At 50.3% G+C, this 71,700-nt stretch overlaps 1 long non-coding RNA gene across 3 annotated transcripts; it reads right to left on the bottom strand.

Annotated features, from left to right (window-relative positions):
* Positions 1 to 36,636: 36,636 nt before the first annotated feature.
* LOC120393333 lies at positions 36,637 to 44,975 on the bottom strand. Of its 3 annotated transcripts, none has more exons than XR_005592002.1 (3): positions 44,913 to 44,975; positions 38,196 to 38,377; positions 36,637 to 37,325 (listed from the first exon to the last, which is right to left on the bottom strand). It is a non-coding gene; the product is annotated as an uncharacterized LOC120393333 (long non-coding RNA). The 3 variants fall into 3 exon arrangements; XR_005592003.1 differs by lacking the exon at positions 44,913 to 44,975 and adding an exon at positions 44,055 to 44,318; XR_005592001.1 differs by lacking the exon at positions 44,913 to 44,975 and adding an exon at positions 39,738 to 39,797.
* Positions 44,976 to 71,700: the final 26,725 nt, after the last annotated feature.

The following is a 71,700-nucleotide window of genomic DNA, read 5'->3' as shown; positions in this document are numbered from 1 at the left end:
TCTCCGCCAACCTCAGCCTCAGCCCCATGCTCCCAGCCCCTGCTGCAGACTGGCCTGGGGGAGAGGGGGATTGGCCCTGGGCAGATGACCAGCTGTCTGGAGAACACAGGCCCCAAAGACGGGGAGATTCCCAGCAGGAAAGAGGAGGGTCGGGAATGGCCCAGTTCTCAGGGGCACCGAAGTAATGCAGTGTTTTGTAGCAGTACATCCCTGCAAGGCTCCAGCAGCTACTTCTCCCCTTCCCCAGACCAGTATCCAGCAGCCTTCCCTCCCCCTCCCCTCTCCTTTCCCCAGCACCTCCCACCGTCCCTCATGGCAGCAGCTCCACCCCCCTTTCCTGCTCCTGATCACCCAGGGAGCAGAAGTGAGCGCCAGGCCCCACTGCCCATGGGAAGGGAGCCCAGAGATGCATCTGCAGCCAGGGACCTGGGTGGTCACTCAGCCATCACCTCAAACCTTGGCTGGGGAAGGAAGAGACAGAGGAGTGGTGAGGAAACAGAAGGGAATGGGCAGTGGAGAGGGGGAGTGCAGAGAAAGGGGGAAAACAGAGACTGAGAACAGAGGGATCCATGGAGATGATCAAATGCAGCAGGATGGGGTAAGGAGAGAGGCTCCCTGTAACTTGCCCATTGCACCCGTCTTCACTCCCGACCCTCCCATGGCTAGTGACTCTGCCCTCAGGTACTGCACAGGGTTGGGTTTGGTGTCTCTCCCAGGCTGTGCTGGTGGAGGTGGGAGAAGAACATGGAGAGATTTGCCTCCTCCCTATAGAGTCTAGTCAGCTGAGATGAAACTGAATGCAGGATGCTGTCCAGACAGAAATTGTGTCTAGGACACCATGGGCTGCACTGCCCTGCACAGTGTCTCAGGCTCTGTTCTGAACAAGATGTCTATGGCGCTGGCCTGACAGCCTCACTGCTTCTGCCAGCCAAGTCAGTTAACACGGGGGAACCTGAGCAGCGTGAGGATTATGACTCTGTTGCGTTATGCTCTGATCCTGCCTGGCTTTAACCGGGCTTCCCCACTCCCTGAGTGTCACTGCCAGGAGAGGGGCAGTGTGCGCTCCGCTGCCATTTTACTGGTGAGCAGCGTGAAGGACCCAGACAAACCCATTGTGCAGCAGGAAATGATCCACTGCTTGCTCCTGCTGCTGCTGCATCTTGAAGACCAGGATGAGAGTGTGACACTGGTAAGTGCCACAGTCATTATTTCCTTAAGAGCAAAGAGCCAGAATCCCCTGGGGCCCCCACTCCATTAATCAACAGAGCCCCTTGCCCAAGCAGAGTCTTCTCCTCGCTGCTTCACTCCATGCTGGAGCCTAGTGCCTCATCCATTCTCACAGCACACAGCACAATTTGGAAGAAAAGCCTTCTTCAGGGAAAGAGTCCTGACCCTCTGTTGCAAAGACAGGCCTCAGGCCTTTGGGCTGCGGCATCCAAAGATTCACAACAAAAGGCAGCAAAAGAAAAGGGAATATAGATCTGTAAGTGCCCCTTTGGTTCAGGGAGCTGATATGTGCCCACAGCCTTAAGGAAAGTGGGTGCAGCCAGTGGGTAACAGCTGCCCAAGCTGAGCTTGAGCACTCCTGAATTTTGAGGAGTTCAAATCTGGAAGGCAGGTGCTGGATGTGTGTGTGGGGGGGAGGGGGCTGTGGGCTCCACAGGGGAGCATGGCAGCATGTATGCAGCATGTATGCAGGAGCCGGCCAACAGGACTGCTAACAGGGGAGTTTGAGTGGGAGTTTACAGGGGGAGGCGGAAGGGGGTGGCACCGTGTTTCCTGTGTTCCCCAGGTAGGAACACCGAGCGAGGCCGAGACAGCAGCAGCTATGAGCCAAGCAGCAGAGGATACACTGAGGATGATAGCATGCAGCAGCTGCGGTATGTACATGGTCCTAGCGGGGGACCCAGAACAGTACTATGTATGCATGAAGTGCCGCCTAATAGAGCTGCTGGAGGAAAAGATACAGGGTCTATAGCTGCAGGTAGAAACCCTGGTAGAGCATAGAAGGGGGTTCGAGCAGCTGATGGAGCAATGGCAAGCAGTGGCTGAAGGGGAATGCCCAGGAGTACAGGGGGAAGCAGGGACTAAGGCCAGTGAGGGGGGACTGCCAGATGAGGAATATGGGCAGTGGAAGCATGTGACCGTGAGAAGCAGGAAGGGGAAACGGAGAGCCAGTGAGGGAGAAATAGAGCTAAGGAACAGGTCTGAAGGTTTGGAGAATGAGGAAGGGGTACAGCAGGTGGTAGCTGACGGTGGGAGGGCAAGGAAAAAGAGAAGAGCGGCTAGTCCGATAGAAAGAGGGGAGGAGTCGATGGAGGCAGCACCAAGTTTGGGCCCAGGGAGGATGCAGGATGGCTTAAGGGGAACCACAAGGGAAGATAGGAATGGAAGGAGCTTGCAACCAGGGGGGACGGAGGATAGGTTAGAGGACCGCACTGTCCCCAGGCAAAGGCAGGTCTATCTGATTGGGGATTCCATACTGAGAAGGTTGGACAGGCCTGTGACCAGGGCCGATCCAGAGAACAGAAGGGTGTGCTGTCTACCGGGCGCTAAAATATGGGATGTGGACCTGAGGTTGAAAAGGATCCTAAGAGGAGCAGGTAAGAACCCATTGATCATCCTTCATGTAGGAACGAAGGACACGGCTAGATTCTCGCTAGAGAGGATCAAGGGAGACTATGCCAGGTTGGGTAAGACGCTCAAGGAAATTGAGGCTCAGGTGATCTTCAGTGGGATACTACCTGTCCCTAGGGAAGGGCGCCAAAGGGGTGACAAGATCGTGACGATAAATAGTTGGCTGAGGGAGTGGTGTTACAAGGAGGGCTTTGGGATATATGGGCACTGGGAGGCTTTCGGGGACAGAGAACTGTTCTCACGGGATGGGCTCCACCTAAGTAGGGAAGGAAGTAGAATTCTAGGAGGGAGGCTGGCTCATCTGATTAAAAGAGCTTTAAACTAGAAATTGGGGGGAGACGGTTGGGAGAGGTCCAGGTACTCTCCACGCCAAATTTATACAATGAGAGTGAGAACAACAGGATAACAACAGATATAGCCAGAGGGGGAGGGTTAGGTATAAGGAAGAGGGGGGGGACGGATACTAGACCAACAGGTCATACTGGTAGTACTGTGTCCCTACCAAGTTGGGTGAAAAGGGTGAGAGGAGCCAAACAGCAAAAATTAGGATGTTTGTTCACCAATGCGAGAAGCTTAGGTAACAAAATGGAGGAACTGGAGCTCCTGGTCCGAGAATTGAAACCGGATATCGTAGGAATAACCGAAACATGGTGGAATGGTAGCCATGACTGGAGTACAGGTATGGAAGGGTATGTGCTGTTTAGGAAAGACCGAAACAAAGGTAAAGGTGGGGGAGTAGCATTGTATGTCAATAATGAGGTGAAATGTAACGAAATAACTAGCAATGCAATGGATAATACGGAGTCTGTTTGGGCAATGGTGACATTGGGGAAGAAAACTACTAGAGCGTCCCCTGGGATAGTGATTGGGGTGTGCTATAGACCGCCGGGATCTAGCCTGGATATTGATAGAGAGCTCTTTAATGTTTTTAAGAAGGTAAATACTAATAGGAACTGTATGATCATGGGAGACTTTAACTTCCCAGATATAGACTGGGAAACAAATGCTAGTAATAATAATAGGGCTCAGCTTTTCCTAGACGTGATAGCTGATGAATTCCTTCATCAAGTAGTTGCTGAACCGACAAGGGGGTATGCCATTTTAGATCTGATTTTGGTGAGTAACGAGGACCTTGTTGAGGAAATAGTTGTAGGGGACAACCTTGGCTCGAGTGATCATGAGCTAATTCGTTTCAAAATAAATGGAAGGATAAACAAAATTGCATCTGAGACTAAGGTTTACGATTTCAAAAGGGCTAACTTTACTAAATTAAGGCGACTAGTTAGGGAAGTGGATTGGACTAACATATTTAGGGATCTAAAGGCGGAAGATGCCTGGGGTTACTTCAGGTTGAAGTTGCAGGAGCTGTCAGAGGCCTGTATCCCGAGAAAGGGAAAACAGTTTGTAGGTAGCAGTTTTAGACCGAGCTGGATGAGCAAGCGTCTCAGAGGGGTGATTAAGAAAAAACAGAAAGTGTACAAGGACTGGAAAATGGGAGGGATCAGCAAAGAAACCTACCTTATTGAGGTCAGAGGGTGTAGGGAAGCAGTGAGAAAGGCAAAGAGCCGGGTGAAGATGGACCTAGCGAAGGGGATTAAAACCAATAGCAAAAGGTTTTTTAGCCATATAAATAGGAAGAAAACCAAGAAGGAAGAAGTGGGACCGCTTAAAACTTTAGACGGAGTGGAGATTAGGGATAATCTTGGCATGGCACAATATCTAAACGAATATTTTGCCTCGGTCTTTAATGAGGCTAATGAAGGGCTAAGGAATAGTGGTAGAGGGACTGATGGGAATGAATATATGGGGGTAGACATTATGGTATCTGAGAAGCCAAACTTGAACAGCTTAACGGAAGTAAATCAGGGGGCCCGGATAATCTTCATCCTAGAATATGAAGGGAATTGGCGAGTGAAATTGCAAGCCCGTTAGCGATGATTTTTAATAAATCTCTAAACTCGGGGGTGGTACCATTTGACTGGAGATTAGCTAATATAGTTCCTATATTCAAGAAGGGGGAAAAAAGTGACCCAGGTAACTACAGGCCTGTTAGTTTAACATCTGTAGTATGCAAAGTCATGGAAAAAATTTTAAAGGAGAGAGTGGTTACGGACCTTGAGGCCGATGGCAACTGGGACAAATTACAGCATGGTTTTACGAAAGGTAGATCGTGCCAAACCAACCTGATCTCCTTCTTTGAGAAAGTAACAGATTTTTTAGACAAGGGAAATACGGTGGATCTAATATATCTTGATTTCAGTAAGGCGTTTGATACGGTACCGCATGAGGAATTACTGGTTAAATTGGAAAAGATGGGGATCGAAATGAAAATCCAGAGGTGGATAAGGAGCTGGTTAAAGGGGAGACTGCAGAGGGTCGTAGTGAAGGGTGATCTGTCGGGTTGGAGGGGGGTTACCAGTGGAGTTCCTCAAGGTTCGGTTTTGGGTCCGATTTTATTTAATCTATTTATCGCTGACCTCAGAACCAAAAGTAGGAGTGGGCTGATAAAGTTTGCGGATGACACCAAGTTGGGAGGTATTGCAAATTCGGAAAAGGATCGGGATATCCTCCAGGGAGATTTGGATGACCTTGTAAACTGGAGTATTAGTAACAGGATGAAATTCAATAATGAGAAGTGTAAGGTTATGCATTTAGGGATGACTAACAAGAATTTTAGTTATAAGCTGGGGACACACCAGTTGGAAGTAACGGAGGAGGAGAAGGACCTAGGAGTCCTGGTTGATCGTAGGATGACTATGAGTAGGCAATGTGATGTGGCCGTTAAAAAAGCTAATGCGGTTTTGGGATGCATTAGGCGAGGTATTTCTAGTAGAGATAAGGAGGTGCTAGTCCCGTTATATAAGGCATTGGTAAGACCTCATTTGGAGTATTGTGTGCAGTTTTGGTCTCCCATGTTTAAGAAGGATGAATTCAAACTGGAACGGGTACAAAGAAGGGCCACTAGAATGATCCGAGGAATGGAAAGCCTGTCGTATGAAAGGAGACTTGAGGAGCTCGGTTTGTTTTCCTTAACCAAAAGAAGGATAAGAGGAGATATGATTGCACTCTTTAAATATATCAGAGGGATAAACACCAGGGAAGGAGAGGAATTATTTCAGCTCAGTGCTAATGTGGACACGAGGACAAACGGATATAAATTGTCAGTCAGAAAATTTAGGCTTGAAATTAGACGAAGGTTTCTAACCATCAGAGTGCAATTCTGGAACAGCCTACCAAGGGAAACAGTGGGGGCGAAGGACCTCCATGACTTTAAGATTAAGCTGGATAAGTTTATGGAGGGGATGGTATGATAGGATAACGGGTTTAGTCAATAGGTCAATAACGTGCCACACTGGTAATTAGTACAAAGGGTCAATGTTGGGATATTGTTAGCCTTTTCCAGAGGGTCTGGCTGGAGAGTCTTGCCCACATGCTCGGGGTTCAGCTGATTGCCATATTTGGGGTCGGGAAGGAATTTTCCTCCAGGGTAGATTGGCAGTGGCCCTGGAGGTTTTTCGCCTTCCTCCAAAGCATGGGGCAGGGGTCGCTTGCTGGTGGATTATCTGCTACTTGAAGTCTTTAAATCATGATGTTGCTGGCTCAAAGGGCCCGAGGCAGAGCAACAGCAGGGTTCATTGCCCAGTGTGCGTCGCACTAATTAACACACCAGGGTGGAGAAGCAAAACCACGTTTATTTGAGCCCAAATAAGGTGCCAGGGAGAAAAAGCATTCTCAAATCCTGCACACCCGCGCGCAGGCGGGGTCCCGGTATTTATACCGCCTTTGTTTGTGTAAGCCTTTTGTTTGGTTTTCCCCCTCACCCCTCCCTTCCCAACAGCAGTTACTTTAAACATTACATCTCAGCGTGTTAGAAAAGTTCCCATTCGCATGCTTATCTTTGGCCTTGTCGGCCCAGGCACATGTAGACTTTTCTCCCCCCTCTCCCCTTCCTCCCCGCCGCTTTTGCTGTTTCAAACTCCTGCATCTGCAAGCTGAGACAGCTGACAGTTACACATTTTGCTTGCTGTCTGTTAGCATCTTAGGCTGGTTAAAGTTCACAGCATGGAAGACCTCTGGTTCACTCAGGCCTGCAGTCACAACTTTGGTTTACTTAGGCCTAGTGACACCAACAATGATTTGGAGCATTCAACAGCAGAGTCAAGGGAGAGAATTAGTTCAGGAGTGGGTGGATCGGCTTATGTGGCCTGCATCTTGCAGGAGGTCAGACTAGATGATCATAATGGTCCCTTCTGATCTTGAATTCTATGATTCTATGTCTGGCGCTGTGCGAGCCAGACATGGTGGTCTGAGTGGCACAGTAAAAGGGCTGGGGGGTTGGAGAAAGAGTGAAGGGTTCTGGGGGGGCAGTCAGGGGACAGGGAGCAGGGTGGGGTTGGATGGGGCAGAGGTTCGGGGGGCAGTCAGGGGCAGGGAGAAGGGGTTAGATGGGTCACGGGTTGGGGGCAGTCCGGGGACAGGCAGCAGTTGGATAGGCATGGGAGTCCCAGGGGTTTGTCAGGGGACAGGTAAGGGTGGGGTTCTAAGGGGAAGTTGGGGGTCTCAGGAGGGGGCAGTTGGGGACAAGGAGAAGGGAGGCTTAGATAGGGGGTGGGGTCCCAAGGGGCAATTATGGGCAGGGGTCCTGGGAGGGGGTGATCAGGGGACAGGGAGCGGGGGAGGGGGAGTTGGATGGGTTGGGGTTTCTGTGGGGGGCAGGCGTAGGGAGTGGATGGTGGCAGGGGGGGCTTCCTTCCCCCTGGAGTGTCCTGTTTTTTGAATGTTAAAATATGGTCTCCCTACCATTCACAGCACTCACAGCACGCTGCCGCATGAGGTCCCCCTTTTTCCTTTCCAGTTGGTAGTGGCCAAGGGAATGCTGGGAAATGTAGTTATTTCCCTGTTCCAGGGCTGGATCTATAGGCAGAGAGCTAACCAAGGAACTACAGCTCCCAGAGCCCCCTGTTGGTTCTCAGCTCTCAGGCTGGATCCCTGCCGCCCCTGCAAATGGGCTGCCCCAAGCACGTGCATGCTTTGCTGGTGCCTAGAGCTGCCCCTGTATTCCCTGCACGGCCGGGCCCCGCCTCCCCGCCCGAGTCTGCGCATGTGGGGCCCCCTCAGCCCCCCCATCCCCTGCCCCACCCTCTCCCTGCTCTGTAGGGACCTGACATTCCCCTCAGTCCCCCAACCTGCCCCATCCCTGGGCCTCTTCAGCCCCCCGGCCCCCTCCCCCCAGCCCCACCGTCTGCCCGTGGGCCCCCTTAAACCCCATCCACCTCCCCAGCCCCACCCTGCACCCATGGGGACCCCTCAGTCCTGCTCCCCGAACTCCCCCTAGTTCACCCCCCAGCCTCCCCCTCACCCCCAGCTCCCCCCTCCCCCACCCTGTCTTTTCTCCGTGGCCTTTCCCTTTGCCCTGCCAATGTGTTGCCTCCCCCAGCGTCGTCCTCCCACCTCACCCCCATCGACTCCAACCCATTTCTCCAGTGCTGGAGGAGTCCCTGTCACACCACCGCCCCCTCCATCCCCAGGGTACGAGTTCCTCATCTCCACTCTCTGCTCCCCCCAGTCTGCCAGGTTCCCCTTTTCAGCCCCTGTGGGGCCCTCCAACCCACCCCACCCATCTTCTCTGGGGTCTCTAAATCCCCATTCCCACAGTGCAGACCCCACCCCCTATCTAAGCACCGCTGGTCCTTCTCCCCTGATTGCCCCCTCCCGGGACCCCTGCCCCTAAATGCCCCTTGGGAGCCCACCACCTATCTAAGCCTCCCTTCTCCTTGTCCTCAACTGCCCCCTCCTGAGACCCCCCCAACTTTGACCCTTAGGACCCCACCCCCTACCTGTCTCCTGACAAACCCCTGGGGATTGGTCCTGCTTTGAGCAGGGGGTTGGACTAGATGACCTCCTGAGGTCCCTTCTAACCCTGATATTCTATGATTCTATGACTCCCATGCCTATCCAACTGCTGCCTGTCCCCTGACTGCCCCCTGAACCCCTGACCCATCTAACTCCCCTTCTCCTTGCCCCTGACTGCCCCCCGAACCTCCACCCCATCCAACTCCGCCCTGCTCCCTGTACCTTGACTGCCCTCCCAGAACCCCCCACTCTTTCTCCAACCCCCCCAGCCCTCTTACTGTGCCACTCAGACCAGCATGTCTGGCTCCGCACAGCGCCCTCTGCATACATGCTGCTGTGCTCCTCCGTGGAGCCCACAGCCCCCTCCCCCCCACACACACCCAGCACCTGCCTTCCAGATTTGAACACCTCAAAATTCAGGAGTGCTCAAGCTCAATTTGGGCAGCTGTTACTTCATTTCTCCCAAATCAAATACACTGATCCACTGTAACTTGCTGTAAAAAAGTAGGATAAAATTGAGCAAGAAATGTTTCCCACTGGTTATTAGGACTGGAATTGCTATTTTCAACAGCCATTGCCTTTTTTGTTTGTTTGATTGTTTAAAAGGAAGACAGTGATATTGCATTGGCAAATTCCCCATAGAAACAGAGATTGGAACAAAAGAATAATAAAGGCACCTCAACGTTTCCTCATTTATGTAGGACAGTCTTATAATATGCATCCAGATATCCTCCAATCACACAAGCTGAAAATTGTTCCAATTTACTGCAGCCCTGTAACCATATGGGAACCAATCCTGTCTGTGTTTTGTGCACATCCAAAATTCCTGCTGAATGACCCACCCTGGGAGCGAGTTACCAGTGACCCAGGGCTGCGGTGGAAGGAGGGTGCAGGTGGGGGTGGGGGAAACCCAGGGCTGGGGCGGCAGGAGGTGTGGATGGGGGGGACCCCAGGGCTGGAACGGGGGCAGCCAAATTTTTTTTTGCTTGGGGCAGCAAAAAACCTAGAGCCGGCCCTGAGGGAATACATCACATCTCTCTGTGTGAGACAGATGCATGTATATCTATCATTCTCTAGATAGACAGACAGTCATGTACCTTTATTTCCTCTTTTTCTCACTGTCTCTGATACTATGGGACAGTATTAAAATGGAAAAAAGTCAATGATGGTTATGGAGGAGATTAGAGAGATACAATGGCAGATAGTAAACAGTCAGTATGAAAGTTTTTGAGTTCACCTAAATAACTGAAAGCTAAGAAATAAACATGATGACACAAGATGACAAAGCTCCCTCTATGCAGAGCCCTTCCCTTCTATGGTGACACTGAATACATGATGTCAGGTAACACACAGACTGAAACAAGGTTAATGTTTTGCTTTTGGCCCGCTCCTATGGCTGGAGCCCCGCAACCACGCGGTCCCGCTCCCCCTGCCAGAGCCCCGGAACCCAGCGGTCCCACTCTCCCGGCAGAAGCCCCGCAACCACGGAGCCCCGCATCCCCGCAGTTCAGCTCCCGCGGCGGAGTGCGGAAAGTCCCGCGGCCCCGCTCCCCCCTCCGTCGGCCAGAGCCCCGCAACCCCGCAGCCTCGCTCTCCGGCTGGAACCCGCAACCCCGCGGTCCCGCTACCCCAGCCGGAGCTCCACATCCCCGCCGCCGCGTTGTCCCGGCCGGAGCTCCGCAACCCCGCGGTCCCTCTACCCCGGCCAGAGCCTCGCAACCCCGTAGCCCCCCTCTCCCGGTCGGAACACCGTAACCCCGCGGTCCGCTCCCCCGGTGGAGCGTGGCAAGTCCCGCAGCCCCGCCACTCCGGCCAGAGCCCCTTAACACTGCAGCCCCACTCTTCTGGCCGGATCCCCGCAACCCCGCAGACCCACTCTCCGGCCGGAGTACCGCTACCCTAGCCGGAGCCCCGCAGGCCCACTCTCCCCGCCGGAGCCCCGCGAACCCATCACCCCGGCTGGAACTCCGCAACCCCGCGGTCGCGCTCCTGGGGCCAGAGCCCAGCAACCCCGCCGTCCCGCTCCCCCAGCCAGAGCCCAGCATCCCCGCAGCCCCGTTCTCCTAGCCGGAACCCCGCAAACCCCGCGGTCGCGCTCTAGCGGCCGAGAACAGCAACCCTGCGGTCTCGCTCCCCCAGCCGGAGCCCCGCAACCCCGCGGTCCCGCTCTTCCAGTTGGAGCCTCGCAACCCCACAGTCCCGCTCCCCCGGCAGAGCGTGGCAAGTCCCGCGGCCCAGCTCCCCCGGCCGGAGCTCCGCATTCCCGCAGCCCCGCTCTCCTGCCGAATGCCCGCAACCCCGCGGTCCAATTCTTCGGGCCGGAGCCCTGCAACGCTGCGGTCGCGCTCTCTCGGCAGGAGCCCCGCAACTCCGCAACCCCGTAGCTGCTATCCCGGCCGGAGACCCGCATCTCTGTGGCTCCGCTACCCTGGCCAGAGACTAGCATCCCCGCAGCCTCGCTCTCCCGGCCGGAGCCCTCCAACCCCTTGGTCCCTCTACCCCAGCCAGAGCGCGGCATCCCCGGGGCCCCGCTCTCCCGGTCAGAGCCTCGCAACCCCGCAGCCCCGCTCTCCGGCTGGAACCCCACAACCTCGAGGTCCCGCTCCTTTGGCCGGAGCCCCGCAACCCCGCGGTGTCGCTTCTCCAGCTGGAGCCCCGCAACGGCGCAGGAGCCTCGCAACCCCGTAGCCGCTTCCTGGCCGGAGCCCCGCATCTCCATGGCCTCGCTCTCTTGGACGGAACCCCGCGACCTCGCAGCCCCGCTATCCCAGCTGGAGCCCCGCAACCTCGCAGTTCTGCTCTCCCGGCCGGACGCCTCCGCTCCGCTACCCCGGCCAGAGCCCAGCATCCCCGCCATCGTGCTCAGGCAAACCAGTAGCCCAGCTATCCTGGCCGGAGCCTCGCAACACTGCGGTCCCGCTCCCCCGGCGGGAGCACGGCAAGTCCCGCGGTCCCGCTCTCCCGGCTGGCACCCAGCAACCTCGCGGTTCCGCTCTCCCGGCCGGAGCCCCGCAACCCCGCGGTCGCGCTCTCCAGGCTGGAACCCCGAAGCCCCGCAGCCCACTCTCCCGTCGGAGCAACACATCCCAAGGCCCACTCTCGCGGCCGGAGTCCCGCAACTCCGCAACCCTGTAGCCGCTATCCCTGCCGGAACCCCGCAACTCCGCAGCCCCGCTCTCCCGGCCGGAGCCACGCATCTCCACGGCTTCGTTACCCCGGCCAGATCCCAGCATCCCCGCAGATCCGCTCCCCCAGCCAGAGCCTCGCAACACCACAGCCCCGCTCTCTGGCCGCAACCCCGCAACATGGCGAGGCTCTACCCAGGCCGGAGTTCCGCATCCCCGCAGCCCCGCACTCCTGGCCGAATGTCCGCAACCCCGCGGTCCTGCTCCCCCAGCCTAGCGCGGCAAGTCCCGCAGCCCGCAACCCAGGGGTCCTGCTCCCCGGCCAGAGCCCCGCAACCCCGCGGTCTCGCTCCCGGCCGGAGCCCCATAACCCCGCAGCCCCGCTCTCTGGCCGGAACCCCGCAACCCCACAACCCCATAGTCCCACTCTCCCGGTCGGAACCCCGCAGCCCCGCCACCCCGGCCAGAGCCCCGCAACCCCGCGGTCCCGCTCCCCCGGCCGGAGCCCCGGAACCCCGCAGCCCCGCTCCTCAGGCCAGAGCTCCGCAACTCCGCATTCCCGCTCCCTCGGCCAGAGTCCCGCAACCCCGCAGCCCCGCTCTCCAGCCAGAACCCCGCAACTCCGCGCTCCCGCTACCCTGGCCGGAGCTCCGCATCCACACGGCTCCGCTCTCCCGGCCAGAGCCCCGGAATCCCGCGGTCCCTATACCTCGGCCGGTGCTCCGCATCCCCACGGCCCCGCTCTCCCGGTCGGAACCTCGCACCCCGTGGTCCGGCTCCCCCGGCCCAGCGCGGCAAGTCCCGCAGCGTCGCCACCCCGGCCAGAGCCCCGCAACCCGGCGGTCCTGCTCTCCCGGCCGGAGCCACGCAACCCCGTAACCGCTATCCCGGCCGGAGCCACGCATCCCCACTCACCCGGCCGGAGCCACAACCCCGTAGCCTCGCTCTCCCTTCCAGAGCCCCACAACCCCGCGGTCCCGCTCCTCCGGCCGGAGACCTGCAACCCCACGGTCCCTCTACCCCGGCTCGAGCGTGGCAAGTCCCGGCCACGCTCCCCCGGCCGGAGCCCCGCAACCCTGTAGCCGCTATCCCGGCCACAGCCCCGCAGCCCCGCTCACCCGACCAGAGCCCCGTAACCCCACAGGCCTGCTCACCTGGCCGAATCCCCGCAACCCCGCGGTCTCGCTCCCCTGGTCGAGCACGGCAAGTCCCGCAGCACCGCTCTCCCAGCCCGAGCCCCGGAACCCTGGGGTCCCGCTACCCCGGCCCGAGTCCCGCAACCCCGCTCTCCCCGCTGGAGCCCCGCAACTCCGCAGGCCCACTCTCCCCGCCAGAGCCCCGCAACTCCGCGGTCCCGCTCCCCTGGCCGAGCGTGGCATGTCTCGTGGCCCCGCTACCGCAGCCGGAGCCCCGCAACCCCGCAGCCCCAGTAGCCTGGCCGGAGCTCCGCAGCCCCTCAACCCTGCAGCCTCGTTCTCCTGGACAGAGTCCTGCAACCCCACAGTCCTGCTGTCCCGGCCGGAGCCCCGCAACCCCCCAGGCCCACTCTCCCCGCCGGAGCCCCGCGGCCCCGCGGTTCTGCTCCCCAGGCCGGGGCAAGTCCCATTGCCCCGGTACCGTGGCCGGAGCCCCGCAACCCTGCAGCCCCGCTCTCCCGGCCAGAGCCCCATGGCCCCACTCTTCCGGCGGGAGCACCACAACCCCTTGGTCCCGCTTCCCCGGCCTGAGCTCCGCATCCCCACGGCGCGCTCTCCCGGCCGGAGCCCCGCAACCCCGCGGTCTCATTTCCACAGCGAGCCTCGCAATCCCGTAGCCCCGCTCTCCCAGCCCTTTCTCAAGGTAATGGGTGACCATGCACTGCTTTCCCAATATTCACAAAGCAAGTAAGGCTTAATCAATACACCAGTTCCTATGTGAACTACTAAATTAAACATATTGCTAATGAATAGGCATTTAATTGGCACGGAAGCATTCAATTTAAAAGTTCTCTATAATGCACAGGGAACATAAAAAAAATTAGCAATGACTTTTCAGCTGAAGTCTCGTTTAAAAATGCGATTGCCAACCTTTCTGTCTTAAGTTAGCCACCTTGCTACATTTGCAGCTCAAATGCTGATACAGCGGTGTCCCATTTATTACAGAACCATTGCTGTAGAAGAATTCATCCTTCTAAAACCTAGGAACAAGTTACTTTTTTGCATGAATGACCTGAATTACTTCATGGAGCTATGATGCATTCACACAGGAACGCTCAGCTACAAACGTCTGCTTCTGAATCACAATGGTGGCTCTTTGGGCAGTTTCATGTGGCTGCTCCAGGGCTTTGAAGACAGTAGCTCCAATTATTAAATATACAACAACCACCAGAAAAATCATTGAGACCGTCTTTCATTTCATAACATTAATAGCCGAATCACATTCCTCTCATGACCCGGGCACTGTGGATTTTGGAGAAAATGATAGCAGTGGCCTGGAGTTCTGAGTGGCAGTTTTGGGATCCAGCAAGTCAGGTGCTGCCACTAATACAACAGAAAAAGAATGTTAACCTCCACAGCGTTGGACAGAAGTGTATTTAGCTGTACATCCTTTTTGCCAGAAGGTTACAGAGATCCTATTAATTCAAAATAGAGTTCATAGATAGTTGAGGTGTTATAAATGCGTTTCACTTGTACGCCATGTTATATTACTACATTGACTGGTTTCAGCTACTGCTAGGACTAATAACATGCTATTTATATGTACACACATGCATACACACACTTGCATTCTTTACTATATATACATGTCCTTTCAGGTATCTAAAAGGGTGTCATCAGGAGGAGGGAGAAAGCTTGTTCACCTTAGCCTCTAAGGATAGAACAAGAAGCAATGGGCTTAAACTGCAGCAAGGGAGGTTTAGGTTAAACAGTAGGAAAAACTTGCTAACTGTCAGGGTGGTTAAACACTGGAATAAATTGCCTAGGGAGGTTGTGGAATCTCCATCTCTGGAGATAATTAAGAGTAGGATAGATAAATGTCTATCAGGAATGGTCTAGACAGTATTTGGTCCTTCCATGAGGGCAGGGGACTGGACTCGATGACCTCTCGAGGTCCCTTCCAGTCCTAGAATCTATTAATAAATACTCTGCAAGTGTAGTTCTAACATGCAGTGTTTTCCCTATTTTCTTGTGTTCCTTTGAACAGGGCTGGCTTTAGGTCTATTCCACCAATTCCCCCAAATCAGGCCCCATGCCGAAGAGGGCCCCACGCCCAGTGAGAATCCCTTCCCTGGCTAGAGTTCCTTTTTAATTTTTACTCACCTGGCGGCGCTCTGGGTCTTTGGTGGCACTTTGGTGGCAAGTTCTTTGCTTGCTCTGGGTCTTTGATGGCACTTTGGTGGCAAGTTCTTCGCTTGCTCTGGGTCTTTGATGGCACTTTGGCGGTGGGTCCTTTGCTTGCTCTGGGTCTTTGGCAGCAGGTCCTTCAGTGCCATCGAGGATCTGGAGCGAGTGAAGGATCCGTCGCTGAAGTGCCGCCGAAGACTCGGAGCACTGTCCAGTGAGTACAAGCCCCACATGTTGTTTTACATGTGTTTTTTATTTTTTTAGTCATCCCTACCATGGGCCCGTCAAAACTATTCGAATTGGGCCCCGCACTTCCTAAAGCTGGCCCTTTCATGGCACTGCTGCTAGTCCCTATCGCCCCTCTTCTCCTGCATCCCCCATGCAATCTGCTCAGAGGTGTCCACATTTCTGTGGCTGGTCCATAGCTGTGCTTGCACAGCCTCTTCTTCCCAGAGGCCCAGAAGATCCACTATCTCCAGTTTACTCCAAGATGGCATGTTCAGCTAGGCAGTTGCACACAGGAATGGAGAAATGCTAGGGAGACAGTCAAGAAAAAAAGTTGTGGAACTTTAACAAGGAAGGGGACATTGTGGTCTCTGTGATCCCTGGACAATGGAGTTTGCAGTTATGACTAGAGCAGTCAGTGTCAGGCACTGTGGGACAGCTGCTGGAGGATTGTTAGGGCTGACAAAGGTAATACAGCATCTATACTTGTGCTGCATTGACCTGGGTACATTGACCATGGTTCAACACCGCTTGGGGAGGTGGTGTTACTGTGTTGCTGTAATGGGGTGCTTACATCAGTGAGAGAGACATTTAAGTGTAAACACATGCACAACTAGGTCAACAGAAGACAGCTTCATCAGCCTAACTTTTTAGTGTACACCTGACCTAAGTGCTTGTTTTCATTTGGTAGTACAATAGCTTCTCACCAAAAAAAATCTATATCTGATTTCCTGGCAATTATTTGCAGTGCTTCATAACTAATAGACTTTTTCTCTCTTAATAATCTCAAAAATCTGATTACTTTATTTGCCATTACATCAAAATACAGTTCTGCTTGAAGAAACATGTCATCCTACAGCTGCATCAATATATGCAGCAGTTGAATTCATGTTTACATTTGAGTGCTTGCCACATACTGGCAGAAACAGTGCTTACAAACTCAGCTATTTTGCTTTCCAAAAACTGTAAAACTTGTAAAAAGAAAAGCACAGCAGACACCTAAAATGAAGGTATAATTTTTCTCAGCAGAGAAAGTGAGGCTTTCAGAGTGAACACGTGTGTTGATGTTTTGCATGCATAGGAACACATCAACGGAAAGATCTTTAACAAATTGTTTTTGTGTGATCATAAAAATAACATAGTAGGAGGCATCTTTATGAAATGCATCTCAAGTGTGGGACCAGGAGGGTAAAAATTATCCCTGTAGGAGATGGAAGTCACTTGCCTATGTCTACACTAGCACTTTTGTCAGTAAAACTTTTGTTGGTCAGGGATGTGAGGGAAAACACACCCCTGACCAACATAAGTTTTGCTGACAAAACTGCTGATGTGGACTGCATTGCAGTGGTACAGCTGTGCTGCTGTGAGGTCTCTAGTGCAGATAGACAAAGCCTAAGGAATCAGAATGTCCAATTAGAAGTTATGCTCCAGATAGAAATTGCTAACCATGGTTCCAGAGACCGGAATGTGAGCCAACATTGTAACAGTTTCATAGGGTAACATTCTTTCTAGACTTGTTTTAATTATTATGAAAGTGAGGAGTAATTTTTAAATCCATAGTCTTTATTGCATTCAACTAATAAAAATCAAAATTGTGAAACCTAAGCCTTTTAAAAATTAGTTGTAGTAAAGTTCTCCTTGTGTTTCAGGTTCAGTGATACACACTTTGTATTAAGGAAAAAAGAAGATATAAAATGAGCTGGGTGGTGGAAGAATGGAAAGAAGGCCTTTCCACAAGGGCCCTTCAGAAGCTTCAAAAGCTTGAAAGTCAACTAGACAAGCTTAAAAAAGAACGATAGCAAAGACAGTTTCAGCTTGAATCACTGGAGGCAGCTTTGCAGAAGCAGAAAGTAATAGTCTTAATGCACCATGTAACTTTGAATACAATTTTGTTCTGCTCATATCCATTCAAAGTGCTGCTGCAAAGATTCCCCTGCCTGCCACTTTGACCGTGTCACCTCTCTCGGCGCCCCTCCATTCTCTAGTGCAACAAACAAGCTGCTTGCCTTCACTTCCTAGCTCCTTCATGGCCTACCCCAACCTAGGCATCCTTTTTTTCATTCATTATTGAAATGTCAACTCCAGCCTCTGATTGCCCCATAACACATCCATTTGTTAAATTTTTAAACAAGCACCTTTGTGTTTTCTAACTCCACCAGAGAGGTCCTTTGGGGCCATCTGCCTGTCCCAAGTCAGGGTAAAGGAGGAGGGTTGGGCGTGGGGCTAGCAACTCCACCCTGTAAAAATCAGCTTGCTACAGAAACGCCAACAATAGAGTTAGCAGAGACTTTTAGCCTGGAAAAAGAAGGGTCTTCAACTCAAAGATGCATGACGCTGGGTGGTGAAAGCCGCGAGGAAGCCACTAAGCCGATCACCCTTCTTGCAGCCAGGAGGATTACCATCGGCACATGGAACGTGAGGACCATGTACGAGTCAGGAAAGACGGCACAGGTTGCAGCAGAGATGAGGAGCAACAACCTGACCCTACTAGGCATTAGCGAGACAAGATGGACGCAAGCTGGACAGAGACGACTGTTGACAGGAGAGCTGTTGCTGTATTCAGGACATGAAGAGAGCGACGCACACCACACACAGGGAGTAGGCTTCATGTTGTCCAAGCAGGCACAGAGAGCACTGATTGGTTGGGAGGCACATGGTCCCAGGATCATCACAGCATCCTTCAGAACTAAAATGAAGAGGATTAAGATGAATGTTGTTCAGTGCTATGCTCCAACCAATGACAGTGAAGAGGAGGACAAAGACTACTTTTACAACAGACTCCAGAAAATATTAGAGACTCTCCCAGACAAAGACATTACCATCCTTATGGGAGACTTTAATGCCAAAATTGGACCTGATAACACAGGATACGAACAAGTCATGGGGACCCATGCTCTGGGAGAGATGAGTGAGAATGGATAGAGATTTGTGGATCTGTGTGCACTTAACAATCTGGTCATAGGAGGCAGCATCTTTCCTCACAAGTGGATCCACAAGAGTACCTGGGTATCACCAGCAGGCATGACAGAAAACCAGATCGACCATGTCTGCATTAGCAAGAAATTCAGAAGATCCTTGCAGGACGTTAGAGTTAGAAGAGGAGCAGACGTGGCGTCCGACCATCACTTAGTCGTGGCCAGATTGAAGCTGAAGCTGAAGAAGAACTGGATAGACGCGTCAGACAGAAGAGCGAAGTACAACGTCAACCTTCTGAAGGACCATAAGACCAAGGAAGATTTTGGATTGACGCTGAAGAATAAGTTTTCAGTACTACAGGATCGGTCTGAGGAAGAGGAAAACAGTGTACTCAACAGATGGCAGAAAGTGAGAGACACACTTAGGTCAGCATGCCAGGAAGTGCTTGGAATTAAGAAACACCAGCAGAAAGAGTGGATCACAGCAGAGTCCTTGACAAAGATAGAAGACAGAAAGAAGAAGAAGGCAGCAGTCAACAACAGCAGGACTAGAGCAGCAAAGGCCAAAGCTCAAAAAGAGTATGCTGAAGCCCACAGAGCAGTGAAGAGGAATATTAGGAAGGACAAGAGAGATTATGTGGATGGACTGGCAGCAGAAGCAGAGCAGGCAGCATACAGCGGTAACATGAAACAGCTGTACGATACTACCAAGCGACTGTCTGGAAAGTTCAGCAAGCCAGAACGTCCCGTTAAAGACAAGCAGGGAAGTCTATAACAGGAATAGAACTACAGATGAACAGATGGGCGGAGCACTTTGAGGAACTCCTGAACAGACCAGCACCACCAAATCCACCAGACATCGACCCAGCCAACGAGGACCTCCCAATCAATTGCGATAAACCAACCAGAGACGAGATCAGAAAAGCCATCACCATGATGAAGAACAGGAAGGCGGCTGGACCTGACGATATCCCAGCAGAGGCCCTGAAAGCAGACCTGGATGCCTCAGTGGAAATGCTGTACCCTCTTTGAGAAAATATGGGAAGAAGAAGTGATTCCGGCTGACTGGAAAGAGGGATATCTCATCAAAATCCCCAAGAAAGGAGACCTCAGCACCTGTGCCAACTATAGAGGAATCACACTCCTGTCGGTGCCAGGAAGGTCTTCAACCGAGTCCTCTTAGAGAGAATGAAGGATGCCGTCGATCCACAGCTACGAGATGAACAGGCAGGTTTCCGGCAGAACAGATCATGCACGGACCAGATAGCAACGCTCCGTATCATAGTCGAGCAGTCTATGGAGGAACTCCTCGTTGTACATCAACTTTGTTGACTATGAGAAAGCATTCGATAGCGTGGATCGAGAGACCCTCTGGAAGCTCCTTCGGCACTATGGCATCCCAGCAAAGGTGGTCAACCTGATCAAGAATTCATACGACGGCATACACTGTAGAGTGATCCATGGAGGGCAGCTCACAAACAGCTTCCAGGTGCGAACCGAGTCAGACAAGGATGCTTGTTGTCACCACTTCTCTTTCTTCTCGTCATCGATTGGATTATGAAGACATCCACTTACAAGCGTAGGAATGGAATCCAATGGTCATTGTGGACCCAGCTTGATGACCTGGACTTTGCCGACGACCTTGCACTCCTTTCGCACAGTAAACAGCAGATGCAAGAGAAGACCAACGTAGTGGCAGCCACGTCATCACAGGTTGGCCTCAACATCCACAAGGACAAGACCAAGATCCTTAGGATCAATTCCATCAGCAACGACCCAGTCACACTGAATGGAAGCCCCCTGGAAGAAGTGCAGTCCTTCACCTACCTAGGTAGCATCATCGACCAGCAGGGTGGCACAGACGCAGACATCAAAGTAAGGATTGGTAAGGCAAGAGCAGCCTTCTTACAGCTCAAGAACATCTGGAGCTCCAGAGAGCTGTCTTTGGCAATAAAGATTCGACTGTTCAACTCCAATGTGAAATCAGTCTTACTGTATGGAGCTGAAACCTGGAGGACAACCAAAACAACCACCAGGAAGATCCAGACCTTCATTAATAGCTGCCTCAGAAGGATTCTCCAGATCCGCTGGCCAGACACCATCAGTAACATCCACCTCTTGGAGAGGACCCGTCAACTCCCAGCAGAGGAAGAAATTAGAAGGAGAAGGTGGGGCTGGATAGGACATACACTACGCAAGCAGCCAACCAACATCACCAGACAGGCACTGCAGTGGAACCCCCAAGGCAAGCGGAAAAGAGGCCGCCCAAGAAATACCTGGTGACGCGACCTTCAGGTTGATAGCAAAAAAATGGGCTATACCTGGAACCAGCTAGAGCGAATGGCCCAGGATAGAAGACTATGGAGATCTGTTGTTGGCGGCCCATACCCCGGTTGGGATGACGGGCATGAATGAATGATTTGTGTTTTCTCCCATGCTGACTGTCGACTTATACTTGGGAAGAGCCCCCCATAACCATCTGCAAAGTCCCCTCATCTTCTTTCAAAGCCCTCCTTACAACTCTCCTTTGCTGTGATGTCTACAAAAAACTTGACAACAGGTTAGCAGTGTTCTCAGTACATAAGCCACCTATCCTAGTGACCAATGTTGTCTCATTGTTTCCTTGTACTCTCCCCTTTTTCCTTGTCTTGAACATAAATTGTAAGCTCTTTGAGGTAAGGATCATCTTTTTATTCTATTTGTACAGTGCCTAACACAGGGGGATGCTGGTCCATGACAAGAGCTCCTAGGTGCTATGGTAATAGCAAACAGTCACCTATACAATGCATCTAGAATGCTGTGCAAATGTTAATCTTATGAGGCACAGTGGAAAAAGTAAAACATTTAAAAATACCTTTATGTAAATTGTTTTGATAAATTGATTGTACAGGGTGCTTTGTAAAACAAATTATTTCTACAAATGGACATCTGTGAACACTCATCACTTCATGTAAAATATAATTTTTATAAACATACCAAAATTGTCATGTTGATAATTTGCGCCCAGTTTCTCATATCAGATACCCATTGGTATTCTGTGAAGGATTAGCTCAACTTTTTTTTGTACCCAACAACAGGCTCATGCAGAATTTACACCAACTTGTCTATATGAACGTGGTGGTGTCACGGAGTGTGGGGGAGTCTGGCCCTGCACCCCTCTTCCTGGGACTCTCAGCCAGCCAGTAAAACAGAAGGTTTATTGGACATCAGGAATGCAGGATACAGCAGAGTTTGGAAATACGGCCAGGACCCCTTAAACTGGTCCTTCTTGGAGTGCAGGGAGCTTAGTTCCCAGCTTGGGATTCCCTGCACTGCACTCCTCAGCCCCAAACCGAAACTGACCCACCCCTCTCCAGCCGGCTCTCTGCCTTTGTCTAGCTTTCCGGGCAAAGGTGTTGACCTCCCCTCCCCCGTGCCTAGCTTAGGTTACAGGCTTAGGTACTGTCCCTCACCTAAAGTCCTTCCCAGCTCTTCCATCCCCCACACAGACAGTCCCTACTCCATTACATCTCTCCCCCCTTCGAGACTGAACTGAGCGGGGTTACACTGCCCAGTGACCTGGAGAAGTTCAGGGCCCCTTCTCCGAGACAGTGCATCCGCTATCAGGTTGGCGCTTTCCTTCACGTGGACCACGTCCATGTCATAGTCCTACAGGAGCAGGCTTCACCTTAGGAGCTTGGCGTTGGCTCCTTTCATCTGGTGCAGCCAGGTCAGGGGAGAGTGGTCAGTGTACATGATGAATTGGCGCCCAAAGTGATATGGCTCTAGTTTTTTAAGGGCCCACACCATGGCCAGGCATTCCTTCTCGATGGCCACGTAGTTCTGCTCCCGGGATAGCAACTTCTTGATCAGGTAGACGATGGGGTGTTTCTCCCCCTTTTTATCCTCCTGCATCAACACCGCCCCCCAGTCCCGTGTCTGAGGCGTCGGTGAACACCATAAAGGGCTTGTTAAAATTTGGGTTTGCTTGAGCTAAAAGGATGTCACTCTTCTGTACAGAGCCTCCAATTTAATCAGGGCTTTAGTCACAAAAAAGCCATAACACCTAGGTTTAGAGCTGATAAGATTAATATCTGCATAACGTCATTGCTGCCATCAAACAATTGACATGCCAGTAGAATGTAGACTAACTACTAGCAGTTTTTTTGTGCTAATACTCACTCTGTGAGCAGTGATTGACACCTGTGTAAAGTAGTGAAGGAAAATTACACTAGCCCACTGTCCAGGCCTTGCTGTGTATTCAGGCTTAAACTGTCACTGGCCTCTTGCTCTGGTAGTACTTTTTTGGGACCATTCTACGTCCAATATCTCATAAACTGTCAAGGATAGGAATGTATGTCATATATCTTGCAAAGGCTGGGGATATCAAATCTGTTTTCCAATGCTACATAATGCAACACAGATCATGAGAGAGAGGATCTTGAAATTGCATCATTCTGATTACTATCTTGCATCCCTCCTTCAAATCAGACATGGCTGTTCCAGCTGCTATCTTGAGGAAATGCAACTTGAGCATTGATCTTGAACTCTAGTCATTCAGGAAATACTGGTTGCTAACACTGCCAGATTTGAAGGGAGAGGAGCAAGATGATGATCAGAGTCGTGTGGCTTTTAAGTTTAGCTCTTCTGATATGTGCAAGGGCTGTAAGCACTTTACTGGTCTGGATAGGTGCTTTTCATAGCCAATAAAGTCTTCCAAGAACAGGTGTGGGACCACTGATAAGAGAAATCATTCTAATATTAATACCTAGGTGGAAATTAAATGACTTGTGGTGACTATGTATTTTTATTTTAAATGTTACACAGGGAAGCTTTGTGATACGAACATTGGTAGAATAGCAAAATAGCTTTGCGTGTAACTGAAATTTCCAGTGCTGTCAGGGCTTTGAAAAGTAGTGAATAAAAATATTCAAATACCGCTTTTTTATAAAGCAGAAATTGTTTCTTTTGTAAGTGCTCTCCACGCTTCACTCTGAATAAAGATGTGTATTCCCAGGCTTGATCAAAGTCTTAAAATAAGATATTTTTTTTATATATATAATTGATTGTGTTGAAAATGAAAAAAATGAAGGAGCAACACTAAAAAGAGAAAACCAGAGCTTGATGGAATTGTGTGATAATCTTGAGAAAACAAAGCAGAACATTTTACATGATCTTCAAGTAAAAGAATCACAAGTTAATTATCAAGCGGGACGACTAACTTCAAGCAAGAAACAAATTGAAAGACTAGAACGGAAACTTAAAAGGTGAGACCGTACTGTTCTCCTTTAACTTAAGTGTGGCTGTTATCCCATTTAAGTATTATTTTGCTTAGACATGTAAATGACTCTCAAATTACAGTCTTTGTCCACTTTATCTTACTTTAACCGTACTCCATATTTAAATAGATGTTTGAGTTTGTGTCCAAAATTTTCAAACCTGAGTGCCTAAAACAAGGTTCCTGAGTTGCACGTTCTTATAAGAAGCACAAGGGATCTTTATAAAGAAGAAGGCAGCGTGCCGTATTTATTGAGAATACTACAGTTAGCATATGCTTTTCAATCTCTCTCTCTCACACACACACACACCCACACCCACACCATGCACACAGTCCTGCCAGTTGATGTTTATAGTTACCAGTCCAGAGTCTGGATCAATGTAGTGGCCAGCCAGATTGGTCGCAGAGGGGAGCAGGGCTCTGTCAGTCACAATCTGAAGCTCCGGGAGTGTGGCAAGATGAACCCCCAAAGACTCATGGCCAAGCACCCTGTCTGTATAGTCCTTTTTCTTTGTTGAAGGCTATGGATTTTGCTGTGTCAGTTTGTGACCGGGTTACTTCTTAACTGGTGCATCTTTTGATGTAAACATTCCAATACACCTCCGAGAGGGTCATCTTGTCCTGGTTCCGATTTAATCAGTTGTCCTTAGGGGTGCCAGCCTTCACCTCAGGGTTGTCAATTTGCCCTTTCTCAGTCATGGCTACGTGTTGATGGTTCTTTGGCATCAACAAATCTCAATAAGTGTCTTCCCTCCTCCTTTCTTGACCATCTGGTTAACAATGGCTTTCACACCTTATCTTTTCCTGATGCATACATTCCTTACTCACACAAAGAGATTGAGACTACAAACAGTAGTATTTTATATCCAGCAAAAAAGCATTACAAATTAAACCTTGCTAAGTTTTACAATCAATAACCAAGACAATTTACATTGAGACCCAGGCCTTCAATGTTCCTCTAATCTATTTAACATAGACACAATACAGAATCCTGTCTCTTACTAACTAAATCTGAAAACAAAGAGCTAAAGAGGGCTCACTTTGTAATGCATATAGGAAAACAGAATCTCATAGTCCCAGAGGGTCATTTCTTTCTGCTATCTAAAAAAAGGGGAGGGATAGCTCAGTGGTTTGAGCATTGACCTACTAAACCCAGGGTTGTGAGTTCAATCCTTGAGGGGGCCACTTAGGGATCTGGGGCAAAAATTGGTCCTGCTAGTGAAGGCAGGGGTCTGGACTTGCTGACCTTTCAAGGTCCCTTCCAGCTCTATAAGATTGGTATATTTCCAATTATTACCTTTACCTTTAAGGTGATATCAAATCATACATTCTTATAGTGCTCTATAAAATCCTGCTCCTACAACGGTTAGGCTTCTAAATAAAGTGGTTTGATTATCTGATGTTCTGCACACCTGAAACTCACACTAAGCCCTGTGGAATTCAGAGTTACTCAGCACATTTGAATATTTGGCCCTTTCTTTGTTGGGCAAAAAAGTTGTGTTTCAAACCTGTTAGCTTAACAGGATTGAAAAAAATATATACTTTTTGCCTGTCTAGATAAGGCCTTTTATGTAAGGCCCTTGCTTACACTTAAATTTTGCCAAGACAACTTTCATTTTTTTTTATAGCACAGCTTGGCGTATGTCCACATTTAATGTTTTCTAGTCCAACAAAGCCTTTTGCTTTTTACAGCATTAATTATTTCTCTTTTTAGAGTGACAAGTCCGCTGCCAGTAGAGTTCTCATGGATGCACATGTACCAGTACTAGTATAAGCAGTCCTCCAGCTGCAATCCCACAATGCAACTTTCCCTTCTAGAGGGACTGTCTGGTAGCACTCTTGAACTCCACTGTCCAGGGTGCAGCGACCTGGAAGTTGTCCTTACCTCACTTTTATATGCCAGCATGTTTCTTCACAGCAACATCTGTTCCTGTTCCCTGCTACATTTTCACTGAATGTAGATTCCTAGCACTGTCTCATGCTGCTGTCTATTCCAAAAGAGGGGTGCTCAGTTTCCTTGCACTGTGAGGGAAGGAGCATGTGCAGGCACAGCCAGGGCCAGTGCAACCATTTAGGCGACCTAGGCGGTCACCTAGGGTGCTAGGATTTGGGGGGGCGGCATTTTCTTCGGCAGAGACTATGGCGGCTGGATCTTCGGTTCCGCCGCACGCCACCGGCATTTAGGCGGAGGGAGCTGGGGTGGGGGACCGCGGGGAGGGCTGCCTGCAGGAAGTAAGAGGGGGGCAGCATGCACGGGAACTCCCTGTCCCAGCTCACCCCTGCCCTGCCTCCTCCCCGAGCACGCTGTGGCTGCTTCACTTCTCCTGCCTCCCACTCTGGTTCAGGTTTTTACATTCTCAACCCTCCCAAATTGATCTGCCCCTCACCTAGTTCCTATCAGGAGCTGTACCTAAATCCAGATCTAGTGCCCACATTATAATCAAATCTTCCTCTCAAAAAGACAGACCAGCATACAGTGTACTGACAACTTCTCTTTAAAACATTATTTTTACTGGGAAGGTTCTAACTGCATCAATAGCAGAGGCTGAGAACAGAAGCAAGTAAACACACGTCAGCTGGCAGTCCATCAGTTGGTGTCTTGTGGTACTTTGAGGTACAGACAGAGCAGCCTGTAAATTTTTACACACAAAGCTTTCTGGTTTGTGGGCACAATTTCACAGAACTTTTTTTCAGTGAGTAGTATGTAAGACTTGCCCAAACATTATGCTGAAGATACGCTTTACTCAGCCCACCGTGATATGGTACATCCCCATGCCACTTTGCCAGGACCTCTGAGGGGGATTATTGCAGAAAGCAGCATGGCTGCATATTTCCATGAGCAGACTAAGGCATCTTAAACAGATCTTTCCACTCTGGGATCATCAAGGAGCATGACTTCCTGAAACAAGTGCAGTTGTCTTTATGAAATATGATCCTTTTTCTATATCAGAATGAACCCCACCCCCATTCCAAGGCATTGGGTTAAGAAACCCTGCTCTACTCTCCATGTAAGGTCTAGCACTCATTATGCCTTACTAATTTGGAGGCAATCCACATAGTTTTGCTGTACAGGGTGGGAAAATCTGAGTTGCTGCAACAGTTATGTCAGGGAAGGCTGCCTCCCTTCCTCTCCACCTAACAGTTCTGTGTTTATCACTAACCCCTAGATAGTGGGGCTCTACTCAAGATTCTCCCTAACACCTGCACAACTGTCAGAGCCAAGAGGAAGCGCACAGAGAAGGACATGCTCTGTGAGGTTCTGCAGGTCTAAAAGTGAAACGCAAGGGCAATAAAGCAGTGGTGTGAACAGCTGCTGAAGGAGTAGAGGGAGGACAAAGATGCAAAAAGAAATGCTGATGATGATGATTCAGCTGCTCAAATGAATTGTTGATCAGTTATTGATTAAGAATCTCACTGCATTAGTTCACCCACTGCAAAGCATAGATAAATATGGGGTGTTTGCAGGGATCATAGACACCTCATCCCCTTGTGCCAGTTCCCGCTGTATTCTACTCCCATGGACAATATGTCAGGGAGCGAAGCACTTTGATTACACGTACAGTCATCTGTGATGCACTGATCTCCAGTCTGCATGTTGTACTTGTACCTAGTCAAGTTATATAGCTAGTAAAGTCAATGATCAGTTATCTTTTTTTTGTATGTCTAGCAGGCTGTGGTGGTAATAAAGTACATACTTGAAAGTTGGTGCAACTTTCTTGTGACTTTTTGGTATTGCAGTGCTAGAAAGTAATAACCAGAAAGGCTTCTACCTTTAAAAAAAGTCAATGCATGTATATTACAGAAGCGCTAGCCTTTATTGAGTCTAGAAATACACCACCTCTACTATACTGATGGTCATAAAAACACTGTCAATCTTCCATACTTCAATAACAAATGCCTGAAAAGTCATCTATATCACAAAACCCACACCTGCTCTATGCATAGTTTCATAGAAACAGGGTTAGGCTATTACATACTGTTGAAGTAAGCTTTTAAAGCTTCCTTTACCTGAACCGCGTTAGCAATGCAACTGTTAGCTAGCCTATTTTAGATCCAGCCCGTCCAGCTCACTCATCCACCCTGGCAAGAGGGTCTCTCAGAGAGTGCTGCATGCTGTGCATTGCATAAGAACTGAGAATGTTTTACTTGTTGATATGGAGCTTTGGTATGAGACCCCTCCACTTATCCAGGGCCGGCTTTAGGCCTATTCCACCAATTCCCCCGAATCAGGTCCCGCACCTAAGAGGGCCCCACGCCCAGTGAGAATCCCTTCCCTGGCTAGAGGTGCCTTTTTAATTTTTACTCACCTGGCAGCGCACTGGGTATTCAGTGGCACTTCGGCGGCAGGTCCTTCGCTTGATCTGGGTCTTGGGCAGTACTTCGGCGGCGGGTCCTTCAGTGCCGCTGAAGACCTGGAACGAGTGAAGGACCTGCCGCCGAAGTGCCGCTGAAGACTCGGAGCACCACCCGGTGAGTACAAACCCCATGTGTTTTTTTACATGCATTTTTTTTTAAGTCATCCCTGCTGGGGCCCTGTCGAAACTGTTTGAATTGGGACCTGCATTTTCTAAAGCCGGCCCTGCCCAGCTGCTTGGGGCGCGAGGAGGCGCGAGAGCGACATGTGACTGAGAACACCAGAGACCTGCTGGGAGGAAGGAAAATCCCACAGTGAACCACGGCTGGCAGAAGCCATGCGCAACACTCCCGCCCCACCGTCTGGCACCCCTGACCTTCTCCTAAGGCGTCCTGAGCACCGCACTCACTTCTGCTTTCCATAACTTCCGCTTCCAGCCTCACCCTGGGTAATGGCGTTTCAGGGGTGGGGCACTGGGGAGGCAAAAGGGGGTGGCAGAGTGATCGGGGCATGTGGGATGGGGGGGCAAAGGGAGCAGGGCTCAGGGGAGGGGGGGCAGAGGGATCAAGGCTCAGGGGCAGGGGCGCAGAGGGATTGGGGCTCAGGGACAGGGGATGAGCAGAGGGACCAGGGCTCAGGAGTGGGAGGTGGCAGGGGGGCAGGGCTCAGGGGTGGGAGGTGGCAGGGGGTGGGGCTCAGGGGCGGAGGGGCAGAGGGGGCGAGGCTCAGGGAGGAGGGGCTGAGGCCAGACCCTGGGGGAGGCGGGACCGGCCCAGGTTGGGTCCTGCGGGCGGGACGGGGCGGGGTGGGGTGGGGCGCATGGCTCCCCTGGATCTTGGCTGGGCCCTGCCACACCGCACGGCTCGGGGGCGGCTCACACGCGGTGTCCGGTCACTGCCCAGTGACACGTGCAGCCCCAGGACATTGCTGCCCAGGAGCGCTCCTGCCTCCAGCCCAGGGACTTCGCTGTGTTTGATCCTGGTGCTGCAGCTGCAGCCAGGACGTTTGCACTCAGGGCGGGGGAAGAGCTGCCGCTTCTCCCCGCGTGATGCACCCCACTTCTCCGGGAGACAGAGCTCTGACCCCATCTCATGCTGGGGATTGTCGCTGGGTTTGACTGTGCCTGCTGCAGAGCTGTAGGAATTTTATGCTTCCTAAGCACTATGGGGGTAGGAAAACAGCCCCCTATCATAAAGCGGCTGAAGTGGTTCCCCCCCCGCCCTACATCCGGTCAGGAGACACAGTGATTAAGCGCCGACCAGGTGTTTACCACTGGAACACGCTGTGCATAAAGCACCAATCAGGAGAAGGGGCGAGAAGTTGGACTGAGTTAGTACATGCACATGATAGGATGATTTATGTAACCAATTATAATAAAAGGATGTGGAAAACCCCCGTGCGGGCGCTCCACTGGAACAGATTGACTGACTTGGCTTCGTTATTTGCAACATCTGGTGACCCCGACGTGATTCCCCCTGCTCACCGGCTGGAATAGCCTTCAGTGCACCGAACCTCCCTGGAAAGCCCCGTTCCGTGAGTATGGGGTGGGGGGAACTGTCAGCTCCGCAGAAAGTTCATGCGAAAGAGCTGCAGGCTATCATACGACAGGCTGGCGGGCCAGTCTCCCTGGGTCAGTTAGAACAGCTACTTGTTGAAATTGATCGCCAATGTCCCTGGTACCCGGATCACGAGTCACTGTTTGTAGATGATTGGATAAAGATAGGGGCGACACTGCACGCGGAGCCTCGAGCCGCGGTGCAGTGGCTCCTGCTTTGGCAGCGATGTAAGGAGGCTCTGGAGACAATCGGGGTTGGAGCGTCATCCAGGGCTATCCTTCTCGCCCCTGCGCCTTCGGCCCCCCCTCCTTACCCTCGGATCTTGCCCCCTAAGCCGCCTGAGGCGATGCCCGAATGCCATGATGCATGTCCGGGTGCGGATGGCTCTTCACGGCCGATTTTTCGGCTGTCCCCTTTTCAGGCAATGATACAGAGGGAAAAGGAGAAGGGAGAACTGAGCGGCGAGGAGATGGGGGAGTTATTGGCTGCGTTCCCAGTGACACATCGTCCTGGCAACGCAGAGGGAGAGGCTGAAGTGGAGATCACAGCCCTCCCCTATTCCGTTCTCCGAGAGGCGAGACGGGCGGTTACTGAGTCGGGATTGAAATCCACCTTCACCCGAGGCATGTTAGAAGGGATTGCAAATGGATATAGCATGCTCCCCCAAGATTGGAAGGATCTTTGTAGGATGCTTTTAAGCCCCGCACAGTATGTTATTTGGGATAGTGAATTTCAACAGGAAGCATTACAACAGGGGCGGGCATCGGGGGGGGGGGGGGGCTATACTCCCGAGCAGCTGTATGGAGCAGGACAGTTTGCCAGCATACGGGAGCAGGCTGCGAATATCCCTCTCGTAACGCTCCAAGTTGTGGGGCATTGTGTTTTAAAGGCCCTGTTTAAAGTACCGGTGACGGGAAAACCCTCCCGGTCCTTTACCGTCACCCGCCAGGGCCCTCAAGAGTCGTATGTGGAATTTATTAACAGACTACAGGAGGCTATTCAGAGGCAGGTAGATAATCCTGAAGCCCAGTGGGAATTAATGAGGAAATTCGCTTATGAGAATGCTAATGTGGACTGCCGCAAGGTGTTACAGTCCATTGTGACCAAACCGGAGTACTCTCTGGCAGAAATGCTAAAAGCGTGCACAGATGTTGGCACCCAAGTGCATCAGATGAATTTGCTGGCAGCAGCCATGCAGAAGGGGTCCAAACCCCAGGGAAAGTGTTTTAATTGTGGGAAACCAGGCCATTTTAAGAGTGAGTGTCGGGCCCCTGTGGGGGGGGCAATACCGGGACGCGACAGCAGTCCAATAAGCCAAGATCTATTTGTCCCCGATGTAAGAAGGGTTACCACTGGGCAAACCAATGCCGCAGCAATCCCCTGCCCAATGCCCAACCTCCGGGAAACGGGGCTACGGGCGATCCCCCAGCCCCGGCCCAAAGGTGGGAGGAGGCACCGCCTATGATACCCCGGCGGCCACCCTAGGAAGTGCGGGAATTGATTTGTTGTTGCAGGAAGATAGGGAGCTCACTTTCCCCGGGGAGGTGGTGGCGATTCTTACCCAACTTTCTGGACCCCTGCCCCCGGGCACTATGGGGCTAATCCTCCCTTGTTCCCATGCCGGAAAATATGGCATTCAGATAGTCCCCGGGGTAATAGATAGTGACTATATGGGAAGTATTTATGTCCAAATCTGGGCTCATATGCCAAAACAGCTGCATCGAGGGGATTCATGGGCCCAGATGGTGATCCTTCCCTTCTGTTTGCCCGCAGGGGGAACAAATGTGACCCGGGATGCTGGGGGTTTCGGGTCCACCTTAGCGAAGGCCCATCCTCAGGTGGCGGCGATCACTCAAGCAATAGGACAAGCAAAGTCTAAGCGTACTTATTACTGCAACGGTATCCCCCTTGAGGGGCTGGTGGATACTGGAGCTGACGTTACAGTCATCTCCGCTCGGCAGTGGCCGTCCACCTGGGACAAATCCGAAGTGCCAGCCATTTGGGGAGTGGGTGGATTGCAGGTTGCTCAACAAAGCACCCGATGGATTGCTATAACTCCGCGAGGGGGGGAAAGGAGATTCTCCTTAAACCCTATATCATGGATATTGCTGTATCCCTATGGGGAAGAGACTTGTTAAGCAAATTTGGATCACATCTTACCATTCATGACTGAGTTTACTGCCCTTCCCCTTGTGTGGCTGACCAGTACCCCTGTGTGGGTGGAACAGTGGCCACTGCCCCAGGAGAAGCTTTTTGCATTGTGTCACTTATGTGAAGAACAATACCAGGCGGGCCATGTGGAAAAATCCACTAGCCCCTGGAATTCGCCTGTTTTTGTTATTAAGAAAAAGTCTGGTAAATGGCGAATGCTCCATGATCTTAGAGCGATTAATGCATGCATTCAACCCATGGGACCCCTGCAGTGTGGAACCCCAAATCCCAATCTTGTCCCATATGATTATCAGCTTATGATAGTAGATCTTAAAGACTGTTTTTTTACAATCCCTCTTTGTCCCAAAGATAGGGAGCGGTTTGCCTTTACTTTACTGGTCCTAAATAATTCCCAACCCACCCAAAGTTATCAATGGAAAGTTTTACCCCAGGGCATGCTTAATAGCCCTACCTTATGTCAATATTATGTGCAACAGGCTTTGTGTCCTTTCCGCCTGATTCACCCCGAGGCTATTGTTTATCATTACATGGATGATATCCTTGTTGCTGCCCCACGCATCCCTCTGGATTGGGAGGCTGATTTGCAAGCCGCGCTATTTAAATATGGTCTTTGTGTTGCACCAGAAAAGGTTCGGCGGGTGCCACCATTTTTATATTTGGGACACAAAATGTTGCAAACCTATGCTACTCCGGTGTTGCCCAAGTTGTGTATCCCAAACCCGTGTACCTACGTGAAGTTGCAACAACTCCTTGGTACCATTAATTGGATCCGCCCATATTATAACATCCCCACCTCTCTGCTGTCCCCATTGTTTTCCTTGTTGTCCCTGGGCCGGCAACCCAGCGATTTGATATCGCTGACGCAGCCCGCCGAGCAAGCGTTGCAAGAACTTAATCGACGCCTTGCTTCCGTGTGGGTAGATAGACAAGTTCTTGGCCAAGCGCCCCAGTATGCCATCATGCCGACCTTGAGCCAGCCCACTGCCACTATTTATCAAATGAATCAAGCCACCGGGAAGGTTCATATTTTGGAATGGATAACATTGGCTCACACCCCATCAAAAACGTTATCCCCCTATTGGGACCAAATTGCGAGTATCATTACCAAAGGGCGCTCCCGCTGCTTGGTCTTGTTTGGTCAAGACCCCGAAACCATCACGATACCACTCCCTCTAAAGGAGATGGAGCAGTATATTGCCTTAACGCCCTCACTGCAAATGGCCCTTGGGGGCTTCGTGGGGGTGCTTCAGTACCATGGGCCCAAGGACCCCGGTTAACCGCCTCCCCTCATATTTCCCTTTCCCTTCGCCCTGTTCTGGCCTCCCAGACGGTGTTTACGGACGGTGGGACACCTATGGGGTATTGGCCTGGCAGGACATGGGACAATGGAGAACGAAATATACTTTACCCCAAGTGTCCGCGCAGCGCGCCGAAGTAGCCGCTGTGATCCTTGCGCTTCGAACCTTTCAAGATGTCCCCATTAATATTATTACGGACAGCCTTTATGTGCATGACCTTGTGCGACACCTGCCTGGGCCTATGTCACTCCCGCTATTGATAGCGACCTCATGGCCTTATTTATAACCCTGCAATTGGCTCTTTGTAGTCGTTGTCAGTTGTTGTATATTGCCCATATACGCAGTCACCAGCCACTTCCTGGATTTTTAGTGGTGGGTAACCGGGTCGCCGACTTAGCGGCGAAACTCAGTCCCTCCCCTCTCCACTTAACTCCCGTCTTTTCGGATCCCATTGATAGTCATGCATTTTTTCATCAAAATGCTAAATCCTTGGCGAAGCATTTTATGATCCCCCTAATTCAGGCCCAACGTATTGTTCAAACCTGTAATCATTGTGCAAGTCTTCATCATTATCCCGAACTGGGTGTTAATCCCCGTGGCCTTCAATCCTACCAAATTTGGCAAATGGATGTCACGCTTTATCCCCCTTTTTCTCCTTGGAAATATTTACATGTTACCATTGATACCTACTCTCATTATATTTGGGCCACCCCCACAACGGGGCGAATAAGCCAAACATGTGACTAATCACGTTCTTGCTGCGGCGGCCGTTATGGGCCGCCCCCGACAGATAAGAACCGATAACGGCCCCGCCTACATTTCTCACAGGTTTGCGGATTTTTGCACGCAGTGGCAAATTGACCACGTTTTTGGTATTCCGTATAACTCCACAGGTCAAGCCATTGTGGAACGAGCCAATCGTATACTTAAAGAGTACCTAAAAAAGCAAAACAAAAAAGTGGGGGATGATGGGCCATCCCTGGGCGCCAAGCAAAATCAATTAGCAATAGTATTGTTTACCCTAAATACTTTAAATATTTTTCAAAATTTTACAGCCACTGAACAACATTTTAAGATGGAAACCCCGCTCCCACACCCATCTGTTAAATATAGGCAGAGCCCGGACCCTACTTGGTATGGCCCCGTTCCATTGATAACCTGGCAACGGGGGCATGCCACTGTGCTTACTCCCACAGGTCCGTTGTGGGTCCCTGCCAAAAACGTGCGACCGTGGCACAAAGACGGCACCAAAGGTTACCTGGGGGCAGGTGAAGCGGCTGGCTCAGCAGGCTCAGCAAACGTTGGAGAATAACAAGGCCGAGCCTACCCCCGAAAATTTTACTGCTGCTATTTTTGCCTGTTTGACCGCTAATTCTTTTACTATATTGTTGTGTTGTTTTTGTGTGTTACCGTTTGGGGCCGAACCCGAATTGCATAACCGCATACGTTATAATATATGGATTCGACTTGCGGTCCTTGCCAATCAATCTTCCTTTTGTTTACAGCAGGCCCCTGAGATGCATGGCCTGTTGGGCAGCTGCCTGGTCCCAGTATGTAAGGCCCCGGGCAGTGCTGCAAATGCAACGGGGATGTCTAAATTTATAAATGCCACCGAGATTCAGTATTCTTCTATGAGCCTATGGGGCCAGGCCACTTATGCGAAACCCACAAGTGCCTTGTCCCTCTTCACCCCACGGGTAGCCAATCACGCCAATTTGACCTGTGTACGGATGGTTAATTGCACACATCACAAGCCCCCAAAAGGCTGTTTGCGGGTGGGTACCCCAAAATGGAACTGTACGCGCTTTCAAAATGTGTCCAGCAATTACGGGCACATTTTGTTACCAGAGGGTTGTTTTTTTACGTGTGGTCAGAGGACCTTTAATTATATTCTGGCCAACATTTCAGAAGCTCAATGTTGCCTAAGCAGGCTTACATTGATACTCCCCACAAGGTCAATGTTGAATGGCTCCCAAACTAATGAGACCCGTACCCGACGCCGGCGAAGCTCAATTCCCATGAGGTCAGAGTGTAATGCTAATGTCAGCCTTTTCAGTCGGGCTGAGTACATTTCTCTGGCTGTCTCCTTGGTGGGTCTCCCAGCTTTGGGAGTAGCCAATCACCAACAGCTTAGTCGATTGGCATGTGCCTTAGCGAAAAATATTAATTATACGTCTGCCGCCTTGGCCTTGCTGAATCAAGAACAGGAGGAGCTTCGCAATGCCATATTAGATAATCGAGCGGCAATTGATTACCTGCTATTGCTCAGCCATGTGGGTTGTGAAGAGGTATATGGCATGTGTTGTTTTAATCTGACAGACAATTCTAAACGGATTCAAGCACACATAGATAACCTCCAAGAATTGGCACAACACATCCAGCAGGACAGGAACCCATCATGGTGGGATGACCTTTGGGCGTGGCTGCCATCCATGGGATGGGTCCGAACTGTTCTGCAATATGCTTTGATTGTTATCGCCTGCTTGATTGGTTTTTGTTGCTTTGCTCAGTGTGTTCCTAATATAATTAGAATGTGTTTTACACCCTGTCGACGCAAACCCCTGCCTACACCCCAAGCCATCATGTATGCATATAAAATCATGAAACATGCGGACCAGGCACGGGTCGAACAAACAGAAAAGGAGGGGATGTAGGAATTTTACGCTTCCTAAGCACTATGGGGGTAGGAAAACAGCCCCCTATCATAAAGCGGCTGAAGTGGTTCCCCCCCCGCCCCACATCCGGTCAGGAGACACACTGATTAAGCGCCGACCAGGTGTTTACCACTGGAACACGCTGTGCATAAAGCACCAATCAGGAGAAGGGGCGAGAAGTTGGACTGAATTAGTACATGCGCATGATAGGATGATTTATGTAACCAATTATAATAAAAGGACGTGGAAAACCCCCGTGCGGGCGCTCCACTGGAACAGATTGACTGACTTGGCTTCGTTATTTGCAACACAGAGCGAGCTTTCCATACTGGAATTCAGTGCCAAAGGGTTTATACCAGTCCCTCGCTGGCCACAGCGCCAGAACCAGGACAAGCAAGGCCATATTGGTGTGTGTGTGGGGGGGGGGTGTTACAGGTGCTGCAGGCGAACCTTTACAGTAACTCCTCACTTAACGATGTAGCTCTGTTCCTGAAACATGCAACTTTAAGCAAAATGATGTTAAGCGAATCTGATTTCCCCATCAGAATTAATGTAAATGAACTGGTTAGGTTCCAGGGAAATTTCTTCCACCAGACAAAAGACTGTATTATCTATTTTTATATATATATATAGTATAAGATTTATACAAACAGTTCAATATTGGTACACAGTGATGATGACTGTGAAGCTTGGTTGAGGTGGAGGAGTCAGAGGGTGGGATATTTCCCTTACTGCTAAATGATGAACTAGCAATTGGCTGAGCCCTCAAGGGTTAACTCTCTATACAAGGCAGCAGGCATGGAGGGAGATATGCACATTTCCCATAAGCATTTCCCTTGTTAATTAGATGAGCTTGCTGAGAAGGCAGCTGCTGCAAGCTCCCTCCATCTTGAGCCCTGGTGTGTTCCCGCTGCTCTAGAGAAGATGGGGTAAGCAAGGTGCAGGAATAAGAGGGAGGGGGGCACCCTGACATTAGCCCCCTTCTTCCCTCCCTCCCCCCATGCACAACCAGCAGGAGTTTCAGCTCCAAGGCAGAGGGCAGGAGCAGCCCATTGCAGTGGAGGGAGGGACACAGCTGAACTGCAGGCAGCTGCTGCACAAGGAACTTAGGGGAGCGGGGAACTGATAGGGGGCTGCCGGTCCACTCTGGTTCCCAGCCCCCACCAGCTAGCTGCAAGGGGCAGCTCTTCCTGCAAGCAGTGGACAAAGCAGGTGGCTACCAAACAACGTTAGAAGGGAGCATTACACAACTTTAAATAAGCATGTTCCCTAATTGATCAGCAGCGTAACAATGTTAACCGGGACGACTTTAAGTGAGGAGTTACTGAACATCCAAAGTAATGTGTCTTCATTGGACTGGCCTCTCCTTGCACCCCAGACAATGCTCATGAAACCAGATTAGGGTGAGTAAATGGAACAAATTTCCATTCATACAAAACCAAGGGTTTAGACCTCAACTGCCTTCAGTGAAGATAACTCTTAATTGGTCATCTCAGGGTGGACTGATTTAAATTAAAGCCTTTATAATTACCATGCAGAAAAGCTTGCTTTGAATCCTCTATTGGAATTGTGTTTGGCATTCGTACTTCGTCATTTTCCTAAAGAAAGGGTAACTTTCCTGTGTGTGGGGGTGGGGGGAGGACCATCACAATGTCGATTAATGACTAAATATAATCTGGACACGGAATATGCTGCTTTGTTTGTTTGCTAACCAGGAGGATGCTTCCTTCCTTGGATACTAAATCCTTTCAGCCATCACCAGCCAGAAAACAAGTAGGCAAACATTTGAGAGAACAGACAGAGAAACCTCACTGACAGACACCAGCATGGATGCTGTCTACATGCATGTGTGAACCAGCAGCGAGCTCTTACTGAAAATTTCCTCTTTAGCTGGGCATCTCTGGGAATGGTGACTATTTTCTGCTTCCGGTCCGCGATTAGATTCAAAATGGATGCCTAGGTTACAAAGAAGAGAAGAGCATTTCAGTCATTAAAAACAGTGAACAGAAAACCTGACCCTGCCGGGGAGAGTAACCCACACTTTCAACTGGGATCTTGCTGTCAGGGCACTGCAGAATGGAATTGCCGAGGAGAATAATGCAGTCCCCAGAGTCTGTCCTTGTCCAACCGTGAAAATACCTTTTAGTCTTACCTCATCAGAGCCAGACCACAGGAAAGGACCAGTTCATGTGGTCTCATGATGTCAGAGGTATCCAGGATTTTCAGCCAATCGGATCTGCAGTGCAATCCACAGCTAAAGACATTTTGTGTCCAGGCCTATGTAAGCAGGGGAATGGTCCCGCTATTGTGGGGAACTTTCCTGGCTCGTACACTACCCCTGTGGAATTGGCTAGCGATAGGATCTGAGTCCTCGCTCCCATTCCCTTCACCCAGAGGCCCGCCTGACTCAGGACACCGTTCTACTCTCGTGCGTCAGAGTTCTCATAACCCTGACAAGCCTGGGCCCAGGATTCCTGGGGCTCGACCCCTAGTCTGTTTCTTGTACTTAGGACAGGGCTCAGGTGTCCCCACTCTAGGGTACAATTTCTGTTCCTGACGCTTCCCTGACCCACTGATCATTGCATATAGTTCAAAGCAAACACAGTTTATGAAATAGCAACTCATGAAACACAAGGAGAAACTGGGAAAGGTGAAGGGAAAAGCCGTCACCCCGCTCTGTGGCCCGGGGGGACCCGAAACAGCTGTGGCTGGAAAGTCAAGGCAGTTCACAGTCTGTTCCACACACGTCCCAGGCCCCTGCCCAGGCCCTGGCTGTGCTGCAGGGATGCCGCGGGTCGGACACTCACTCTGGCGATGGCCACTCACCCTCAGGCTCCAGTTGAAGGGCCCTTCCCCTCAGCGTAGCCCTCCCATGGTGGTTACGATTCCCTTCCCAATGCGGCCTGCAAAGCCTCTTGACTGTCGTACTCGCCCCAAGCCAGGGTGACAAGTTTAAGTCATCTCCATTAGTGTACAGAATGAAGAACAGAGAACTCCCCTGGCCTCATCTGCATGAAAGATGGGACAGGAAGACATCTCAATTTACATAGAGAAACCAAACCAAACCAAAAGCATCTCTCGTTTGTGGCATCCTGTTAAACTGTCTCTTCGCACACAAGGAGGAGACACTTTGATTTAGAAACGAGATAAGAGGCGTCACTCCTTAATGATTTAAAGTTGCTCTCCTTAATGATTTAAAGATAATAAAATACCAGTAAAATTGACTCTTTCAGGCATTTCACAGCAGACCCCACTGATGGCATCTAACTGGCGCGGGGTGGGGCCAGGTCACCTAATCAAACATTCGGGATCCAGGGGAACGGGACAGTGCGAGGCTGCAGCGCCATCTAGCAGCCACAGGAGAAATCGCCGGCTGCTGCACCTGTGTGCACTGGTGGTTCAGTTAACATGGAAAGCTGCATACTGCAAGGTTGGGAAAATGGGGGTCTGCTGCGCTACATCATAATCTGCAATGACTCAACCTGATAGGACACCTCTTGTGCTACACGGCTACTAGTGTCCCTCTCAGACAGGTTCCCACAGCTCCCCAGCCTCGCCCCACCAGGAGGCAGGCGTGAGAGGCTTGATATCCTTAACCGACAGAGGGAGAAACGAAGGCTGAGAAGGCGAAGGCCTTGTCTTACATCTCAGAATCTGTTGGCACAGAGTTGGGAACAGGACCTGGGTGTCCTGACTTTCAGACTAACCATCTGTGACAAACTGGGACTGTTCTTACTGTGGTCTGTGAATGCTGAGTGGGGGGTGTTGGCCTGGGAGGACAATCTGCACTGGGGGATGGGAGACTGACTGGAGAGAAAATACCTAAGCATGTAATGTGAGAACCCAGGAAGGGGTTAGAGGCCAGGTGACACCTCTGGCCCGGAAGCTGAACAAAGGCTGGAGAGTGAGAGTGGTTTTTTTCAGGAGCTGATTGGGGAAGGGAGGGAAGCACAGACAGGGCTCTGACCCCACAAGGGGGCTGTGATGATCTTGGGACCCCAAGATGGACCTAATTGGGGAGGATCCTGTTGTCTGTGCCTGCAAAACCTGTTTTGGACTGTGTTCCGGTCGTCTAAATAAACCTTCTGCTTTACTGGCTGGCTAAGAGTCATGGTGAATCACAGGAAGCCGGGGGTTACAGGGCCCTGATTCCTCCGCACTCCGTGACACCATCAGTCTGGAGTTTCACACACTGAATAATCAGAACAAAGTGACCTCGAATGAGCTACAGACCAACCACCATTCACACTGATTATTCAGCAAGTGTTGTAGAAGCACCAGAACATCCGAGAGAACCAGTGTTTTCCATGCCTTGAATTTGGCCAGCACCAGGTGGGTCAGGCTGCCAAACCTCTCTGGGGCTCTTACCTTCTCCACAGGGACGTCTGTCTTCTCACTAAATTAGCAGTGGGAAAGGGGAAAACTCCAATGAGGCTCCTCCTCGCGCTCACAGACATGACCCAGAATTCTCTCTCAGTCCTCAGGGAGAGACCTAAAGGAGACTCTCTGCAGCAAAGCCACAGGGGTCTCTGAGATCGCCCCAGCCCTGCAGCCTGTCCTACCTGGCCGTTGTCATGGACTCTCTGTGAGATCACCACCTCCCAACCTCCTTTAACCAATCAACTGAGGTGCTGCAAAAGGCCCTTGTGATGTCACTGCCAGACCCACCCCTGACCTGCAGGGCTAATGTCCTGCCCCTAGCCAGCCCCTTTGCATGTTTGAGCTGCTCCCCTGTGTCACCCCCATGCACTCAGGGTCAGTGCTGGGGATCAAGCAGGCAACACATGAAAACCTCAGAGGCTCTCAAAGTGCCACACTCAGTTTTGCAGAGATTTGGAGACTTTAAGGCCAGAAGAGACGGTTAGATCATCTCATCTGACCCCTCTGCACGTCACAGGCCTCCTATATCGTGCAGTAGCAAGTTTTGGACCAAAAAAGAAGACTCCAGAAAGGCACCTCATGAAGGGATGGAGAAAGCACCACTTCCCTTGGTAGTCTGGAGGAAATTGATGCTGTGGGGGACAGGGAATTGACCCCAAGGCCACACTTCTGAGTCTGTATCATAACACACATGCACAGCAGCACTGCACAAAGTTTGTACACGTCACCTTAACTCTGATGGTTCCTAACGTTTAAAGGCCTGGTCTCCATGGTGTTCTTTGTGCTTCTAGAACTAGTTTGGGGAGAGATGCACTAATTTATTTGTTATAGTGAGGGGGTCCCCGGGGTGCAACCTGGAGCTGGGGTACCGCTGATCCCTCTCTCTCCCCAGCCTGGGCTCCCTCTCACACTGCTGCTGGGAGAAGATGCAGATCGCTCCCGGCCCTGCACTCACACAAACCTTTGCACAGGCAGGGACACACAAGGCTGCAGGTACTATGAAGCTTCTCCCCAGCTCCCCAGCCTAGGTCCCTGGTGCTGCAGCATCTTGCCCTGGCCAAAAGCCTGACGGTATCAGTTTATTACCCAGCCTGCCCCTCCCTCCAAGCGGAGAGGACCATGCACCGAACTTTTTTTCAGATGGGACTTGTTGTAAAGCACCACTCATCTCTGAACCCAGCGTTTTTGTTGGTGATGTAGAAACTGGAAGGCCTGAGGAAACTGCTTCACCACGAAAGGCTCCACTCCACCAGCCGCTCTGCTTCTCCAGCCAACCCATGAGCCCCGCCAGCCGTCCCTGCAAACTGCTCCACTCGCTCGCTGTTCCATGGGCTGCTCCAACCATTCTGCAAACTGCTCTGCTCTGCCAGCGATATGTCTGCAGGCTCCTCCACTAGTTAACACAGCACTCAGGGAGCTCAGCTCAAAAAGTTTTGCTCTTTTAGTGATTTCAGCTTGTAGTAGAGGAGCCCCAGTGCTGGTGCACCATTAGCTCAAAGTGACTTCAGCTCAGCACCCTCTAGCTAAATTCTTAAGGGACCCAAAACTAGCTCTGCTATTCAACAGCAGAGAAAGAAGAAGGTGCAATTAGTGATCTAGACTCTCAAAGAGGCCACACACCATCAGACACACATACACACACCTGTCCCCAGCTTCTATCAATTCCCTGGGTTTTGGAACCCATGTCTCTTGTCTAGTGAGTGCTACTTAGGTGATGGTGAGACCATCTGTCATAAAACAGTTTCATAGTCCCTTATTCACATACTCAGGGTAACAACATTTTATTCCTCCTTCCCCAATAACAGAAAAATTGGGGATCCCACAGCTGTCAAACTGACTCATGCTAGGTAGGGTGGGTGTGCCTATGCAAAGAAGATCAGCCCCTGAAATTCTTTTCCATACTCGCCATAATTCACCACCAGATGTCAGGGTAGAGCTCATCCTGACTCTGCTTACACAAGCCTTTATGGGGTTTCTTGGTGTGGAGTCTCTCATGCTTAATGAGGCTTGAGCGCTGACTGAAACTGTTCCCACCATCCACGTATTTATACGGTTTCTTTCCCACGTGGATTCTCCTGTGGCAAATAAGGCCTGAGTGTTACTGAAGCTTTTCCCACACTCAAGGCATTGATAGGGTCACTCTCCTGTGTGGATTCCTCCATGCTTAATAAGGCTTGCTTTCACTGAAACTTTTCCCACAGTCTAAACATTTCAAGAGTTTCTCTCCCGTGTGGATTCTCTTATGCTTAATAAGGCTTGAGCTCTGACTGAAACTTTTCCTACAGTCCAAGCATTTATATGGTCACTCTCCAGTGTGGATTTTCCCATGGCTAAGAAGGCCAGAGCTCTTACTAAAACTTTTCCCACAGTCCGAGCATGTATAGGGTTTCTCTCCTGGGTGGATTCTCTGATGTACAATAAGGGCTGATGGTGCACTGAAACTTTTCCCCACAATAAAAGCACTTATATGGCCTCTCTCCTGTGTGGATTCCCCTGTGGCAAATAAGGCCTGAATGCTGACTTAGAAACCTCGGAAACCTCCCCTGCAGTTCCACTTCCTCAGGACCTTCCTGCTGTGGATTCCCCTCCTCGTTTGCACTCATTGTCTCGTCACCTGCTGGAGAGAGAGGGAATCCAGGCAGGAGTCAGTGCCTGGGCTGGCAGAAAGGACACAAAGGGGAGTAGCAAAGAGGGAAACCACAACGCACTAACTGAAGGGGGCTTATAGCACATCTTGGGGATTTTCAGATTTTTCCTTCATTTGCCAGATCGTTTCTGTGTCAGTGTCACTGACTCCTCACATGTGCAGGTGCCTCTTTGGGATGTTGCTTTCCTCGGAGGTCTGGAGATCCAGGACCCAGGGCCGGCTCCAGGCACCAGCACAGCAAGCAGGTGCTTGGGGCAGCCAACGGAAAGGGGTGGCAAGTCTAGGGCTTTGGCGGCAATTCAGCAGCGGGTCCCTCAGTCCCTCTCAGAAGGAAGGACGTCACCCAATTGCTGCCGAAGAATGAAGCGGTGGTGGTAGAGCTGTCACTGAAGTGCCGCTGATCGCAGCTTATTTTTTTCCCCACCGTTTGGGGCGGCAAAAACGCTGGAGCCAGGACCCACGGCTCTTCCCCTGCTTCCAGCTGGGCGATCAGAGCAGGTTTGGGAATGGGGAGTCCTGCTCGGGGGGTGAAATCAGCTATGAGCACAGTGCACTGAGGACTGGGGCAGTATTTGTCACAAGGGCGCATCTTGAGTTTAACCTGAGCCCATGGTTGCTGGGGAGTTGTGGGATGTGAACAGATGGGAACGTGGTCACTGAGCCCCCATGGGAGAGGTTCTGGAGGGAACGGGAAGTTCTCACAGCATTACTGGGAGCGTCCAGGGTCTGTGGCTCTGGAGGACTTGCTGAGGTACACACAGCTCTGGGGTTAAAACCCTGCCTGTGTCTGAAGCCCCAGAGCCCTCCCCACACCTGGAGCCAGTCCCAGAAAGGGAGGTGCACAGATGCTGCGTGTGAGTGAGAATTAATGCAGAGAGGATAAGACACTGTTCCTGTCCCTGTGACAGCTGGAGGGATGGGGATGAATTAGCATGTCCATTAGGTCCATGACTCCCCTATCCCATTGGAGGGGGTTGGACATGAACGCGTCTTTCACACTGGCGCTGCAGACTATGCGACCCATTCCCCTCTAATGTAACTGACCAGCTGCAGAAATGCAGACCCTGTGGCTTCACATAGCTGAGGGGACAGGAACCCTTACCCAGCGAGGTCACAGTCCCATAGTTCTCCTGCAGGACGTCCCTGTAGAGGGCTCTGTGAGCGGGGTCCAGCGGAGCCCCCTGCCGCATGGGGATATACGGCTGATACGGGCAGGTGGAAGGGCAGCGGTGTCAGCAGCTATTACTGAGCATGCGCAGCGCCCGGGAGCAGCACATTGCTACGGGGAGCGATTTAATACATCGCCCCCCCCCCGCCGGGCCCCAGGCTCCGCCCCTCCCACCCCAGCTCCGAGGCTTCTCCCAGGTCCCCGGGGCAAAGAGTCACTTTCCCGCCCGGCCCCCCGGGTCTCTCACTCACTGGGGGCTCCGGGCCGGGGCTGGGGCGGGCAGAGCCCGGGGCTGCCCAGGGGGCGGGGCCCAGCTGGAGAAAGCCCCCCCCCGGCCGGGCACGGAGGGGTTAATGCTCCGCGCCCCCCCGCGCACAGACCCGGGAGCAGCAGCGGCTCGGCCCGGGCTCACACGGAGGCGGCAGCTGCAGCTTCAGTCTCCTGCTCGCACGGGGCATGCGCAGTTTCCCCTGCTGAACCCCTCCCTTACCTGAGCTGGAGAGGGCGGAAGCGCCCCGGGGCAGGCTGGGAGATGTAGTTCCGGTTGCGTTTCCCGGCTCTGGGCATGCACAGATGGGGGCGGGGCTGAGTGTGATCAGCTGCTGGGTGAGCGCCGCGCGGCTGCTGCTCCATTGTGACCGGGGAGCCCGGGCGGAGCAGGAGGGTCTGTGCCGGGGAGACCCATTAACCCCCCGTGCCCGGGCCGGGCCCTGCTCCCGCTGCGGAGCTGCAGCCTCCAGGTACCGGAGCGAGCCCCGGGGGCGGGCGGTGACTCTGCCCCAGTGTCTGTGGGGGGGACCCGGCATCTCGCAACGCCGGGATCTGCTCCCTGGGGGGTTCGGAGCTGCTGCCCCCGCCGGAGCCCAACGCCCCCGGGCCCGGCCAGGCTCTACCTTGGGGCCCCACGAGGGGTCCCTGTGTGAGGCCGGGCGGCGGCTGCCGGGGGGGTGGGGGTGGGGTGAGACCTGGGAAAGGGGCGGGTGGAAAATGTCTGTGCAGCCCGGACATGGCTGGGGGGGAGGAGAAGAGCCGGTGACCCCCGAGGAGCGGGGAGAGAAATGGGGGGGCTGAGATCCCCTCGGATTTACCGGTGCCCCCTCCCGTGGGGACCCCCCATCCTCTCCCGTCCTGCCCCCTTTCTCTCTAGAGAGCAACGAGTGGGGCCCAGCTGGAAAAAGCCGCCCCCCCCCCTCCGGGCACGGAGGGATTAATGCCCCGCGCCCCCGCACGGACCCGGGAGCAGCAGCGGCTCGGCCCGGGCCCGGCTCAGAGGGAGGCGGCAGCAGCAGCTTCATTCTCCTGCTCGCACGGGGCATGCGCAGTTTCCCCTGCTGAACCCCTCCCTTACCTGAGCTGGAGAGGGCGGAAGCGGCCCCGGGGCAGGCTGGGAGATGTAGTTCCGGTTGCGTTTCCTGGCTCTGGGCATGCGCAGATCGGGGGATGGGGCGGAGTGTGATCAGCTGCTGGGTGAGCGCCGCGCGGCTGCTGCTCCATTGTGACGGGGGAGCCCGGGCGGAGCAGGAGGGTCTGTGCCGGGGAGACCCATTAACCCCCCGTGCCCGGCCCGGGCCCTGCTCCCGCTGCGGAGCTGCAGCCTCCAGGTACCGGAGCGAGCCCCGGGGGCGGGGCCGGGCGGTGACTCTGCCCCAGTGTCTGTGTGGGGGGGGGGGGATCCGGGATCTCGTAGCTTGAGGGAGCCCAGCGCATGGGGGGGGGGGGGAATGTCTGTGCAGCCCGGACCGGGGGAGGAGACGAGCTGGTTGACCCCCGAGGAGCGTGGAGAGAAGGGGAGGGGGCTGAGATCCGCTTGGATTTACCGCTGTCCCCTCCCGTGGGGACCCCCCCATCCTCTCCCGTCCTGCCCCCTTTCTCTCTAGAGAGTAACGAGCAAGAGCCAGGGTGACCAAACCCCCCCCCCCCGCTACCCTCAAATCCCTGCGAAGTTCCCTGTTCTCCTCCCCTGATTGTGCCCCATTTTCTCTCCAATTCGCCAATGTCCAGTTCAAATCTCAGGTTTGGGGTGTTTCCCCCCATTTTTACCTCCAGTGATTTATCCTTGTTTAGGTGTGAAATCGTTCCCCTGAGTGATTTCTGAACTGGGCAGAGGGTTAATGGGTAGAGGCTGGGGGAGCCCTGAGACAGGGATACGCCTGGGGCGGGGTGGGAGGGTCACTCTCTGCGGCAACAGGGCATGGAAAGGCCCGGGAAGGGAATGGAGGAGCAAGTGTCCCCCATGGAGAGGGCCCAGCCCCAGGTTTCCTTTCCCAGCTACGTCCCGTCCCCGACCCTGACTAACCCAGAGGCCCCCCGCCCTCCCAAACTGCTAGTCACATTCCCAGACCTTACAGCCAGCCCCTCCCCACAGCCGGTGTCCTTCTGACTCAAGCCCCACTCTTTTCCCACTCCCTGCCAGTCATGTGAATGTGAGGTAAGAAAAATCCATCCCATTCTGATGTTGATTCAATATCACTGTATAAGCCCCTCAAATTTTCCCTCTTTTCTCTTGAGTGGTTGAATGGTGACATAAAATCTCCCCACATGTTGATACTTATCCCTTATATTGGCAAATATTTAGTTTGTGCCCCATTTTCTCCTCAGTTCTGAAATACTGATATCAAATTCTTGAAAATCTTCCCACTTTTTTCTCCAGGTGTCTGACTGAGATCAGGGCTCTTATGGTACTGAACGTGGCCCTGTTCTGCCAGGTGCTGCAGAGACCCCAGGTGAGATCAGACCCCACTGTTGTGCCAGGTAAAACTGAGACCTGGACAGAGATCACAGCCACTCTTGTGCCAGGCAGCGCACGACTGCGACCCAAAGTGCTGTGTCCATTGTGCTGGGCACTTCAGAGACCTTGACTGAGATCTGTGTCCCCGTTGGGTCTGGCATTGCGATGACCCCGACCCAGATCACGCCCCACCACTGTACTGGGCACTGCGCAGAACCTGACAGAAATCCTGCCTCCACATTTTGCCAGATGCTGCAGGGGCCCTAAACAAAATCAGGGATCCTGTAATGCCGGGAGTTGCAGAGACCCCCAACTGAGCTCAGGCCCCCTGTTGGTCAGGGCTCTGTACGGACACTGACCAAGATCAGGGTCCCCATTGTGACAAGTGTTGAACAGACACCAGGGGTATCTCTACTCTGTCATTAAAACCCTCCAGCTGGCCCATGCCAGCTGACTCAGGCTCACAGGGCTCAGGCGAAGGGGCTGTTTAATTGCAGTGTAGGTGTCTGGGCTTGGGCTGCAGCCCCAGTGGGAACATGGACACTACAATTAACCCTGCAGCCTGAGCCGTGTGAGCCCAAGTCAGTGGGCACAGGCCAGCTGCCGGTGTCTGACTGCAGTGTAGACATGCCCACAGTGACAGAGAGGCCTTGCCACAAAAAGCTCAAAGGCTAAATAGGCAAATGGTGAGAGGCGACTCTCCATTTTACAGATGGGGAAACTGAAGGCTCAGGGAGCTGAAGTAATTTGCTCAAGTTTGCATGGAGAATTTGGGGCAAAACTGGGAACTGAATCCAGATTGTTTGAATTCTTGCCTCCCCTTAACCCCAAGCCCAGCGTGTGTGTGTACAGTGTTGTTTTGGTCTGTGTTTGTCTTGCATTGGCTTCTGAGGGAGGCTGTGGAATTTCCTTCATTGGAGGTTTTTAAGGCCAGGTTAGAGAGACACCAGTCTGGGAATGTCTGGGGATACTTGATTCTGCCTCAGCACAGGAGGCTGGAGTAGACGACCTCTCAAGATCCCTTCCAGGCCTACATTGAAATAATTCTCTTTTGTGCTGTGTCGTGTTCTATGCTGAGCTGTTTTACATGGTGCCATTTGGAACTCTGATTGCACCATGTTGTGTTGCATAGTTTTATGGTGCATTGTTTTGCTTCAGTGTGTTTGGTGCCAGTGTTGTGTTGGTTTGAGTTGAGCTCTTTTTCATTGTGTAATTTTGGCCTAGGGTGTATTACTTAACATTATGTTGTTTTTTTTCCCTTTGTATTGTCATTTTATGCTGTGGTTTTTGTTTTTTGTTTTTTTCTGAATTGCCTGACATTATGTTGTGGTGGGTTGTATTCTGTATGTTGTGTTTTATGCTATGTATATATTTCATAGCATCATAGAAATGTAGTGCTGGACAGGACCTCAAGCTGTCATCAAGTCCAGCTCTCTGCCAAGGCAGGACCAAGTCTATGGGTATGGCTACACTTGAGAGTTGCAGCGCTGGTGGAGGCTTTCCAGTGCTGCAATTAGTAACTGTCCACACCTGCAGGGCACATCCAGCGCTGCAACTCCTTGGCTGCAGCGCTGGCTGTACACCTGGGTCTGCTTGGGGTATAACAATTGCAGCGCTGGTGCTACAGTGCCGATCGTAAAGTGTGGCCACACACCAGTGCTGTTATTGGCCTCCAGGGTATTAGGAGATATCCCAGAATGCTTTTAACTAAATTGCTCTCTTTGTTTTGTTATGATGCCTCTCTTTGTTAAAAAAACAAACACAGCTCCTGTTTGCTGTGATCAATCTGTAACTGACTGTGAACAATCAATTGAGATAACCCACTACCTTGCTGTGAATGAGGCAGGCAGGGGGATAAGTGTTTGCTTGAGGAGAGAAACAGCGGGGGCAGGGGAGAGAGAGGGAGTCCGTTGGAGCAGCTGCTTATCTGGTCTGCAGGCTGTTCGCAGTTAAGAGTAAATGAGGGGTCGGGGAAATTTTCAGATTTTGCAAGGCAGGGAACTGATACACAGTGTCGGGTCCAAAAAGCCACTCTCTCTCTCTCCCCCGTTCCCTGTCACACTCCACCCCACCCCCCTCTTTTGAAAAGCATGTTGCTGCCACTTGAATGCTGGGATAGCTGCCCATAATGCATCACTCCCAACAGCACTGCAAATGTGGCCACACTGCAGCACTGGTAGCTGTGAGTGTGGCCACACACTAGCGCTTTCCCTACACAGCTGTACGAAGATAGCTGTAACTCCCAGTGCTGCACACCTGCAAGTGTAGCCATGCCCTATGTAGATGATCTCCGACAGAGCTTTGTCCTACCTGCTCTTTAAAATTTCCAGGGAAAGAGACTGCACAGCCCCCCTTGTAAGACTATTCCAGAGCTGAACTGCCTTAGCTCTGGTGACACCCACACAGATTTTAGTGGTGAGCAGCTCTGGAGAGAGAGGAGGCCCCAGTGGTAGCCAGCTGGGTAAAGAGACTAAAGTTGGGAGGAGAAACATTGACATGTCCAAGGTTACCCAGGCTGTCCATGACAGAGCTAGAAATAGATTCCAGTTCTAGTGCCACCGTACTGCTGTTTCGGGCACTGAAGGTTTCTGCCACACTGGGGTTTTAGGCTCTGGTGCAAACCCTTAGTACAGACAGAATTTACACTAGTGCACTCTGATTGGCACTGGTGCACCATGTCCCTGTTTGAGGGCTTGGTGGAGGGGGGGCGGGGAGATGGGACAGTGACCTCACAAAGTCCTGGGGCTGGCTGAACAGTGCAGCTGGTAAGGGGGGGCCAGCAGTGAGTGCTGGAAGTATGAACCAGGAGCACAGTCCCACAGGACTGGACACTGACTTCTCCTGACCCAGGAGACACACCCCAGCTGTGTGCCGGGACTGCAGCTGAGCTGCCCTGCCAAGACAGCCTGTGCATCCATGGACAAACTACCTCTTCCTGCAGCCTAATACAATGGGGGTCTGGGGACCTTTCGAAGCTGCGCGTGACGGGGCTCTGGCATTACTGGGGTCTGCTCCTGGCTCTGTCAGTGACCTGCTTGGTGGCCTCGGGGAAGTCACAGCCCCTCTGTGTTTTCCTCCTACCCATTGTCTATTTGGATTGTGATCTCTTTGGGGCCAGGTCTGTCCCTCTGTGTCTGTGCAGTGCCCATCACAATGGGGGTGCTGATCTCAGTCAGGGTCTCTGCCATGCGCCGCACGATGGGGCCCTGATCTCCATCAGTGTCTGTGCAATGCAAGGCACAGTTTATAGACTCACAGACTTTAAGGCCAGACGGTAGAGGTGTATTTCAGATGAGGTCTCATCAGTGCCTTGTATAACAGTACTGACCATTTCATGTGTCTGCTGGAAATACCTCGCCTGATGTATCCTAGGACTGCATTAACCTATTTCACGGCTGCATCACATTGGCAGCTCATAATTATCCTGTGATCAACCAATACATATAGGTCTTTCTCCTCCTCTGTCACTTCCAATTGATAAATCCCCAGCTTATTGCAAAATAAGCACTTGGGGACTGACAAGTAGAATTTGTGCACTATTAATTTTCATCCCATTTCTGTTACTCCACCTTTCAAGGACGTGCAGTTTTTCTTGTATGATTTTCCTGTCATCCTTATTGGCAATCCCTCCCAGCTTTGTGTCACACTCCCACTTCTTGAGCCAAGATCACTAATGAAGGTGTTGAGTAAGATTGGTCCGAAGACTGATCTGAGGAACTCCACCAGTAACCTCCCTCCAGCCTGACAACTCACCATTCAGTATGACCCCCTTGTAGACTCCCTTTTAACTAATTCTTTATTGACCTTTCTGTTCTCATATTAATCCCCAGCTTCTCCAATTTAACGAATAGTTTCCCATGTGGAACTGTATCAAAAACCTTACTGACGCCCAGATCAGGTTTCTTTGGCACAAGCTACCTTTTGTAACACCATGTTTTATTTATTTATAGTGCTGAAGGCTGGGAGGAACTGTTAGCAATGGGCTGAGAATGGCCATGTGGAGGTGGAGGAGGGGATGACAGACAGTGGGGAGGTGTGGGAGGAGATGGGATGTTGGAGGTGTATCTGGGATTGTGTTTTGTAGAAGTCCATGTCTCTGCTCCCTGTGGCCGTGGTGCATTCCGTACCAAAGCAGCATGTCAGCAGAGCAGACGCACACACCATAGTTCCATCTGGAACACGCAGCATTCGCTGCCAGACGGGCTGGGTGATTTTTCAGGGGCCCAGCTTGATATGCCAGGCTGGGGTGGATTCACTTGGACGGGGGTCTGGGGCTCTGATAGTTTGCGATGTTCCTTTTTGCATAGTCAGTTCTTTCCATTTATTGTTTTACCCCCGCCTATGCCCGATGTCACTCTCGTCTTAACTTGCTTTGGTTATTTCACTTCCAGCTTTTAAATGGGATCTAAGAATTGCAAAGCTGAATGAAAGATAAACAAACAGAACCATTTGAATTTTGGCCCATAGCTGGTAGAAGCATACCTAGTGAAGGTCTGCTGTAATTCCCTGCTTGCCATAGCATTTTCTGGTGGAGCAGATAAAGCAATGTCAAAGAGCTAGGGCGAAAGGGCTCGTCAGATGTTTGCTCTCTAAGGAGCATATCACCTTCCAGAGCTTGCAGTCTTTCAGGAGTGGTGCGCTGGGTTGTATTTAGGAATCTTAAAATAAAAGGTTGAGATGGCTGGTTCACAATATCCAGTGAAATCTTGCAAACAATTATACAAATGGACCCCACTGCTATTAAAACAACATGGTATTAATACTGATTCAAAACAAATTAAAATTATGAGATAAACGCATGAGAAATGAACTGACACCTACTTTCCATGTCTTAATGCCTAAAATTTTGACACTCCCTCACATCATCTTTCTTTAAAAGTGATGCGCACAGCACACAGTCAAGTTAATTAATGAAAGCACACCGATTGACTGCTTTGTGTTGCATGAGCATCTGATTAAGCACCCATTTAAAACTGTACCACTGTAAGTGAACATGCATCATCCCAGCTTAGCTCCAATGTATTTAAATGTGAATGAAAAGTTTCTAAATTAAATACATGGCAGGATAGTCAATGGGAAAATACACAGGAGTTTCTCTACCCAGTCCAGTTGACTTCTCCCAACTCCCCCATGAGTTCTGGCCTCTTGGTCAACTCCGCTCCCAATCCCACCTCAGCTGTGCCCTCTCCCAGCCTAACCCGTTTCTACTGCAGTTCTTCATCCCCCTCATCCAGGCAGGGGGTTGGTGCTGCAGCACCCAAGGCACCTGCGTTAATCACTGTCCCACATACTGGGGCTATTTAAATTTCAGGGAATGATTTATCAGAGAGTCACTCACTCTGGGAGGTAGGAGAGAGGAGAGGTTGAGAGGGGGTTTGCTTTGCACTCTCATGTTCAACCCTGGTAGCCTCCATGTTACCTCATCCTCCACCCTCCCCCATGTGTCTCTGCTCATGTGTCAGTGTGTCACTTTCTGATCATATGCCACTGGCCTCAGGAGAGCTCCTAGACAGGAGGTACATCAAGATGGGGTTATGATACTGAGAGTGAAATACATCACAGAGAGGGTGTAATTATCCTCAGCAAGCATTACAGTCTAGAATGTGAAAGAATTAAAGTACTTCATTACTTAAAAGTATGCTTGAAAGGACTGGGTTTTTATTAATAAATTACAGTAATTATCCTCACACCTCTTGTCAACTGTCTGAAATGGGCCATCTTGATTATCATGACAAACGTTTTTTCCCTGCTGATAATAGCTCATCTTAATTAATTAGCCTCTTAGAGTTGGTATGACAACTTCCACCTTTTCTTCTTCTGTATGTGTATATATCTTCTTACTATATGTTCCATTCTATGCAGCTGATGAAGTGGGCTGTAGCCCACAAAAGCTTATGCTCAAATAAATTTGTTAGTCTCTAAGGTGCCACAAGTACTAACTTGTACACACACAGATGAAAAAATATTTATATAGGTATAATACAGAAATGCTTCTGGAGAAAGTCGAGTTTGATTTAAGAATATTTACACTGTATAGTTTGCATGTGACATTGACAGTTGTGTTTGAACAGTTATAAAGATTTGGCTTTTCAAATCTCAATATTGGCTGTAATTAAATAATTGTTGTCTGACAATCCTCATAACTTCCCACAGCTCTGAACATTGAAATTCTAAACATTAAAAAAGGTCTTTAAAATAACTATTGATATCATCAATTGAAATTAAAAAGAAGAAATAGACAAAATTATTTTTGCCAAACCCACCTAACAGCGATCACAATTACACTAGGGGATCGAAATTCACAGCTAAGGCACCCAACCTTAATTCTTCCATGTAGGTCCCATGGCAGATGGCTCTGGCGGCATCAAGTGGGTCCATTATGGCAGGGGAAGGTTGGGGTAGTGTTTAAGATCAGGGTGAGGATGGGGAGTGGCTCCATGTCCATGAATGGAATTCACCTCCCCACCCCTCTGCAGACCCAGAAACTAGGGATTTATCCAGTGAAGTGAATTTCACTCTGGGTGACTTTGAGCCAGTCACTGAAAAATCCTCGTACCTTCGGTTCTACACTGGCCCCAGACTGCCGGGGGCAGCCAGGGATAATTAGTGGGTTATGGGTATTAGAAGATGAAAATACATTAAGAATGATATGTGTGTTTTAGTTATTCTTGTCCATCATCTCCACCCCTCTCTTAGCACATTAATCTCTTAGTCATTGAGTCTTGACCAGTTATGAGCTTTCTGTAGACACCTCACAGGATCATCCTCCAAGAGATGTTTGGTGTGGTGGGTTTGTCAGGTCTCAGGTGAGAACTGCTGGCTAAGACCAAGTGACTCTTTGCCAAGGGATCTCTGTGTCACTGTCTGACCCCAGTAGGCCAGGGAGAGGACAACTTTCTGCCAATGGCCTTCAGGACGGGTGCTGAGTTCACTGCTGTGCCCCATATCCCCTCTCCATTTCCCTTCTCAGTGTGCTGTCTGGGATGCTGCCCCGTTTCCCGCTCCCCAGGCCACCCCATGGCTACTCCATTTGCCAGGCTGCTGGCAGCCCCCAGGGAGAGGCCATCCAGCCTGTCAAACTGGTGCCAAACCGCTGGGCCTCAGGCCTTCTGGGGTGCAGCTCTGTGAGTCTCATTGCCCCAGGAGTGCTATGGGGCACGTCCTTCTAGTGTGTCAGGGCTCCACCCTCTGCCTGAGGCCTTGGGGCACTTTCTTCCTCTCGGGGCACCAGGTGAAACAGCAAAAGAGCTGACTCGGCAAACAAGGGTAAATAAAGGAATGAAAAAAAAAAAGAAACTGTGGAGGGGATGGGGGAGGGGAATGTGGACAGGTCCCTTCAGGATATGGGCCTCTCTTACTTCTGGGGGCCCTGGGAGTGTCTCAGTCCCCTTCAGAGTTTACTGGGTCTCCAGCGCAAGTTTCAGCCTGTTCCCCCTTTGAGCTCCGGGGATCCCCACCCTCCCTCAGTGAAGGCCAGAGCCCTGAATGCTGCCAGCCCTCGCTTTGGGGCTGGAGATGCTCCACAGACTGTTCCCTTCCCAGGACGGCTCCCCTCTGAGTAGAGCAGGTCTCTCCTGTTAACTCCTGCTCCAGTCCTGGCATGGTTTGCAGGTGTGGAGGGGCTGGGCCAGTCCAGACTAAAGCAGCAGTTTAACCCCTTCTGTGCCAGTTTGGGGTTTATATACCCCTTCACAGGCACCCACCCCCAGGGAATGGCCCCCTATCAGCCCCATGCCTGATGTGATGAAGCGACCCACTGGCAGCATTGCCCTTGAGGGTGCTGTTCCCACTCCCTCCCCTCCCCCTCTCTGCCACCACAATGCCTGTCACCTTCACTTCCTGAGGGGTGACCCCAGAAGGTGGGTTTTGTTATCCCTCTCCCTACCCTCCTAGGAGCCGTTGTGCACCCTCCGTCACCCACCTCCATCCAGAGACAAGGCGGGTCATGGGGCGCGGGTGATCATAGAATCTCAGGGTTGGAAGGGACCTCAGGAGGTCATCTAGTCCAACCCCCTGCTCAAAGCAGGACCAAACCCAACTAAATCATCCCAGTCAGGGCTTTGTCAAGCCTGACCTTAAAAACCTCTAAGGAAGGAGATTCCACCACCTCCCTAGGTAACCCATTCCAGTTCTTCACCACCCTACTAGTGAAAAAGTTTTACCTAATACCCAACCTAAACCTCCCCCTCTGCAACTTGAGACCATTACTCCTTGTTCTGTCATCTTCTACCACTGAGAACAGTCTAGATCCATCCTCTTTGGAACCCCCTTTCAAGTAGTTGAAAGCAGCTATCAAATCCCCCCTCATTCTTCTCTTCTGCAGACTAAACAATCCCAGTTCCCTCAGCCTCTCCTCATAAGTCATGTGCTCCAGCCCCCTAATCATTTTTGTTGCCCTCCGCTGGACTCTCTCCAATTTGTCCACATCCTTCCTGTAGTGTGGGGCCCAAAACTGGACACAGTACTCCAAATGAGGCCTCACCAGTGCTGAGTAGAGGGGAATGATCACATCCCTCGATCTGCTGGAAATGCCCCTACTTATACAACCCAAAATGCCATTAGCCTTCTTGGCAACAAGGGCACACTGTTGACTCATATTCAGCTTTTCGTCCACTGTAACCCCTAGGTCCTTTTCTGCAGAACTGCTGCCCAGCCATTCGGTCCCTAGTCTGTAGCAGTGCATGGGATTCTTCCATCCTAAGTGCAGGACTCTGCACTTGTCCTTGTTGAACCTCATCATATTTCTTTTGGCCCAATCCTCTAATTTGTCTAGGTCCCTCTGTATCCTATCCCTACCCTCCAGCGTATCAACCACTCTTCCCAGTTTAGTGTCATCTGCAAACTTGCTAAGGGTGCAGTCCACACCATCCTCCAGATCGTTAATGAAGATATTGAACAAAACCGGCCCCAGTACCGACCCTTGGGGCACTCCACTTGATACCGGCTGCCAGCTAGACATGGAACCATTGATCACTACCTGTTGAGCCCGACCGTCTAGCCAGTTTTCTATCCACCTTACCATCCATTCATCCAGCCCATACTTATTTAACTTGCTGGCAAGAATACTGTGGGAGACTGTATCAAAAGCTTTGCTAAAGTCCAGAAATAGCACATCCACTGCTTTCCCCTCATCCACACAGCCGGTTATCTCATCATAGAAGGCAATTAGGTTAGTCAGGCATGACTTGCCCTTGGTGATGCTTTGCTGGGGATCCACCGTCACTGAAGAGGTGGCAGCCTTGACCCCCTAGAAGGTTGCCGGGATGCTGACGTGCACTGGAGGAGAACTGGGGCTTGGCTGAGTCCATGGACCATTTGGCCCTCACTGTGTCACTGTAAAGCCTGCTCTGCACTGCTGCAAATTGCTGCTGGTGGGATTGTGCCCGTAAGTCTCTGTGACGCTGTCTCCAGTGACTCGAGAGCACAAGCACCAGCCTCAGGCAGACTGGTGAGAAGCAGGGAACAAACCCCAAATTGGGTGTGAGGTCTGTATGGAGATTTCACCAACCAAGAATCCAGTGTAAATGCTTCAGGCTCTGTAACAGCATTAACATGGGATCACAGACAGTCCCTTTGGGTGATCCCATATATCACACCACGCAGGTGAGCTCACCTTTGTGACAGATGGTCCCTTACACCCCCAACATGCTATAAAAACTCCTCTGCCCACATGGGCCACAATAACTGGTTTTCTGCATACAAAAGCCAGGGCTGGCATTAGGGGGCAGCAAGCAGGGCAACTGCCTGCGGCCCCCACAAAGCTACATTGCTCAGGCTTTGGCTTTAGCCCCGGGTGATGGGGCTCAAGGCCCTGGACTTCAGCCCCATGCGCTGGGACTTCAGCTTTCTGCCCTGGGCCTCAGCGAGTCTAATGCCAGCCTTGCTTGGCAGCCCCCCTGAAACCTGCTCACGGCCCCCCAAGGGGCCCCAGACCCCTGGTTGAGAACCGCTGCCTTACACCACGAATAACAGCAATGTTCAGGTTACTGCCAGTCCCAAAGGACCAGTCACTTCCTTAGGTCAATTGAATCTTAGATCTTCCAACAAAGACAACACTTGTAGCCAGTCCTGTCATAACCTGTATTAAGATTTATTTAAAAGGAATCGAGAGTTGTTTACAAAGTTAAAGCAGGTAATCCGATTGATGCAGATGAGTTGCAGTCTTAAATTTCAAAGGTAATAGAAGCTTCTATAATAAGCAAGCTCTACATATTCTTTAGGACTAACCCCGGCTAAGCAGCTGGGGAATCTCTTGCTTATGCCTAGAAACTTTGCCCCCCCAGAGTCCAAGCAGCATACAGATCATCAGTTCCCTCTGTATGGGGTTTTTCATCCCCTTCCTGCCATGTGCTCTGAGCTGCAAACTCAGCTAATGGGAGGTCAAGAGCACAACAACAGTCTTGTGTCTTCTTTAACGTCCCATAATAGTGTCTCTGGTGTTGATGGACCTTTCCTGCCAGGCAGGGTGTAATGCATTCTGTTGTCAATCAGCCCTTCGCATAGGTAAAGTCTCTCTCCTGTCTGGTTATTTACAGAGCCACAGAGGCTCACAATGCAACTAACTAGTCAGATGTTAACCCAGGCAGCAATCTCAAGTATTCAGTAAAGTCTAAACACTAAACAAATTCTTATGCTCACAGTCTCTATGAGGAGTATCTACTCATTTGGACTCACTGGGGAAGCACAGAAAGAAACAAGATGTGCTGAGGCAAGAAGGCCCAGTCTCAGAGCGCCCGGGGTCATGCTTCCCAAAAAGCTAAAACTAGGCCCAGCTGATGAAAGGGGCACTCCCAGGAGAGCCTGTATAAAGGCTGGAGCATCAAATAACTTAGTTAACCTGAGGCAGCTGCCTTGAGGACAATGACAGGGAGAATCCCCCAAGTGACTCCTTTGATTCTGCTTGTCTCTGGCCTTTGGTTCATAGAATCACAGAACTGGAAGGGACCTCGAGAGGTAGCTAGTCCAGTCCCCTGCACTCAAGGCAGGACGAAGTATTATCTAGACCAGGAGTGGCCAAACTGAGCCTGAGAAGGAGCCAGAATTTACCAATGTACATTGCCAAAGAATCACAGAAATATATCAGTAGCCCCCCATCAGCTCCCACCCATGGGAAACCAGAGTAATCAGCACCTCCCGATCAGCTGTTCACGCTATGCAAGACACTGGGGGGGAGGGGCAGAAATGGAATGAGGGCACTGCAGGCCCAGGAAAGGTGGTGGGAAGTGGTGGAGTTGGGACAGGGTCTGTAGCTGAGTAGTGAGCACACCATGCACATTGGAAACTTGGTGCCTGTAGCTCCAACCCCAGAGTTGGTACCTATACAAGGAGCCGCATATTAAATTCTAAAGTGCCACATGTTGGCCACCCCTGATCTAGACCATCCCTGAGAGGTGTTTGTCCAGCCTGCTCTTAAAAATCCCCAATGATGGAGATTCCATAACCTCCCTAGGCAATTTATTCCAGTGCTTAACCACTCTGACAGGGAGTTTTTCCTAATGTCCAACCTAAACCTTCCCTGCTGCAATTTAAGCCCATTGCTTCTTGTCCTGTCTGCAGAGGTTAAGAAGAACAATGTTTCTCCCTCCTCCTTGAAACAAACTTTTATGTACTTGAAAGCTGATCATATCTTCTCCAGACTAAACAAACCCACTTTTTTCAATCTTCCCTCATAGGTCATGTTTTCTAGACCTTTAATCATTTTTGTTGCTCTTCTCTGGACTTTCTCCAATATGTCCACATCTTTCCTGAAATGTGGGGCCCAGAACTGGACACACTAGTCCAGTTGAGGCCTAATCAGTGCGGAGTAGAGCGGAAAAATTACTTCTCGTGTCTTGCTTACAATACTGCTGCTAATACATCTCAGAATTATACTTGTTGTTTTTGCAACAGTGTAACACTGTTGACTCATATTTAGCTTGTGATCCACTGTGACTCCCAGATCCATTTCTGCAGTACTGCTTCCTAGGCCGTCATTTCCTGTCTTGTATGTGTGCAACTGATTGTTCCTTCCTAAGGGCTGGTCCACACTAAGAAGCGGGGTCGAACTAGGGTACGCAAATTTAGCTACGTGAATAGCGTAGCTGAATTCGAAGTACCCTAGTTCGAACTACTCACCCGTCCAGACGCCGCGGAATCGAAGTCCGCGGCTCCAAGGTCAACTCCGCCACCGCCGTTTGCAGTGGTGGAGTACCGGAGTCGACCGCGGCGCTTCCGGAGTTCGAACTATCGCGTCCACATTAGATGCGATAGTTCAAACTCCGAGAAGTCGAACTCACCGCGTCGACCCGGCTGGTAAGTGTAGACTAGCCCTAAGTGGAGTACTTTGGATTTGTCCATATTGAATTTCATCCTATTTACTTCAGATCATTTCTCCAGTTTGTCCAGATGATTTTTAATTTTAATTCTGTCCTCCAAAGCACTTGCAACCCATCCCAGCTTGGTGGTATCGTCCACAAACTTGATAAGTGTAACAGAGAGACTCTGCTACTGGGAGGGTTTCACCATGTCTCAGAGGGTTACACCCTGGTGGGAGGGGGCTAGGCCTGTACTGGAATAAGGTCGCTCTGTGCTTCACAGTGTGGCAGAACCTAGAATGTCCATTACCAGGAAAAAATGCTGGGGGGAATCGACATGTGGAAAGGACAGAAACTCTGTCTGAATTCTCACATTGTCCTCACTGGCAGGCTACAGAATAATGTCCACGTTTCGCTCCAAATCATCCTCTCCTCCCAGGGGGAAGGAAATGGCTGCAATGGAGCTGGCTCAGGTAAGGGAGAGGAGAAGTAAATTCATAGGAGGGTGGGAGCTGCTAGAGGTGGTTGGAGGCAGGAACTATCTAGGGTGTGGAATGGGGGGAAAGGATGTGACAGACTTGCTGAGACTTGTGTACTATAGGGTGTGATGGGTTGTCACCCCGGGATGCAGTCTGGGGGGCTTCTGGGAACTGCTGTGCCCTCTAACCCTCAAGCTGGGCTGGCCCTTCTCACACTGCTTTGCTGGAGATTCAGTGTGCCTCTCCAGGCCCTGTTATCAGCCAACACGACAGCAGGTGGCGTCATGCACCCAACTAAGCTACCTGATGGCTTTACTTAAGCCACTCAAGGACAGATAGAAGACAAAAGCCAATTTCCCAGCGATAAGTGGTAGCAAACAGATCAAAGCAGATTACTTAACAAATAATCAAAACCTCAAACTAAGCCTAATGTACTATCTGGAAAGAATTTTAATTAGCAATTTCTCACCCTGACTGATGATACAAGCAGTACACCAAGTTTCCATACACAAGCTAGAAATCCCTTTACCCTGGGACCAGCACTTCCCCCAGTTCAGTCTTTGTTCCTGAGGTGTATCCATGAGTTTTCTTGTGTGCGGAATGAGGGCAAGAGATGGTCACACACCCCACTTGATGTAGCTTTTCCATATGGTAGGAACCCTTTGTTCCCCCTTTGTTCCAAACTCAGTTCCCAGTCTAGTTTGTTGAAAAATACAGGTACCAAAATGGAGTTTACTGTCATGTGGTCTGGTCACATGCCCTAGCATGCCCTGCTGAGTCATAGTATCCATGACTAATAGGCTGGCTGAAACATTCAGAGGAAGGTCCATTGTCGTTGTTGATGAGCCATCAACACTGTCTGGCTTCTTTGTTGTACCTGAAAGGCTCGTTGTGGGTGTTACCCAGAGTAAGCACTTTTGAAATACAGATACATAGTCAATATCCATAACTGCAGATATGAACACGATACATGCACACAATAGGACAGTCATATTCAGCCAATCATAACTTTTCCAATGACACTGAACATGATGCGTCTTGCACAAAATGCATCTTACTTGTGTCCTAATCATTTGATAACCATACCACTATGCTGAATGTGGGGTGTAGTGTCAGGGCCTAATTTCAAGGCACAGGAGTTGGGAATGGAACTTCCCATCTTTGTGGAACAGGAAATAACCTTCCAGCTAGGGCTGGGAAAACTTCCCAGACTCCCAGTGCTGAAGCCTGAACCTACTGACACTTCATTAGTTACCACCAACCCCAATCTTTCTGGCAACTGCCAACTTTATCAGTGATGATTTTATATTCTCTTCCAGGTCATTGATAAGAATGTTAAATAGCATAGGGCCAAGAACCAATCCTTGTGGGAACCCCCTAGAAAGAAATCTACTCAAGCATGGTTTTTAATCTGTTTAATGTATGCTGTGTTTACTTTGTATCTTTCTAATTTTCTAGTCAAAATGTTGTGCTGAACCAAGTCATATGTCTTGGTATATTACATCAGTACTATTAGTTGCAACCAAACTTTTGATCTCATCCAATAAGGATATCCAGTTAGTTTGCTTGGATCTGTTGTCTCTGAACCTTTGTTAATTGGTACAAATAATATTACCGTCCTTTAATTCTTTATTAATTAAATCCATGGAGCAGCTGGTACGGGAACCCACAAGGGGAGAGGCAACTCTAGATTTAATCCTGAGTGGAGCGCAGGAGCTGGTCCAAGAGGTAACTATAGCAGGACCGCTTGGAAATAGTGACCATAATACAATAGCATTCAACATCCCTGTGGTGGGAAGAACACCTCAACTGCCCAACACTGTGGCATTTAATTTCAAAAGGGGGAACTATACAAAAATGAGGGGGTTAGTTAGACAAAAGTTAAAAGGTACAGTGACTAAAGTGAAATCCCTGCAAGTTGCATGGGCCCTTTTTAAAGACACCATAATAGAGGCCCAACTTCAATGTATACCCCAAATTAAGAAAAACAGTAAAAGAACTAAAAAAGAGCCACCGTGGCTTAACAACCATGTAAAAGAAGCAGTGAGAGATAGAAAGACTTCCTTTAAAAAGTGGAAGTCAAATCCTAGTGAGGCAAATAGAAAGGAGCACAAACGCTGCCAACTTAAGTGCAAGAGTGTAATAAGAAAAGCCAAAGAGGAGGTTGAAGAACGGCTAGCCAAAAACTCCAAAGGTAATAACAAAATGTTTTTTAAGTACATCAGAAGCAGGAAGCCTGCTAAACAACCAGTGGGGCCCCTTGATGATCAAAATACAAAAGGAGCGCTTAAAGACGATAAAGAAACTAAATGGATTCTTTGCTTCAGTCTTCACGGCTGAGGATGTTAGGGAGATTCCCAAACCTGAGCTGGCTTTTGTAGGTGACAAATCTGAGGAACTGTCACAGATTGAAGTCTCACTAGAGGAGGTTTTGGAATTAATTGATAAACTCAACATTAACAAGTCACCGGGACCAGATGGCATTCACCCAAGAGTTCTGAAAGAACTCAAATGTGAAGTTGCGGAACTATTAACTAAGGTTTGTAATCTGTCCTTTAAATCGGCTTCGGTACCCAATGACTGGAAATTAGCTAATGCAACGCCAATATTTAAAAAGGGCTCTAGGGGTAATCCCGGCAATTACAGACCGGTAAGTCTAACGTCGGTACCGGGCAAATTAGTTGAAACAATAGTAAAGAATAAAATTGTCAGACACATAGAAAAACATAACCTCTTGAGCAATAGTCAACATGGTTTCTGTAAAGGGAAATCGTGTCTTACTAATCTATTAGAGTTCTTTGAAGGGGTCAACAAACATGTGGACAAGGGGGATCCGGTGGACATAGTGTACTTGGATTTCCAGAAAGCCTTTGACAAGGTCCCTCACCAAAGGCTCTTATGTAAATTAAGCTGTCATGGGATAAAAGGGAAGGTCCTTTCATGGATTGAGAACTGGTTAAAGGACAGGGAACAAAGGGTAGGAATTAATGGTAAATTCTCAGAATGGAGGGGGTAACTAGTGGTGTTCCCCAAGGGTCAGTCCTCGGACCAATCCTATTCAATTTATTCAAATGATCTGGAGAAAGGGGTAAACAGTGAGGTGGCAAAGTTTGCAGATGATACTAAACTGCTCAAGATAGTTAAGACCAAAGCAGATTGTGAAGAACTTCAAAAAGATCTCACAAAACTAAGTGATTGGGCAACAAAATGGCAAATGAAATTTAATGTGGATAAATGTAAAGTAATGCACATTGGAAAAAATAACCCCAACTATACATACAACATGATGGGGGCTAATTTAGCTACAACGAGTCAGGAAAAAGATCTTGGCATCATCGTGGGTAGTTCTTTGAAGATGTCCACACAGTGTGCAGAGGCGGTCAAAAAAGCAAACAGGATGTTAGGAATCATTAAAAAGGGGATAGAGAATAAGACTGAGAATATATTATTGCCCTTATATAAATCCATGGTACGCCCACATCTCGAATACTGTGCACAGATGTGGTCTCCTCACCTCAAAAAAGATATTCTAGCACTAGAAAAGGTTCAGAAAAGGGCAACTAAAATGATTTAGGGGTTTAGAGAGGGTCCCTGTCATAAATAAACAGATCAGGGTTAAGGTCTCTTTTACCTGTAAAGGGTTAACATGCAGTACCTGATGACCACCTGACCAGAGGACCAATCAGAGACAAGATTTTTTCAAATCTCTGTGGAGGGAAGCCTTTGTCTGTGTTCTTTGTTAGAGTGCTTTTTTGGATCTAAGAAAGAACAGTCATGTCTCCAAGTTCTCCTGGAGTAGTTTCTACTAATTAATAGTGAGTATTAATTAGAAAGGCGAATTAGTCTTTTGAGTTGTTTTCTACGTTTGCAATTGTGTGTTTTGCTAAAGAAAATTCTTTATTCCTGTTTGCTGATATTGCTTTTACTGAGAAAGGGGGGAGGGGGAATTCTCTCCAGAGATTAATAAGTTTAGACCCTGTATTGTTCTATCTTGAATTACAGAGACAAGTTACTTTCTTTTTATTCTTTAATAAATTCTTTTCTATTAAGGACTTGTTTGGTCTTTTCTTGGGTGGATTCTCAGGGAAAGAGAAGGGGGAGGTATCCCTCTGTAGTTAGATCCCGGTAGCTCTCCTAGGAAAAGGGAGGGGGGAGGAAGCAGGGGGAATGGTTTATTTCTCCTGGGTGTAAGAACTCCATGGATTTGGGGCTCTTGGAATCCCCTAGGATTTTGGGGAAGGACTGTGTCTCAATCCACATTTCCTGATTGAGTGGTGGCAGCTTACTAGATCTAAACTAGGATTTTAGTTTAGAGGAAAACCAAGTCAGGTCCTCACATTGGAGCCCAACAGCTCCAAGTGGGGGTGAGACTATGACATGGTGGCAGCAAAGGGGAGACCTACCCTAGGATTTTGGGGTGGGGGAAAACATGCGGGTCCTCACTTTGAAACCCCCCAGTTTCAAGTGAGGGTAGACTCTGACAGTCCCATACCGAGGAAAGATTAAAGAGGCTAAGACTCTTCAGCTTGGAAAAGAGAAGACTAAGGGGGGGGGACATGATAGAGGTATATAAAATCATGAGTGATGTTGAGAAAGTGGATAAGGAAAAGTTATTTACTTATTCCCATAATACAAGAACTAGGGGTCACCAAATGAAATTAATAGGCAGCAGGTTTAAAACAAATAAAAGGAAGTTCTTCTTCACGCAGCGCACAGTCAACTTGTGGCACTCCTTACCTGAGGAGGTTGTGAAGGCTAGGACTATAACAATGTTTAAAAGGGGACTGGATAAATTCATGGTGGCTAACTCCATAAATGGCTATTAGCCAGGATGGGTAAGAATGGTGTTCCTAGCCTCTGTTCGTCAGAGGATGGAGATGGATGGCAGGAGAGAGATCACTTGATCATTGCCTGTTAGGTTCACTCCCTCTGGGGCACCTGGCATTGGCCACTGTCGGTAGACAGATACTGGGCTAGATGGACCTTTGGTCTGACCCGGTACGGCCTTTCTTATGTTCTTATGTTCTTATTCACTGCTCCATTATCTTGCCCAGTATTGGACTAACACTCTTGTAAATTAGCTGGGTTATCTCTTTTACACTTTTTAAATATTGGCACAGCATTAGCTTTATTCTAGTCTTCTGGAATTTCCCCAGTGTTCCAAGTCCTAGTTAAAATCAACATTAACAGTCCTCCATACTCCTCCAGCAGATCTTTCAACTTGTATCCAAGAGTTTTATCTGGACCTGCTTCTTTAAACCTGTCTAACTGTAATAGCTGCTGTTTAACATCCTCGTGAGTTATTGTTGGGATGGAAAGACTGTTGTCATGAACATCTTATGATATGAGTTACATTATCTGTTTTTCTCCAAATCCAGGAGAGAAATATTTATTTAACTCGTTTACCTCTCTTGCATTATTTTGATAATTCTGCCATTTCCATCTAGTAATTTACCACTACCGTTGTTAGGATTAATTTTATACTTATTATACTTTTTAAAAACTTCCTTCTTATTTTCATTGATTGGTCATTGATTTCTGATAGCTTCCCTTACCAATTTTCTACAATTCTGACTTTCTAACTTACATTCTTTACTGTTGACTTCCCCTTTCTTCCATATATTTTATTTGGAGAGTGTTGGGATTCCTACCAGGGAGCCACCAGTACGGTCCAGAGGCAGCCACATCTCCTATATCAAGCCCTGGCTAGTAGGTATGTGATAAATGTGAAGACCCTGCCTCCGTCTATCAGCTGGGAGACACAAAGATTCTCTCTTTCTGCCCTCTGATGCCTCCTGGCTGCTCTAAGCAAGGTGGGGATGGGACTCTGTTAACATGTGCCTCCCGGAGCTTCCATTTACCTGGTGCTGCTGTTCCATGAATAGTGGGGTTGTGAGTGGGGCAGCAGGTACTGAGTGTTGGACCCTTTCTCTTTCAGGGGCCGGTGACCTTCGAGGAGGTGGCTGTGTATTTCACCAGGGAAGAGTGGGCTCTGCTGGACCCCACTCAGAGAGCCCTCTATAGGGATGTCATGCAGGCGAACTATGAGACAGTGACCTTGCTGGGTAAGGAGTCCTGTCCCCTCGGTTACTAGAAGCTGTGGGGTCTCTAAAGAACCTGAGTAGTAATAACTTTGTACATTTATTCAGCATACAAGTTTTGACAAGTTTCCTTGCTCCCCTTTTTTGCCTTATCTCCCGCCCACTAGTATCATTTTTGGACATGTGCCTTTTTGATGCCGTCAGTCATTTTAAAATTGCATTGAATGTATCCTTATTGGCTACATTAATAACTATATTACTAACTGTAGCTTTCATGCCTTTTCCTCCTTTTAAGAGGAAAATATGCCACCTGTAGCATTCTAAATTGAGTAAATAGGTGTGTGACTCATGCATGGCTTGTGTGACAGTCAGATGAGCTCCTCTTTTGATAGGAGAGCGTGTAATGTTTCCATTCAGGACCCCACCAGTGCAGGGAGAACGGAGATGTGGGAGGGGAGGAGAAGGGGGGGAGTAGATAATTCGGGGGTGCCCAGATATGGGGAGGGTGTGTGCAGGGTTAGAGCTAAGAAGCAGCAGGGAGGGAGGAGGTAGTGAGAGATGAAGAGGGAACACAAGAAATTCCCAGGGTACCGGGAGGTGGTGCTAGCTGAGAGTAATGGGAAGAAGTGGAGAGGAGTGTGGAGGAAGAGCACTAAGGAAGTGGCTCAGTCTCAGGTGTTGAAGCTACATGGCCTATCCTTGTGGAACAGTGGGATCCCTTGGGGGTCTGGCACACTCAAGGGGCACCTCGCAAGGACTGTTTGAAAGCCAGGGCATTGCACAGATCCTATGGATCCATGACAGTGTGCCAGAGGTGTTAAGCCTTCTGGGGAAAAGCTGTAAAACAACAAAAGGGTCTAAATGTGTATTTACCATCAGTCCTCATGGGAATCCTTGATCAGTTCCAAAGTGTATTAACACCTTCCTCTAAGGGCTTGGCTACACTTACAGATATGCAGCGCTGGGAGTTACAGCTGTGTTCGTACAGCTGTGTAGGGACAGCTCTGGTGTGTGGCCACACTGACAGCTACCAGCGCTGCAGTGTGGCCACATTTGCAGCATTTGCAGCGCTGTTGGGAGAGGTGCATTGTGGGCAGCTATCCCATACAGCACCTCGTCCCATTTTGGCGCCGTGGGTTGTGGGAAGGGGACGGAAGGGTGCGGGTCGTTCCGCTTCCTGTCCCAACGTCCCGTGGTGCATCGCTTCACATCCCAGCAGTCACAGTTTTTCCGTCCACGTTTGGTGCCATTGTGAGTCTCTGTGAAGCGCGATTTCTGTGGGAAATGGAGCCCAAGCTGCTGAGGACTTTGCGATGAATGTCGCCAGTACATCACGTTTGGCAGTTGAGCTGTTCCTTCAGCTCCAAAGTGACAGTGAGGAGTCCGACGATGATATCGAGTCGCCTTATGCGTGTGACACTAAATTGCTTGTGGCATTCACGGAAATGCTCAGCACCGTGGAACGCCGCTTTTGGGCTCAGGAAACAAGCACTGAGTGGTGGAATCACATCGTCATGGAAGTCTGGGATGACGAGCAGTGTCTGCAGAACTTTCGGATAAGAAAAGCCACTTTCATGGGACTGTGTGCTGAGCTTGCCCCCACCCTGCGGCGCAAGGATACGAGATTGAGAGCTGCCCTGACGGTGGAGAAGCGGGTGGCTATTGCAATCTGGAAGCTGGCAACTCCAGACAGCTACCGATCGGTCGCGAACCAGTTTGGAGTGGGAAAATCGACCGTTGGAATCGTTTTGATGCAAGTTTGCCGGGCCATTAATCGCATCCTGCTAAGAAGAACCGTGACTCTGGGGAACGTGCAGGGCATTGTGGATGGCTTTGCACAAATGGGTTTCCCTAACTGTGGAGGGGCAATAGATGGGACACATATTCCTATTCTGGCACCCCCTCACCTAGCATCTGAGTACGTTAATTGGAAGGGGTATTTCTCTATGGTTCTCCAGGCGCTTGTGGATCACCATGGGCGTTTCATTGACATTAACACAGGCTGGCCTGGAAAGGTGCATGATGCACGCATCTTTCGGAACAGTGGCCTGGTCAGGAAGATGCAGGCAGGGACTTTTTTCCCAGACAGGAAGATCACAGTAGGGGACGTCGAAATGCCCATTGTGATCCTTGGAGACCCCGCTTACCCGTTAATGCTGTGGCTCATGAAACCGTATACAGGGAAGCTTGACAGGAGCAAGGACCGGTTCAACTACAGGCTGAGCCGGTGCCGAATGACTGTGGAGTGTGCTTTTGGCCGTTTGAAAGGGCACTGGAGATCTCTGTATGGGAAGCTAGACTTGGGGGAAAGCAGCATCCCCGCAGTTATATCCGCGTGCTGTACCCTCCATAATATTTGTGAAGGGAAGGGTGAAACATTCAGTCAGGCATGGACCACCGAGGTTCAAGTCCTGGAGGCTGAATTTGCACAGCCAGAGAGCAGGGCTACTAGAGAGGCCCAGCACAGGGCTACAAGGATTAGGGATGCCTTGAGGAAGGAATTTGAGGCTGAAAGCCAACAGTAATGTTTGTTGCCTTGTACGGGAGTGAAGTGTAGTGGTTACAATGTTAGTAGGATTCTGTTTTCCCTAAAATGATTTGCAGTGCCTGTTTCTTTACAGGGCTACGGTATCTTTCACTTTCTGCAATAATAAAGACTGTTTTCAAAGCCAAGAATTCTTTTATTGAAAAGAAAATAACTTCCTTGACAGATACACAACATTTTGGGAACCTAAAAGGGCAGGGTGGTGGGTTGGTGAACTGTACAGTCACAGGTCTGAATATGTTCTGTCTGGAGTGCTGTGCAATGACTGCTGCACTTCAGGGTGCATATACTGCATGGTGATGGGGGTTGAGTGCAGAGGGTTAGGGTCGTAGTTCTCAGGGCTGGTTGGTGAACGTACAGGTGTTGGAGGCAGCTGATGGAGGTAAGAACCTGGATGCTGGGGAAGGGGGTTTGGAGCTGACATTGGGGCACAAGGGAAAGAGCTTTGGGCCGGGGGGGGAGGAGCCGGCACGGTGTTGCTCTGCCTGCATGGCTACGAGTGACTGGATAGAGTCCGCTTGGCACGCCAGGATGCTTATCAGCTGCTTTGTGCTTTTCCTCCTGGCCACTGCGTTTCTCTGGCGGATCCTGCTTTCCCTTTCTCTCCAGTCCTGCAGGTTTTTACTCTCTCTGGCAGACTGATCCATAACTGCTTTCAGCATGTCTTCCTTGGTTTTTCGTGGCTTCTTCCTGAGGTTTTGTAGTCTCTGTGCAGTCGAGGAGATGGGCAGTCCAGCAGTCAAGGTCGCTTTTCGAAAGGCAAAAATGGCAACAGTTAACAGGGGTAGCATTGTTCATAATCTCATCCAGACAGTAATTCCCACACAGTGAAGGAGTTTACAGTCTTCACTTTAGCATACTTTTCCCATACCAAACAGAGCGCACATAACCCACAGGAGCCACGAAATGGTGAGTAAGGGGGACTGATTGCTTCAGGGCTGTGCAGGGGTTTCTGTGCATTGGGGACAGCAAACAGCTACTGGGGGCATCTGCACTGAACAGTCTCCCAACATTTTCCACAGGAGTTAATCCTGGAAGATATCTCACTGCTGCGGGTCACCAGGGAAGAGCGGGAAGGTCTTCTACAGCAATGCGGATTCCGCCCTGGCCCCTATGCAGCTTGCCTGTGTGCAGCCCTAACCCCCACTCCTCTCCCGAAACATTTCCGTCCTGAAAATAAAAGCCGCTTACCGGTAACCCACTCCTCTGCTTGTCCTTCACCAGGTACTGGCTGCTGCGACTGGCTACCTTCCTCCTGGCTTGAGAAGAGCTCCTGGCTGCATGCCTCCTGGGACTCCGGGGTGTCTCCCCCCACCCCCGTACCCTCACTCTCGGTTTCCTCCCCCCCACCACCTCCTCCTCCTCTCCCCCACCCCGCTCAGATGTGTCCATCGTGGTCATCGGATTGGCAGTGGGGTCACCCCCAAGTATCGCGTCCAGCTCCCTGTAAAAACGGCAGGTTGTGGGGGCAGCACCGGAGCGGCGGTTTCCCTCGCGGGCTTTGCAGTAGGCACTCCACAGCTCCTTTACTTTAACCCTGCACTGCAGCGCGCCCCAGTCATGGCCCCTTTCCAGCATGGCCTTTAATACCTGGCCAAGGTATCATAATTCCTATGGCTGGAGCGCAGCTGGGACTGCACAGCTTCCTCCCCCGAAACACTGATGAGGTCCAGCAACTCGCCATTGCTCCATGCTGGGGTTCGTTTGCCGCGTGGAGGCATGGTCACCTGGAAAGATTCACTGATTGCACTCGACACCTGGCTGAGCAAACAGGAAGGGGATTTTTAAAATTCCCGGGGCATTTAAAGGGCCGATCTCCTGAGGCCAGGGCAGTAGAGTGCAAACTGATGAGCAGAGTGGCTGAAAAGGTATTCTGGGATATCTCCTAATACCCTGGAGGCCAATAACAGCGCTGGTGTGTGGCCACACTTGACGAGCAGCGCTGCATCACCAGCGCTGCACTCGTTATACCCCAAGCAGACCAGGTGTACAGCCAGCGCTGCAGCCAGGGAGTTGCAGCGCTGGATGTGACTTGCAGGTGTGGACAGTTACTAAGTTGCAGCGCTGGAAAGCCTCCAACAGCACTGCAACTCTCAAGTGTAGCCAAGCCCTAAGGCTTACCTCTTGCTTATCAGGCCATGTCAGTTTTGTTAGAGGGCTTTCCCTTCACCCTCCCACTTCCCTGGTTCTTGTCACGCAGACAATAAGCAGCAAAAAACCAGAAGTCCGAAGCACAGATAATGCGATGTTTATTGGGGTCATTTCCAAGCAAGCATATTCCACTACCATAATTAACTTACACCTAGAAAAATTAATTATGCAGCAGACAGAAACAATTAAAGAACCAGACTGATTAACAAGGTAAAAGTGGTGGCCATAAAGATAAAACAATACAGAAATGAGGGTTTCAGAACCACAACCACTGATAAGTGATTTATTGCCAGACAGGCTGCTATCAAACTAAGTTTTCTTTAACCATTTTAAAATCTTTTTCTTTATCTGGTGGTGATGGGCACTATTCAGACAGGATTGTCTTCCTAACAGCCCAATAGCACCTTATGTCAGTGTGACTGGTTTGGGATGTGAGGATGTGACCCTTCGCTTCCCAGTTTATGGCTGCCCCTGCTGCTTAGCCAAAGGCCTTAACCTAAGAACAAGGCCTCAGACGATCCTGGTGAGAGAAGGCCCATACTCAGGCGGACTGAGATTTTGATTTTTAGCTAGTTACAGGGGTATAAAGACAAAGTGATAAAAATACACCTAAGTTCTTAAAGTATAGACTTTACAGGCAGGCCTGAATATCTCTATTCTAACAGTGGGTTCTAGCCCTTCCCCCATTCTGTGTCTGTCTTGTCTATTTAGACTGTAAATTCTTCATGGCATAGGCCATCTACTATTCTTTGGGCCCTTAGACACTAAGGTAATGAATATGATTTATTATAATAACAACTCTCCTGCAACTTTGAGCCAAGGAAGATGGCCTTGGGATGCGTAGCCTTATTTGGGGTGTGTTAGTAATGTTGATTTGATTTACCACTAGCCTAACCCTAGACAAATTAGAGGATTGGGCCAAAAGAAATATGATGAGGTTCAACAAGGACCAAGTACAGAGTCCTGCACTTAGGACGGAAGAATCCCATGCACTGCTACAGACTAGGGACTGAGTGGCTGGGCAGCAGTTCTGCAGAAAAGGACCTAGGGGTTACGGTGGACAAAAAGCTGAATATGAGTCAACAGTGTGCCCTTGTTGCCAAGAAGGCTAATGGCATTTTGGGTTGTATAAGTAGGGGCATTTCCAGCAGATCGAGGGATGTGATCATTCCCCTCTACTCAGCACTGGTGAGGCCTCATTTGGAGTACTGTGTCCAGTTTTGGGCCCCACACTACAAGAAGGATGTGGATAAATTGGAGAGAGTCCAACGGAGGGCAACAAAAATGATTAGGGGGCTGGAGCACATGACTTATGAGGAGAGGCTGAGGGAACTGGAATTGTTTAGCCTGCAGAAGAGAAGAATGAGGGGGGATTTGATAGCTGCTTTCAACTACCTGAAAGGGGGTTCCAAAGAGGATGGATCTAGACTGTTCTCAGTGGTAGAAGACGACAGAACAAGGAGTAATGGTCTCAAGTTGCAGAGGGGGAGGTTTAGGTTGGACATTAGGAAAAACTTTTTCACTAGTAGGGTGGTGAAGAACTAGAATGGGTTACCTAGGGAGGTGGTGGAATCTCCTTCCTTAGAGGTTTTTAAGGTCAGGCTTGACAAAGCCCTGGCTGGGATGATTTAGTTGGGTTTGGTCCTGCTTTGAGCAGGGGGTTGGACTAGATGACCTCCTGAGGTCCCTTCCAACCCTGAGATTCTATGATACCAACTTAATTTAATTTGTTTTGTAATTAATTTTAATAATAATACTACTTAATCATTTATATCAATTAATGTGGTTTAGGCTCGCCAGTTTGTTTGAGCAGAAGATAAAAGTTCGTGTTTCGAATCAGGTTCCACAGAATTTATAAAGGCACCTTCGCGGGTACGACAGGAAGCTCACACTGAGACA

The sequence above is a fragment of the Mauremys reevesii genome, linkage group 1 (assembly GCF_016161935.1).
Source record: "Mauremys reevesii isolate NIE-2019 linkage group 1, ASM1616193v1, whole genome shotgun sequence".
NCBI lineage: Eukaryota > Metazoa > Chordata > Testudines > Geoemydidae > Mauremys > Mauremys reevesii.
The sequence above is the reverse complement of the archived record's forward strand: the minus strand, read 5'-3'. Positions and strand labels throughout refer to the sequence as shown.